Source organism: Cibotium barometz, chromosome 12 (genome assembly GCF_041138505.1).
Source record: "Cibotium barometz isolate CiBa-2024 chromosome 12, ASM4113850v1, whole genome shotgun sequence".
Classification (NCBI taxonomy): domain Eukaryota; kingdom Viridiplantae; phylum Streptophyta; class Polypodiopsida; order Cyatheales; family Cibotiaceae; genus Cibotium; species Cibotium barometz.
Window position 1 is genome coordinate 56,564,475 of NC_141057.1, and position 67,092 is coordinate 56,631,566.

Below are 67,092 nucleotides of genomic sequence, written 5' to 3' on the forward strand. Positions count from 1 at the left end.
TGTATATGACAATTTTTAGCGCAGCGGCTAGACCAGTTGCATCTGGACTTGTTTTTCCATTGTTTTTTCTCTCACACACACACACACACATATACATGTAGTATAGATATATACATCTACATCTACATCTACATATACATACACATATAAATATAAGAGAGAGAGAGAGAGAGAGACCTTTTATGTGTGAAATCCTACACCTCAATGAGACAAAATTGTAGAAGAAAATAGAAAGTACACGTCCACCCTTTGAATGTAATATTTTCCACATTAGGATGATGTGGAATTTGCTGAAGGTCAATCATATGTTCAGATTGAAACTGATAAACTGCACTTCAAGCGCACAAGAAAACTACTGCCCATGCAGCCTTTCAGAGTCTTCGGTGACAAGTGTTTTGATCTTTCACGAGGACTAACCCAAAATATTTGTTGAAAAAGAGGGGGGAAAAAGGGGGGGTAATGTTTGGGCGGACTCAACTGAATTCAAAGTTTTAATTTAGTCCGAGGAGGAGCATAAGTATACGCTTCATAGTTTATGGTCTGGCCCAAGGTACTAAATCTAGTGAAGGTTGTGATGAGGTCCACCTGAAAAAAATACTAAATGTGTTAGGCAAGCCATACATAAATAAATCCGCTGACCGACCTAATGGCAGCTCTGCTCTCACCTCGTAGTCTGTTTGAGAAACAGTTTCCCGGCTTCGCTGGTACTTGTCCACCCAAGGAGCTAGTTCTGGATCAGTTGCAAGTTTCGACTCTGTGGCCAATTGATCCGGTCCCAAAAAGGCAGACATAACAGCCAGCTGCAAAACATTCATGTAAAGCAAGCATCCACATTCTCATCAACCTCAAGAAGAGCAAGCTAAATTAATATAGTTACAATGGCGACAGATGAGACAACAATGTTCAAGCTACTTTCAGTTGAGGAAAGCAAAGCGACTATTTCTTGACCTACACAAACACTTTGTCATCATCCACATGTGTTCATCATAATATCAGAATGCAACCTGTTAAAAAAGCCAAGAGAAGGATAATCTTTTTTGAATTAAGGAGATACAATAATGGATGGCAGAGTTGTTTGGCAAATGATTTACTAAATTATCCATTCTTTAAGTGTGCCTTTACTTCAGCTCCACAACATTCTTTTGATCCTCTTGACGGTGCTGGATCAATTGGCTCAGATTAGACCTAAAAGGAAGGACTCGGGTATCATATCTGCAGAATAAGGATGCTTTTGTAAAAAGCAGGGTAAAAACACAACAAATCTATCCAGCAAAAAGGTTCTTTTGAAGTATTCTCAACCTCAGGATCTTTATAGCTAAATAAGGATGCCTTGTCAAAGATGATGTAAAAGCACAACAAATCTATGGCTTCTTTCACGAGGGGGAAGAAGCCCCTCGCCACTGAGAGCAGATCCCCTTCCACCAGAACCCTAGCGCAGCCCCCTCCTCCCCCTGCGCACGCCTCTTCTCCCCTGTCGCCCACTCCTCCCTTGTATGTGCTGCCCTTCCCTACATCCCTCAGCTTTGGTCGTCCTTCTTCCCCAGCTTTTCTTCTCCTGCCCCCCTCTTTTTTCTGTTCACTCCTTCCTTGTGCATCTTTTCCCAGTCTCTGGCCCTTTTCACCCCCGTTCAGCTGATCCCCCCCTGGCGAGTTTTTTCCACTGTCCTCTCCCCATATTTTCCTTTTTCCTCTGTCCTCTCCCCATATTTTCCTTTTCACCCTTCTTTTCCTTTCTCCCATCTCGGTTGCTCCCAGCTTAGCGTTTGAACTTCATTCAGCAGTTCGGGCAGTAACTTTTGGTTTGACCTTGCCCAGAGGATTCCCTGGCAGCTGCTCTATCTAAGGCCCTATCAACTTCCCTTTTACAGAAGTTGATCTCTTGCTGTTGTACTCAACAGTGTCCACAACAGCTGTTCATTCCCTTGCCTGCCGCCAGCTCTCCACCCGGCCAACCCACACAGGCATCTATCCACCCAACGCTTCTCTGACCCCGTGGAGACGCCCCCTTAGATCATGGGGCACCCTGTGGACAACACCTGCAGGTGCCTTCCGGTACAGACAAACTCTCTCTTTGAGGTGGAGGCCCCTATCTACGTCTGTGTGGTCTTGCATCACTCTCGCCCCAATAAGCATGATGTCAGAGCCGGCATCTTGTCTTTCCCACTGAGCGTGGCACTTAATAGGGAGGAACCCTGTGTCAGTGGCTACAACTATCAGTGATGAAGACATCAGTTTTCCCAGTATGTTATTCATTGTCAGCTAGGCCTGGCCAACAGCCAGGTTTGAGCTTGAATGCTTCAACTACAGAGAGGCACATAGCTCATATGATATGGAAGAGAGGGAGACAAAACCTCTTCGTCATCTTTCCACATCAGCTTTGCAGAAGAGCACCGGATCTACAGGTACCTGCATTACGAGGATGATCATCCTGCAGTGGCTTGGAGTCTGGCTAGCGTTGAGTAGTTTTACCTGGAGGCATGCATCTGCTCCCTCCTGGAGCACCTCCATGTCCAGACGGGGCTCCCCATCCAAACACATTCGAAAGCCTCGTGAACTGAGGGCGGATTGTGGATCCTTTGCTGCCAAGGAGTTGCTTGTAGCCACAGCTGCTCCCCAAGGCCCTCTCCCACCTGCGGGGGTGGTGGCATCTTTTGTTTTCAGGCCCCCAGGGTGGCCTCTCTCTCCTCTTTCTTGATGTAGCCTCCCTCCAAGTGCGGCCAACCAAGAAACACAACACAACCACACACCCCCCCCCCCCCCCCTTCCCTCCCCCCACGCTTCCATTGTACTTTTGATCTCCGTGGAGGGTTATAGCTTGCTTTTGAGCAGCCGCCTTTTTGTGATTATTAGCAGGAGCTTTGCATAGGATAAACAAAAAGCACAAGAAATCTATTTGTGAAATCAGTTGCAACCACTATATATAGTATCTCTACATGACCAGGTCAGAAGGACTATCAAATTCTATCCCCACTTTTGAAAGGGTTCTAAACCTATAATTGCAAGAAGAGGCATCAAGCCACTTGGCAATAGTTGGCCAGTTTGCCAACATTGACCACATCACCAACAGAAGTTCTTTACAACATAGAGCAGAGTGGACTAGTAAGACCTGCTCAAAGTACCTTTCGGCTTGTGACATCGCTAGCAAAATCACCACCAATGATACTTCTGTTACACGAACTTTGTTGACGACGTGATATCACTCCCCGATTGTGTGGTACACGTGAGCGTCAAGTATATGCAAGACACACTATTACAGGCAGCATCACGGGCAAGCGCAGGTGCCACTTGGCAACAAGTGATGGCGTGGCATGCTCGCCATGAACCCGACAGGCTTTGAGTGGACGACCAGCACCTAGGGTGCATATATATATGTGACTTCGCAAATTGTCATAATCATCTGCATTTCTCAATGTTGGACTTCACCAGAGCGTTTCTGTATAGGCAAAGTGCTAGCCAGGAGTAATCAGTAGGTCACATGGCTGCAGTTGTTCTTTTCACTCAGCCATATCTCTTGTATTTGCAAGACTTCCATTGTAAAATATTTCTTGTACATAATATAGAACAATAGTTTTAGGACTCGTGTATGGGCTCCGAGTGTTGATTCTTTTGCACTTCACTCTCAAACCCTAGCACATAGATGTAAGTGTTGTACACCCACCCTTTCTCAATGCGAAGGGCTACAACCCTCGCCATCATACTTTATCCCTGATTGTGGGCTACTTGTTACAGTTTCAGCAAAACTTATGGAAATGCTTTCCCGTATGGAGGTAAATGTGTTCCGAAATGGAATCTACCAAGGCTCGTGCTTCTCAATATGCACATGACGATTCCAAGGACGAAGTAGCAAAACTTGCGTATAGTTGGCAGGAGAGACATCACCGACAGTCTCCTTCGTGGAGTCCCTCTCCACCGGATTCAGATAGTTCTTACTTGCCATCACCAACTCGACGCCGATGGACTACTGGTTTGCCAAGTTCTTTCTCCAAGCCTTGTGAAGGACGAACCCACTTGATGAAGCTTTTGAAGCCTCCCAAGTCGAACAGAAAGATGGACGGAGAAGTCGTCAACAACTGGACCCGCGAGATGGTTGCCACATTGGTGGCAGCAAGTGGTACATATGTTTTCAACTCCATTTGGAGCGTATCGTTGATAGGAGCCGCCCTCCTGTGGTGGGAAGTCCTCCACCTAAGGAACCACTCCGTTATTTGCTAGGATGACGTCTATGAGCAACTAATTCCAATGGACTATTATCGTGAGGTGAGCTAAAGCAGCAATAGGAGCACTTTGCCCAAAAGACCGCATACCTAGCACATTTCTAGAAGCTTATGCTCATGCTCCAAAGAACCGTGTGACGTTTGGAGCAGGTTGAGCGTTTCATGGATGGTTTGAAACCTCCTTGCAGGCAGATGTTCGTGCACATCAGCTCCATGATCTTTCGAACGCGCTTTGTCTTGCTACGACCCTCGCGACATGGGAGAGTCCCAAACTTCGGACTCACCGACATAGCTCTCTCAGGAGGAGTTCCAAGCCAAGCAACTTGTCAGGTCAATGTTTCAAGTGTGACTCCACCGAGCATATCACAAAGGATTGTCGGAGTACCTTGAGGAGCAGTCCGAGGAGGAGGCTTCTTCAGCCTTGCTACGACCCTCGCGACATGGGAGAGTCCCAACAAATAGTCAAGCAATAGAAGGCCACAGAGGATAAGAACAATTCTAGTGGGAGAGTGTTGCCAACACGACTCTCTCAAGAGGAGTTCCGAGCCAAGCAACTTGTTGGGTCAATGTTTCAAGTGAGACTCCACCGAACATATCACGAAGGATTGTCGGAGTACCCAAGGAGCAGTCCGAGAAGGTGGCTTCTTCACACCTAGAGGATGTCAAAATACACAATACCTCTCAATCACTTAAGTGGTAGGCAATATTTCTCCATGTCCTGCGTATTGAGAGGAGTGCATGACCAGCCATCAAATCAGCCCATATGTATGCAACTACCACGTCATCAATTGCCCATTGTATGGACGTACGGACAACACCAAAGGCGCCCCAAGAACTAGTCGGTTGCTATTGAGCATCCAAATGATATACGTCTCGCATCCCAAGTAAGCCTTGATGAGAAGCAACTGAAATCATTCTTCTTGCCAGGAGTATGCAAACTCTGAAAAAATAAACATGGAGAGAAAATTGACCATCTTCACATGCTTCTACAAAAGCTTGGTGTGCATCAGAATATACCGCAAGCTTTGGTGATCGTTCTTGACTGTGAATTCAGCTCCAAATAAGTAGTGTTTCCATATTGTAAGAGCATGAATTACATATAAAAAGCTCTTTCTCATAGATGCCAAGAGAAAGATCAACATCATGCAACTTTATTTTCTCATATGCAACAGCGAATCCTAGTTGATTTAGGACAGCTTCTGTGCAACTGCCACATGCATCACATTCAACACTGAATAGCTTCTCTAAATTGGGAATCACCAAAATCAGTCCCAATGTAATGCATCTTTGAGCTTTGCATCTTTGAGCTTACGGAAAGCATCGATTTCTGATTTTGATGATTTAGACGTAGCACGTTTCTTGGTAAGTTCATGCAATGGTGAAGCAATCATTGCAAAGTTAAATAAGAACCTCCTGAAGTATGAGCATAAACGAAGAAAACTATGTATCTCATGAATAGATTTGAGTTCCAGCCAATCCTTAATGGCTTGGATCTTTGCAGGATCCATTCGTATGCCATCTTTTGACCACTGTGTCCAAGATAATGAATCTCTGAAAGAAAAAATTCACTCTTTTTGCTATTGATCATAAGCCTATGTTTCTCACCTCTTCAAAGACCACTCTCAAGTGCATCTTGAGCTCTTCCTCATTCTTTGAAAACAACAAAATGTCGCCAAAGAAGACAGTTATAAAAGCCCTATGATTTCTACAAAATTCGGTCCACCATTCGGTTAAAGGTGGCTGGAGCATTTGTAGACCGAATGGCATGACTACAAGAGGATCTTGGGCATAAGGCTAGTTGAAGAAAAAAGAAAAGAAGACCAAATGGCATAACCAAAAACTCATAGAGACCAAAAGACGTGTGAAAAGCTATTTTGTGTACAGATTGAGGTATCACTCTCACCTCATGGTAGCCGCTCTGGATCAATGCGAATAAAGCATGATAAACAATCCAATTTGTCTAAGATATCATCAATTCAAGCTATGGAAAACCAATTCTTGATGATTATATTATTTAATACCCTATAACCAACACACATACGAAATGAATCATCCTTCTTCAGCACAAGAAGAACAGGTGCGCAAAATGAATCATCCTTCTTCATCCTTCTTCAGCACAAGAAGAACAGGTGCGCAAAATGGTAAGGAACTTGGTCGCACTAAACCCTTATCTAAGAGTTCACTGACCTGCATCCTCTTGTTCGCAAGCACTCACACGATATGCCGGCCTATTAGAAGGTGGACTACCGGACACCAAACCAATGCCAATGCAGTGATCATCTCGTTGAGGAGGAGGCATATCACTTGGCAATGCACCAGCAAAGCAATCTCTATACTCACTTAGAAAAATCAGTCTATCATGAGTGAGAGGATCAACATGCACATTGCTATGTTCCACATCATCACGAAGAAAAACCAAGCATGAAGAAGCACTCTTTTTCAATGCTTTATTGATTTGTACATAAGATACAATGGGATAGTATCACCCGATATGCCTGCATCTATAAGATGCTCTCAACCTTTGTACACAGAAGAGACCTTATTTGTCTTGTAGTTCATGCAGGGCTCAAGACGAGCGTGTGCCATGGTTTTCCAAGCAATTGTAGTAGGGTTGGTTGCCCAGCACACTAAAGTGGTGGTTCTCCTCTGGACAGTATGTCCGGAGTCCTCAATGCTCACGGCATAGTGCACACATGAATAGATAGGTTAGAATCCGAGTGTAGCACAATGAAAAGAATGACAAGAATACTCTACACTACACTTGCATTGCTCCAAGACACTGTTACATGCCCTTCACTATACCGTGCACACCTAGCAATTGTAACGGTGAGTAGGAGGACACACAAGCGGCTACAACACTCAATGAACAGGACCAAATGGGAAGGTTAAGGATAAGGATGTAGGATGAAGGATGTCTTCTAGGATGAGTTTGATAGGCTTTGGTGGAACCTCCTATCTTTGGTAGGTGCCCATCGAAGTGACAGTGCAGTGCCTTCAATGCTGGTGCGTGCACCTCTCATGTATTTGTTGGCAGTGCGCTTTCGTTTCTGGATAGTCCACCGAATGCTCCGGGATGGTCCCATGGGACGGTCCAACAAGGTGATCCACTATGGCGGTGTGGCAGTGAGGTTCAAGATGATCCAGTGTGACACTCCAACCAGAACAATCCACTGTGGGCACCCTTAGTGGCTAGAGGTTGCCCACCGCTCACCATCCTTGTTGTCGAGGACGATAGAGGAAAACAAAAACATAGTAAACTGATAATTTGTTACAGAATGAAAATATGCACATACGGTCGATACAATATATCGTGAAGGAACGATGATAAAAATAGAAACATCATGAAATATCACGGAAGTGAGATTTTTATATATTTTATTACCCAAATTTTGTAAAAGAAATCTTGTAGAGCAAGCAAGGGCAAAAATAGCCTTGTAACCTATTTTTGTAAGTAATAAAAACTATGAATACTCAAGCGGAGATGATTTTGGCACACACTTGGGGAGGCAGCTTGTACCCAATTCGGTGTCTTGTCTTGAGTTTGTGTTTTTCCGTTCCACATGCTTCTTGAGGATCACAGATTTCCATCACAGTGCTATCAGAGTAGAGGATGCGCTCCGTTAAAAGGTGTGTATGTGTAGGTCAACCAACGGCCTGAAGAACTAAGTATGTGTGTGCGAGAACCAACCAAGAAGCCTCACAGGTGCATAGGCACAGAGCAACAGGCTCGAGACAAGCTACACAGCGACGACCACATCAAAGAACACCGGACAAGACAGGCCCATCAGCGATCGGCCGGAGAGTACACACCGGTAGGCCATGAACAGGCCTAGAATAGTCGGCAATGCAGTGAGCCCCGCACCGGGTACCGACCGACCAGCAACAAGTGCCAGCCCAACACAGTAGTGGCTTTGCATCGGACAACCGACGACGGCATACGAACAACGCGGATGTCTCATTTAGTCTTTCCCAAGGAGGCTAGACCTCTTTAGCTTCATGCTTTTTGTAATTTTGACTAGGTCGATGACTACGACTCTCAAATCCCCACGGATCCCCTCGTGATCGATCTTGGTTCGAAACTCGAATCCTGCAAACAAACGAACAAACAAACAAGCAAGGGGCTGCAGGCCTGACTCACCTCCCAACCATGACAGCCGTGGGCGAGCCCACAATCTTGGCTGTCCCCACCGAGCCATGAGCTGAGCTAACTAGGATGACGTACCGACCAATCTCCTCCTCGCGACGTCCCATACCGCCACGAAGCTGCCCTCGCGGGCCTCGAGACTGCTGTCGGCCTCGGCTGCATAAAGCAGGTGCACGTTTGCACTAGATCCACGCTCCAAGACCATAGAGCTCTCACAAACTCGCGAGACTCTCTATCATACAATAACTAACCTTGGCCACCCTTTTATAGGCTCTTGGCCAATCATCGAGCGTCCACATTTGGCCGCCCGCTCGTCCATACTTGGGTGCCCGCCCGTTAGTATTTCCCTAACTCAACTCGTCAATCAGCCTGCCTAGTTCCAAGCTTCCCCAAGCCTCGAAACTAGTCTTGCATGCGTATAGCACACGGTAGATACACACTGTGCACATGACATACTCCCCTTCCTCTAAGAGCTCACTCCTGAGCTCACTAAAAAGCAAGGGTAATCTCTCTGAAGAGAAGTCAATGTCTCCCATGTAGCGTCCTCCTCAACACGATCCTTCCACTTGAACTTGTATTCCGTGATAAGCGTATGACGCAATCTTCGTTCACGAAATCCAAGAATCTTTTCAGGTTCGTGCGGAACAAATGTCATGTCCTCGACATCTATAATTTCTTGAGGAGTAACTAACTAACTGATCTGCTCCACCCAGTACTTCCTTAAGTCTACTGACATGAAATACAGGATGAACTTTCACATGAGAAGGCAAATCCAATTCATATGCAACTGAACCAATCCGTCATGTAACACGAAATGGTCCACAGTATCTAGGGGATAATTTCGGAGATCGACCTGTCCGTAAAGTCTCGGAATCTTTCGGAACTCGCAAATAAACCATCGTTATTTGCAACTTGTAACATTTCCTGCATATCTTGCAAAAAATTACGTGCTGCATCATGCTAAAGTCCTGAGAATCCTACTGTAACAGGTGATCTTGGTTGAAAACCATACATAAGCATGAAAGGACTAAACCCTGTACTCGTATGCTTAGTACTGTTATATGCAAATTCTAACATAGGAAGATAATCCTCCCATGAACTCTGTCTTTTGGATACATATGCTCGAAGCATATCCTCTAAAATCTGATTCACTCTTTCAGTCTGGCCATCAGATTGAGGATGATCTGAGAAACTCAAATTCAAAGTTGTTTCCAACTTCTCAAAAACAAGTTTCCAAAAATCACTCGTAAACTCCCTATCACTGACTATGTCCTGCAATAACCCGTACAGTCTAAACAATTGCTCGATAAACTGCCGAGCTAATTGCATAGCTGTAATAGTCTTCCGGGTCGGTAAAAATCTAGCCATTTTTGTCAAGCGATCTACCACAACCCAAATAGAATCGTGGCCTTGATGTGTTCTTGGCAATCCGGTAATAAAATCCATGGAAATACTTTCCCATTTATTACTTGGGATTTGCAAAGGATGCAACAACCCAGCCTGTCTAAAGCGTTCAACTTTATTTGCCTGACAAATTTGACACTTAAGAACATAATCTTCTACATACCCTTTCATCTTCGGCTAATAAAAAGTGTGTTTCACTAACGATAGTGTCCTGTGTACCCCAGGGTGTCCAGCAGAAGGGGCGTCGTGACACTCCTTAAGAATCTTGGACCTAATGTCCGGGATATGTGGTACACAAATTTTGTCATTACGGAATAGCAAACCATTCCGAATCATCCGCTGGCCTCTTGCAGCCTGAATAGTAGACTGCTCAGTCATCGAGTCTTGGTCAATCAATGAGCTCCAGTCCTGGATCTTCTGCCAAAATGGACCAAAATAACTATCAGTCCTGCAAAGCCCTCTCAATGACTGAAATAAGTCAGTAGAAATCTCGGTGAACGACAAAGAATTCACCTCTCTAATCCGACTAAGCGCATCTGCGATACTATTCATGGACCCTTTCCGATAACGGATCTCAAAATCAAAATCTTGCATTAACTCCGCCCAACGAGCTTTCCTTCCTCTCAAATCATCCGCATCACACACATACTTGATTGACTGATGATCAGTCAATACCACAAACTTGGAGCCATATAAATTGAAGGGAATGGGTGTTAGGGTTAGGGTTTACAGAAGACAATCAGGCGTGGAAACCAAGAGAAGAGAGAACACGACTTTAGTATGCTTCAATGATGAAAAAGTGAAGTACAATAGCCACATGATAGTGACCCTAAAGATAAGTGTTCACATGTCCGGCCATAAATGTGCCGGGTGGACCAAAACACTTATAAACTGCATATAAGTGAAACTGAGCTAAACTGGGGGAAAAAACCTCCACTAACTGAAGTAAAAAGTGCCCCAGTAATCTACTGATGATCACTAGCACTCCTCTGGGTGCATACACAGCATAAAACCCAACAAACCCCCCTGGAGTGATATGTGATCACTGTACATCATCCACCAAAAGGAAACAAATTCAAAGCATTGCGGAATGCTTCAAATTTCGGACGTGGTAATGCCTTGGTGAAGATGTCTGCCACATTCTGATCTGTAGGACAGTAGATCAGACTGATATCTCCTGCCTGGAGTCTCTCCCGAACAAAATGATAGTGAATCTCAATGTGTTTCGTGCGAGCATGAAACACAGGATTCCTGGCCACAGCAATGGCACTCTAACTATCAGTATAGATAGGTGTAGGCTCCTCCACTGAAATATCCATATCAGTCATAAGACGACGCAGCCAAACACACTCAACAGTAGTAGTGTAGGCTGCTCTGTACTCTGCCTCACAAGACGAAGTGGCCACTGTGGTCTGTTTCTTGCTTAGCCAAGAAATGCATGAAGAGCCAAGAAAGAAACAATTTCCACTAGTGGAATGTCTGGTATCAAAATCACCAGCCCAATCTGAATCACTGTAAGCATGTAACTGCATGTCACCCCCCTCAGGATAAAGCAATCCAAGAGACGAGGTACCCTGCAAATAACGGAATACACGCTTCACAGCTTGCCAATGTGACAACCGTGGGCTGTGCATGAATCTGCTCAACTGAGAGACTGCATACTGAATATCTGGCCTTGTATTACACAAGTAAATGAGGCACCCAACAGCCTGAGCATATGTAGTGGCATCAAAGGAAACACTGTCATCTTGTAGTGACAGTTTCATCCCAGGCTCCATAGGAGTACTAATAGACTTGTAATCCTGAAATTTAAACTTCTCCAGAAGTTTAGCAACATAACATGATTGCAACAACCCAATGCCTCTGTTATCCTGCACAAACTGTATGCCCAAATAGTAATGTACAAGGCCCAAGTCAGACATTGCAAATGTCTGTTGCAGTATCTCCTTAAAAGCTGCAATTTTGTCATCATTTGATCCCATGAGCAAGAGATCATCCACATAAAGACTGATGACCAGCAGATCTGTCTCTTCTTTCTTTACATACAGAGTGGCCTCTGATGGACTGTTCACAAATCCCTGAGTGAGTAGAAAAGCATCTATTTTTGCATACCAAGCTCGTGGAGCTTGTTTCAAACCATACAAGGCCTTTTTCAGCCTGCAAACTTTCCCCTCATGACCATGTTCTGCAAATCCCATGGGCTGAAATACATAAACTTTCTCCTCGAGGTCCCCATGTAGGAATGCAGTCTTTATGTCCAACTGGTGAACAACCCAACCACGATGTGCAGCCAATGCAATGACACACCTAAGTGTCGACATACGGGATGTAGGAGCAAATGTCTCCTCATAATCAATGCCCTTCTTCTGTGCATAGCCCTTTGCAACTAGACGGGCTTTGTACCTGTCAATGGATCCATCTGCATGTCTTTTCAACTTATAGACCCACTTAGTACCAATTGCTTTCTTGCCTTTGGGCAGATCAACCAAATCCCATGTTTGATTCTTTTTAATAGAATCAAGCTCATCCTGCATGGCTTTGTTCCAATGCACATTATCTCGTGCATCCACAAATGAATCAGGCTCATCATCATCCTGTAAACTGGCTGCCATAACCAGATTCAAATCCATGATGTGTGCATGCTCATTGGTCCTTGTCTCCCTACGAGTACGACCAGCAAGAGGACCCTCTAAATGGCTGTCCTGTAATGTCCTCAAATACCATCTAGGTATGTGTCTGACCTGTGGTGCCTGCTGCCCCATATTTGGTTCAGCTTCTGGTTCATTTGGCTGCTGAATTTCTGCACCACCTACATCATTTGCTGGCTGTCCTGTACCCTCATGAGTTGGATCACCAACTGTGGAATGAAACTCCTATTGGAATATGTTGGAATTTATGATCAATGTCATGGTCTAAGGTTAAAGCACTCAACAAAATGTAAAAGGACCATGTAATGTGAAGAGAATCCAGGTGAATGTAAGGGTCAAACCCCACTTGAAGTAGGCGAGTTTCAGAAGATTCCATGGAGGCTATATTCTAGGGAGCCATGTGGAGGGAGATGGCCTTGGATGCTCTTGATGAGATGTAAGCAATGATGTCATTCAAGCATGTACACTTTGGCTATAAAATGGTGGCCCTCCTAATGAGAAAAACACGAATTTTATATGCTATGTGATGCTCCTTATTGTGCTGTCATTATGCTCTCTTAATCTTGGATTAAGTACTAGTTAATTACACTTTTGTTCATGTGACCACCATGGCTTATCTTGAACCACCATAGCTCTTTAATCACTCCATGATCTCATTAAGCTTTTATTATCACTCATTATGCTTTTCCCAACATGGTATCAGAGCCATGATTATCCCTAGGCATAGTAATTAACCACATTGATTAGTTTTTCATTTTTTCAAGCTTTCCATTAAAGCTTCACTGCACCCCCTGCTGGTCTTTTGCTTCATGTGAGCTCTATACTCCACCAAATCTCAAGCTTTTTGATTCAAAAGAGAGCTAACAGCCGGCGCATTCTACACCTAGCTCCATTTGAGCTCCCACGAAGTACACGCGGCGAATTTTGCTCTGCAGCAGCCTGCCTCTGCGCTGCGAAATTCATCAAATTGGAGCTGTACAAAGAATGGTTTGCAAATTCCTCTTATGAGCATAACATTGATGCTATGAAGCTCCTCCTTGTTGATTTTCATGAGCAATGGTCCACTGTAGCTGCTGTTTGAACTAATTTCTCAGTGACAGTACATGCTGTGTTGCAGAGCAGATTTACAGAGATTGAAGCAACATCTTGGCATGTTTGAGTGCTGAGCTTAGAGCCAATACCTTTGTTCTCACTAGGTTTAAAGCATTTTATGTTTCTCATTTGGGAAGAGCCTCATTCAATTGCTCAAAGCTCACTCTATTTTTGGGGGCAGTTTTTTTCTCTTTAATTAATCATCTCCACTAATCATCATATAATTATCTATTGAGATGACATTCTAATATGCATATTGAGTTGAATATCTCTTTGTAGTCATGCATTCGGATACTGAATCATCTAATGAAGATTATATCAAAAAATCATTGAAACCCAAAAGCAAAACTAGAAAACCTAGGATCAAGTCTAGGCCCCGTTATTATCACTATGCAAAGGCTTATGGGTTTGGGAAATTCTTGAGTAATTTCATGCATCTATATGGTGAAGGGGGATTCTAGCTTTTAATCTATTGCATTGTTCAGTTCCAATCATGGAGTCAACTTACATATCATCCTCTTTCATCAAGAAATTCAACGGTCATGACTTCCACACTTCGCAAGTCAAAATGAGATTTTTACTAATGAAAGAAGGAGTTTGGGGCATAGTCAATGGCACTATACCTAAACCTGCCACACGAGAAGGAGAAATCTCTTGGCAAACCAAGGATGAGAAAGCATTAGCTCTCATTGCCCTTGGAGTTGAAGATAGTTATATACATTACATTGGTAATGGAACATCTTCACAAATTGCGTGGAATTCACTGGATAAATCTTTTGGTGCTCAAGGCCTCCACAGCAAAATCAGTCTCAAAGTAGATTTTTACAGTCTAGAGTACAAGATTGATGAGACACTTGCATCTCACATCAACACCATGAAGAGCTTGATGGCCCAGCTCGAAGCCATCAATGAACCAGTCAAGGAGAGTGATGCCATAGCCATCCTCCTAAAGTCAATGCCATCCGAGTATGATACACTCATGCCGACCTTAAAGTACATGCAGGATCCCACTTTGGAGGGAATAGAGAGTGTTCTCTTGGAAGAAGAGAAGAAGCTGAAAGGTAGAGCCATTGATCTTGTCTCAAACCAGGCATACCTTGTTCAAAAGCAAACCGGCAAATCACTCCAATGTACACATTGTGGAAGGACAGGACATCTTGCCAAGAATTGCTACCACAAAGACAAGCCAAAGCGAATATGCACCAAATGTGGAAAGCCAGGTCACCTCGCCGACAAATGTTACACCAACCAGGCAAATATGGTAAGCACTTCGAATGATTCCGAAGAAGCAATTCAAGCATGCAACAATGTTACTACCTCCTTTGATGCAGAGGTAGATGCAGAATGGGCTTTCTAAAGCCAACAATGTTTATGCCCTCTCTTACCCAAATGTTTATGTATGGACACCTCTAACCACCGATGATGTAGGTTATGTGTTGTTATGATGCCCACAATATCTCTCAGTAGGCCATGTAGCCCTCCAGGGGGGATTGATGGGGAGTTGGGTCTCCATGACCAACAAATAATGACAGATGATGATGATGCCCATGGATATGATGATGATGATGATGGGGTATGGGAGAGGAATGTTTTCATGTAGGAATGTTTTCATGTCATGTCATTTTCTTTTTGCAATGTAGAAGCTATGATGATGATGGGGTATGATGCTATGATGATGATGGGGTATGGGAGAGGAATGTTTTCATGTAGGAATGTTTTCATGTCATGTCATTTTCTTTTTGCAATGTAGAAGCTATGCTCCCTATGAGCGATGCTAATTTCTTTTATGTACTGTAGAGCTTTACTCCTTATGAGTTAAGCTTTTTCTTTCATGTAATGTTTGGATCAAGGGAGGGCAATATACCATGCCGAATATGTTGGAATTTATGATCAATGTCATGGTCTAAGGTTAAAGCACTCAACAAAATGTAAAAGGACCATGTAATGTGAAGAGAATCCAGGTGAATGTAAGGGTCAAACCCCACTTGAAGTAGGCGAGTTTCAGAAGATTCCATGGAGGCTATATTCTAGGGAGCCATGTGGGGGGAGATGGCCTTGGATGCTCTTGATGAGATGTAAGCAATGATGTCATTCAAGCATGTACACTTTGGCTATAAAATGGTGGCCCTCCTAATGAGAAAAACACGAATTTTATATGCTATGTGATGCTCCTTATTGTGCTGTCATTATGCTCTCTTAATCTTGGATTAAGTACTAGTTAATTACACTTTTGTTCATGTGACCACCATGGCTTATCTTGAACCACCATAGCTCTTTAATCACTCCATGATCTCATTAAGCTTTTATTACACTTTTGTTCATGTGACCACCATGGCTTATCTTGAACCACCATAGCTCTTTAATCACTCCATGATCTCATTAAGCTTTTATTATCACTCATTATGCTTTTCCCAACAACTCCATGGGTAGTAGACCTTCAAACACATCATTTGCAGCCTGATTTGCCTCATAACCAGCCATGGATATTTCTGATTTTTCATCAAAAATCACATCCCGACTAGTGAATATCTTCCTGGATAGTGGGTCATATAACCTGTAGCCCTTGCTCTCACGGCTATACCCAACAAAAATACATTTTGTGGCTTTATCATCCAGCTTCCTCCTCAACTCTTTGGGTATGTGTGCATATGCAAGACACCCAAAGATACGAAAATGCGATACAGAAGGCTTGCGGCCATGCCAAGCCTCAAAAGGAGTAATAGAAACCAATGCCTTTGTGGGACATCGATTCAAAATATGACAAGCACACATGACTGCTTCCACCCAAAAGATATGTGGTAGCCTTTTTGCCTTTAGCATACATCTGGCCATCTCCATGAGTGACCGATTCTTCCTTTCTGCAACCCCATTCTGCTGTGGAGTGTAAGGAGTAGTATACTGATGTTTTATACCTCTACTCCCAAGAAAGGAATTCAGCATATGTGACATATATTCCCCCCCTCGGTCACGAGAGTCTTCACCTTGCATCCTGACTCTGTCTCAGCAAGTGCTACAAAGGCCAAAAATGCATCATATACCTGTGATTTCTGTGTCAAAGGATACACCCAGCATATACGAGAGAAGTCATCAATAAATGTTGCAAAATAAAGCAACCACCTAATGACTTCGTCTGCATGGGACCACAAAGATCACTATGTATAAGTTGCAACTTTGCAGTTGCTCTTAGAGCCTGATCACGTGGGAAGGAAAACCTGTGCATTTTTCCCAAAATACATCCTTCACAAATGTGATCTGGAGGCTTCTCCATGAGAGGTAGATCTGTAAACATATTATGTCGCTGCATAAGCATAAGACTACCAAAATTTACATGCCCCATGAGAGCATGCCATAACTCCGCATCAACCATAGCTGGAGTAAGAGTGAATGCATGATAAGCAGACTGATCCACTGGCTGAAATGCATCCAACTGATAAAGTCCATGACATAATGTACCAGTAAGCATCAAGGTCAAGGCATTAGCTTTGTCTCTGACCATGCATTTATCATCATCAAAGTGGACCTGCATTCCACAATGTGCTAAAGAAGAAATGGACAACTTCTTCTTTATCCCTAGTACATATAAGGCATCTGTAAGGCGGAGAATGGAGCCATCAATGGCTGTGAGCTGAATCTCCCCAATGCCACGAACTGGATATGAAGCATTGTTGGCACACTGAACAGTTTTGCCAACAGGGGCAGGGCCTACATGACTAAACAAATCCCTGCGAGATGTGATATGCTTTGAGGCACCACTATCAAAATACCAAGTACATGCATGCTCTGTCAAACTGAGTGCCTGTGAAGACCAAGAGGCATCATAGCTGCATGTATAAAAACAGTAATCCCTGTCCTCAACAAAAGAAGCAGTCTCTGGAGGAGCTTTAGAAGCATCATTAACAGACATCCCAGCTTCCTTTGCCTTCTCTTTGGCAATCCTCTTCCTACATTCCGTGATGTAGTGACCTGGCTTCTTACAGTAATGACATTTGCCCTTTTTCTTGGGCTGTCCATCACTTTTCTTGGTATCCTCACCTGAATTTTGATTTGCACTCTTTGGCTGAGATTTTCCTTTCCCCTTTTGACTTGTAGTAAATGCTTGTTCAGCATTTGTGTTCATATTCATATTCTTCCTCATTTGCTCCTCTTGTAGTAAGAGAGCAACAAGTTCCTGATACTTGAGGGGTTCAACAGCATTCCTCATGCTGAGGTTCAAAGAGGTATGGAAAGCCAAGTAAGATCTTGGCAAAGAGTGCAAGATGGTGGACACAAGCTGTGTCTCAGGAATAATCTCATCCACATTGATGAGTTGCTCTCTCAAATCCTGCAGCTTGTTTAAGTGGCTAGACATATCATCTCCTTCATTCATTTTCTGATTTTCCAGCTCTCTTTTCAAAAATGAGATCCTAGCCTCATTACGAGCAGCATACATCTGCTCCAAAGTCACCCATGCATTCTCTAAAGAGCCAGCTGAACGAATATGAGGTATAATGGACCTCTGTACTGACAATGCAATGAGTGACAAAGCTTGTGCATCCCTGGCATCCCATGTCTTTTGAGCATTTGTTCTTTGAACAGGCAATGGCTGTCCTGGAGCCTGTACCTGTTGTCCTCGTCCACGAGCACCCCCTTGGGGAGGAGTCTCTGGAGCCAATGGACCTGGACGTGGTTCATCACCACTAACAAAATCCCAAAGACCTTTTGCCACAAGCACATTTTTCAGCATAAAACTCCACAAGGAGTAGTTCGTGCCATCCAATTTGTCTTCCTTAGACAAATATGTGAATACATCACTTTGCTGTTGATTTGCCATTATGCTTTACGCACAATGTTGTACCTGTTTACCAAAAAACCCAATAGCAAAAACCCTGATAATAACTGTACTCCACTGAATACAGTTCACCCAAATCTGCCTGCACTCTCAATCCTCTGAATGTGCAGCTCAATGCACCAATGACTGAGTAGAGCAGCAAATGGCGTACACAATGCCAAAATGCCCCAAATATGCTGCACCCAAACTGTGCAAAAAACCTGTATATTTCCTTGCTAGAAAAATCTGCCTGTTGTGCCTGTATATTTTCACAGAGAAAATAAAAATGCCCAAAAACTGAATTTTAATGCTTACCACTAAATGACTGAGTTGCTTGTGGTATTTCTGCAGGTACTGATCACCAAAGTGCAAGTACAGATGACTGTACTTCACAGGACTGATGTAGGTGGAAGTACTGTGCAGGTAGCGCTTACTGTACGGGCAGGTACAGTACTGTGTTGGGCGAGCAGGTACACGTCAGGTACAGAATGCGCAGGTTTGTACAGTCGCCAGGTACACGCAGCACTGAATGCTGCACGTTTCTCTGTGCAGGTGACGGTTAGCGTTGACTGTACGGAAGCAAGTCGACTGAGTACTCAAGGCGACCAGCGTTGACAAGAGCTGGTACTGATGCTGACAGCAGCGAACAGGTACGACAGGCTGCAGGCGGCGATTTGCTGGCGGCGCTTACTGTACGGGGCTGGTACACGTACGCTAACAGATACAGAATGCTGTACGGCGCTGTCAGGTACGGAATGCTGTACGGCGCACAGTTGTAGCTGAAGGCGGCGCAGACTAGATGTACGGGTAGCAGATGCTGAAGGCGGCGCAGACTGGATGTACGTATGCTGTACGGGCAGGGCAATGCAGAGCTTCAATGCTCTGATACCAATTGAAGGGAATGGGTGTTAGGGTTAGGATTTACAGAAGACAATCAGGCGTGGAAACCAAGAGAAGAGAGAACACGACTTTAGTATGCTTCAATGATGAAAAAGTGAAGTACAATAGCCACATGATAGTGACCCTAAAGATAAGTGTTCACATGTCCGGCCATAAATGTGCCGGGTGGACCAAAACACTTATAAACTGCATATAAGTGAAACTGAGCTAAACTGGGGGAAAAAACCTCCACTGACTGAAGTAAAAAGTGCCCCAGTAATCTACTGATGATCACTAGCACTCCTCTGGGTGCATACACAGCAAAAAACCCAACATAAATAATGTCTCCAAACCTTGAGAGCATGAATCACAGCATAAAGCTCCTTCTTAAGGGTTGGCCAACGAGATTGAGTGTCGTCTAGCTTTTTACTTTCAAAAGCAACCGGGCTACCATCTTGAAATAAAGCAGCCCCGATAGCATAGTCACTGGCATCAGTTTCAAGAAAATAAGGCCGACTAGGATCAGGTAATGCTAAGATAGGTGCTTCCTTGACTTTATCTTTCAAAAGTCTGAAGGCCATATCCAAATCGTTATTCCAAGTGATAGGCTGATTGGACTTACGTCCACGACCTTTCAATAAGTCGGTCATCGGTAGTGTGAGCTGAGAGTACTCCCGTACAGATTTCCAAAGAAAAACAACAAAACCGAGAAAAGAACGAAGTTGTTTCACTGTTCGCGGTATAGGCCAGTTCAAAACCTTTTGAACTCGGTCATAGTCAATGCTCAATCCATCTCTAGTGATCTTGTGTCCCAAGTAAATGATGTCGGTCATAAAGAACTCACATTTACTTTACTTAGCATATAGTCGATTCTATCTCAAAATAGATAAGACAATCGTGAGGTGTCGGACATGATCCTCAAGAGTACGGCTATATATCAAAATATCATCCAGGAACACCACCACAAATTTTCCCAAATGTTCACGAAAAAGATCGTTCATCATTTGCTGGAAAGTGGCTGGAGCATTTGTTAACCCAAAAGGTAATATGAGAAACTCGTAATGGCCATACCTAGTCCGAAAGGCGGTTCTTTTGACATGCCTTTCATGAATACGTATCTGGTGATAGCCAGTACGTAAATCTATCTTCGTGAAATATTCCGCTCCTGCTAACCGGTCAATCAGGTCATCTGATCTAGGGAGAGGATAACGGTTCTTAATGGTCAGCTTGTTCAATCTCTTGTAATCTATACACATTCTCCAGGTATTGTCCTTCTTTCTCCTAATCAACACAGGTGCACCCCAAGGTGATTTACTTGGACGGATCTGGCCCATCCTCAAATAATCTTCGAGTTGATTAGCCAACTCATCTTCCTCAGCTTGGCTCATTCTATAAGGTGGAATACTCACAGGATGAGCACCAGGGATCAAGTCAATATGATAATCTACTGCCCGTTCAGGTGGTAAACCTGATGGTAGTTCCTTAGGAAATACATCTTGAAATGAATCGAGTATCTTCTGTAATTCTTTGCTTTCAAACACACTTAATTCATTCACATCCATGGAAGGGATGAGAAAAGAAGAAAGTGGAATCAATACACAATGGAAAGCGGTATACAAAGAAGAATCCATTATATTTCCAAAATCAATTGTAAGAGGTCCCTGAGAGGGATGAATACAATCACCTAAAATACTATACTTGGTGTCCCTATGCTGAAAAGAAAAAATATGACTAGACCAATCTATCTGGACGTCAAGAGTCTTAAACCACTCAATCCCTAATAACAAGTCTACATTTTCCAGATGCATAACATAGCATTCCAGAGTATCTTTGTAGTCCTGAATCTGAAGTCCTTGCGATCCCAAACTTGTCTTCCCGCAGGTAGGCGTACTTCATAGATATGGTCGCTGAGTGTCGTATCAAGACTCAATTTCTGCACGAGTTTGTAGTTAATAAAGTTATGCGAACTGCCAGGGTCTAAAAGAATGTGAACCTTATGGCCATTCACTTCTCCATAAACTCGGAGAAGATCATGCAAGCCAAATACCTTAGAATTGAACAGACAATCAAAACAAGTACTAGGGCGAGAAAGTACAGTAATTGACGTACCTGTCAAAGACAACTGGTTAGCTGCCTTTGGCTTGGGTCCTGCGTTTGACTTGGTACCCTTTTGCTTCGGACACTCATTACGCATGTGTCCTTTTTCTTCACAGATAAAACAACGGTCTTCCTTCTTGATCTTTAAAGCTCTAAGGAGTCGTTTCTTCTTTGCTCGTGTCGAACTGGAATTCTTCGAAGGTTGGTCCGAAGACTTGCCTTCAGTCGTGTTAGCCATAGGTGTAGAGAACTTTCTTTTATGCTTGTTCCCCTGCTCGGTAATGGGTTTCGACTTGGAAGAGACCATCGTATCATCATAGATACGAGCCGAATGAATGGTCTCGTCCAATGTTTTACATTTGTTATTTTTAACCTGTAAACGGTACGAGTCTGGTAAACCACCTACGAAAAACCCCAAAAGAGTAGTGGGATCCATCTTTGTAGCTTTCATCTGCAAGTCACGAAACTTCTGGAGGTAGACCTCATAAGTGAGGTGCTACGAGGTCATGGTCAAAGCTGAAAACCGGGCAACAACATCATAATCATCCTCTTTCTTAAGGAATTCTTTCTTGAAAACGTCTTCAAATTGTGCCCAAGTTGTTGGCTTAGGGTTGAGTTCCTTCCACCAAAGCAAAGCTTTGCCAGACAGGAAACCTGCTGCTAATTGGATCTTCTTTCCATCATCATATGGATGAAACTAAAAGTGAACTTACCACTTATGTAGCCACGTGTCCACGATCTCCTTGGTTCGCTTCGTTTGCTCGCCCCCGAACGGTTCCGGAGTAACATTGGGGCCTAAAGCTGAAGCCAAGATATCCATACCCGAGAAAGTAGAGAGAGTAGTGGTCAATAGAGCGATGGAGTTCTGCAAAGCTTGCATCTGGGCTGCGATTTGTGCCTGACGTTCTGTCGAAGAAGCTTCGAGAGCTGCCTTGAACTCTTGGAAATCTGATTTTGACACAAAATCGTCAAAAAGATCGGCATCGGTACCTTCCGTAGCCGGCAAGCCTTCGCGTTCCACAAGGGGCTCCAACTCTGATTCTTGGGTCGACATCGTGAAGAGGGTACGTGGAGAGAGAATTCTATCTTTGCACAACAAAAGTGCGAGCGAATTTGAGAGCTTGAGAGCTTGAAAACTTCAGAACTTGAGAGATGTGTAGCAAGAAGCCCACTTGAGAGGTTTATAAAGGTTTCCCAAAAGCCAAAAAATCTCCAAAAGCTAGCCTTAGCTTTTGCTTTAGCTTTTGTGTTTTTTTTTTCTTGAATATATATATATATATATATATATATATATATATATATATATATATATATATATATATATATATATATGAAAATATATATATATATGGATATATATATTCTAGGTTCTTAAAAAAAAATAAACACTTTGAAAACCTTGGAAAGGAGAGGACTTTTAAACCTTTTTTTTTAAAAAAAATTAACTTCCTAAAAAAAATTTAACTTTCCAAAAAAAACAAAAAATGAAAGTACTAAAAAAAAACGAATGCTTTCCTTGTGTTTTTTTTTTCGCTTCCCTCCTGGATTAGCCCGACAGTTAGCTGCCGGTGCAATCTTTTCCTCTCGGCGGATGCTGACGTCAGCTGTGGTGCAGTCGTCGCCTGTGTGTAGTCGGTTGTGTGTAGTCGGTGCATCATGGCAACGTACGCTGCCCGCCTGCCAATCATAAAGCTGGCCGCCTGGCTGGGGCGCCTGCGTAGGCCTGGGCTGGCCTGGGCGCTGCTCACTTGGCCTAGGTGCCGCCTGGGCTGGTTGCGCTAGCCTGGCCACAAGGTCACGTGGCCTGGGCACCCGCCATGCCTGGCCAAGGCGCCTTCAGCCCGCCGATAACCACCGCCTGCAATACTCGCCAGCGCCAGCGTGAACAGCACGTCTCTCGCTCTCTCTCTCGTTCAACAAAAAGCATCATGCTTTTTTTTCCTTTTTTTTTCTGTTTTCTCTCATGCGACTGCACAAACACGACTCCTCTTCTTTGCAAAGCAATCAACCCTTACTACACTACCATCTCCCATCAACATGGGTGTCTTTGATGAAGAAAAAACACATACAAAATCTGAAAACTGTAGTATGCACAGAAAAAACAGCAAGCTTTTTTAACACATACCGTTCTTCGACCTCCTCTTCTCTACCTACCGACTTGCTCGTTCACGAGGTATGCTCTGATACCACTGTCAAATCCCCACGAATCCCCTCGTGATCGATCTTGGTTCGAAACTCGAATCCTGCAAACAAACGAACAAACAAACAAGCAAGGGGGTGCAAGCCTGATTCACCTCCCAACCATGACAGCCGTGGGCGAGCCCACAATCCGTTCTTCGACCTCCTCTTTTCTTCCTACCGACTTGCTCGTTCACGAGGTATGCTCTGATACCACTGTCAAATCCCCACGAATCCCCTCGTGATCGATCTTGGTTCGAAACTCGAATCCTGCAAACAAACGAACAAACAAACAAGCAAGGGGGTGCAAGCCTGATTCACCTCCCAACCATGACAGCCGTGGGCGAGCCCACAATCTTGGCTGTCCCCACCGAGCCACGAGCTAAGCTAACTAGGATGACGTACCGACCAATCTCCTCCTCGCGACGTCCCATACCGCCACGAAGCTGCCCTCGCGGGCCTCGAGATTGCTGTCGGCCTCGGCTGCATAAAGCAGGTGCACGTCTGCACTAGATCCACGCTCCAAGACCATAGAGCTCTCACAAACTCGCGAGACTCTCTATCATACAATAACTAACCTTGGCCACCCTTTTATAGGCTCTTAGCCGGTCATCGGGCGTCCACACTTGGCCGCCCGCCCGTCCATACTTGGGTGCCCGTCCGTTAGTATTTCCCTAACTCAGCTCGTCAATCAGCCTGCCTAGTTCCAAGCTTCCCCAGGCCTCGAAACTAGTCTTGCATACGTATAGTATAGCACACCGTAGATACACACTGTGCACATGACAACGACACTTGCCATTTCACTAGTTAGAATTTCCTTTATTTGGGTAATGCTTGCTTTTCTTTGCTCAACAAGAAACAGCCCATAGTGGCTACATTGACATGTGAAGCTAAATATAGGACATCTTTCATAGTGACCATTGATTGTGTATGGATCACGACCTTATGCGGCATGCTCCTATGACTATCTACACCGACAGTCAAGCTGCTTTTACATTGGCAAGAAATCCAATTTTTTATGCTTGCACAAAGCACATTGAGGTGCACGATCAGTATGTGCAAGAGCGCATTGTAGTAGGAGAGGTACATCAAGCATATTGTCCTACATAGGATAATGTGGCAGACATCTTCATAAAGGTCCTACCTAATGCCAAGTTTGAAGCTTTTGGCAAAGCTTTAGGCTTGATTCTTGGTTAGTCTCCACATATTATGGCACACTACCACTCTAGGGGGATTTGTTGACGTATCATCTACCCTGTTGATGTATTCCTTTAATGGTAGTGTGTATAACTATATTATGGGGGCACTTTGCTCCCACTGGGTTTTTCCCCCCATACATCTAGTGGGACAAGCCACTTAGATAGGCTACATTTGTATGAAATACATACTCACTCTCATTGTATTGTTTGCATACTCTTGTGAGCTCTCTACTTCTTCATGTGTGTTGTGTTGTAGCTATGCTTCCCTCTTTTTGTTAATTAATATGCTTGCTTCATCATCATATTTATTTATTGCCAACAATACATATATCTATGTAACTAAATATTCAAAATCTATATCATTCACATTTATATATTACGTAGATAAGCATGAAATTAGCATACAGAGCTCACGTTTCACAAATTTCCATACATTTGGCACATGCATTTAAGCGTCAACAATAAGATAATTATTACTATCTACAAAGAGTTCATACACATGCGCACACACACATATATACATGCATTCATTCAATATTAAAATATTTCTACATTGAGAGTAGAACAAAAATTAGGAAATAAGTGAGCTTTGAGACATGAATATTTATAGATTTGAGTCATTTTATTTCTACCCTCCTTACAAAGGAGAGTACTTTTGCATTCATTTTACGAGAGCGAACACTCCTAGTAAACTCTCCTCTCTCTCTCTCTCTCTCTCTCTCTCTCTCTCTCCAAGTTAACTCCCCTCCCTCCCTTCATGTTTAACTCCCCTCTCTTGCCCTCTCATTTGACTCTCCTCCCTCTCCTAAGATCTCTCTCTCTCTCTCTCTCTCTCTTCATTATCAAAGGGCATTATCCCTTTGGTTTTTTGGATACCACTCTCCCTTAGGGATTGTCAAGCATGGCTATAAAGCCTCCCATCCAAAGGGTTTCCTTCTTGCAGCATGGCAAACAAAGGTAATAATACAGTGATGCCAATACCTACATCAACGCTCGCAAGCACACTCTCTCCAAAGACCCCCGCCACTTGGGGCAGCCAAGCTTTGCCACCATCTTAGTGGCTCTTAGCAAGCACAATTGAACCAGTGACTCAAAGCCATACTTAATAAATGTCCTAGCCAAGAACCATGACTTGAAATTGTGCATTAGCACACTCAAGGCACGTTTCAACATGATGGCCACTCTCACCTTTGACAAGGCCATAGAAGTGTAAAATGTAAAATGTTGAAAGGTAAATCCAAGATGCAGCATCCCACATCACCACCAGGGTGGAGTCCTACATGATAGCGAAGGTCCACAAGTAATGCCTCTAAGAGACAAATGACCTCAAGGTTTGCATTGGGAGGCTTTCCCAAACATGGGACACAAACAATGACCTCTTCATCAAGTCTATTGTCCTCCTAAAAGAGGCCCTCAAGCTAATAAACATCAACACCAATGAGGTAGTTGGTGTGAGCAACAAGACAAATTACAACCCCAAAGAGTGCATCTCAAGCTGCCACGTTGTCCTCTCCTTCAAGAATAAGGAGGATCAATTCCATCTACTCCAACAAATGCCTCCTCAAGGACACCAAGCTACGGATTGCGGAGGAACTCACCCCAATGCAACTCAAACATAATGGAGAAAAAATCAAGAAGGTGAAAGTGGCTCAAGCAGATAGCGAGTGGGAAATATACGACAGTGGCAAGGCTATTATACAAGAGTTTTGTGCTCCCTAGCCTTTGGCCACCCCATCAAGCACCACACCTACCCCCTACATTTTCTTTTATAACCCATCACCCCATTGATGTCTACCTAGAAAGGTAGCCTCCACCTCATCATCTCCATACACTTGCCCCCTCTAGCCCTCGTATCTCAATTTTGGTTTTAGTAACAACAGTCTCCCATGGACATAAAAAACATATTTTATCTCATAGGCCCATGCGAATGCAAACAAGCATTCGCTCTCCCCCATATAACATGTAATGAGTTGGGGTCAAGAGCTGTTAGAGTTGCCGATAGGGTCTCTTTACCTTGTTTATACCCTTTTTCCCAGGCCAACGAAACGTCATGTGGGATAAAGAGAAGGCTGCGTGGCAGCACAAGTTGAGCCACGGGAGGAGAAGAAGAAGAAGAGAAGAAGAAGAAGGAGAGGAGAGAGAAGGAAAAGAAGAAGAAGAAGAAGAAGAAGAAGAAGAGGAGGAGGAGAAGAAGAGAAAGAAGAGGGAGAAGAAGAAAGAAGAAGAAGAAGAGAAAGAAAGAAAGAAAAAAGCGATTATTGTTATACTCTCATGACCAAAATCGTTTGGACTTGGACTTAATGATTTTAGACGCGCCATTATTTCTACAGGGATTGGGGACTTGGGTAGATTTTCAGATTATGTACCTAACTCAAGGGCAACATTATTCTAGACTATGTGATTATTTCACTTGAGCAGTTTATGTCGTAATCATGAAGACAATAGTCTTGAGTTTGTGCATGAGGGTAGGCATGTTGTTATGTGTGGTGTAAGCATGATGTGCAGATTATACCGATGATCTCTACCATGGAGCTACGTTGAGATTCCAACAATTATCAGCTCGACTTACGCACGATAAGTCCTCATCTTAACCGAATGATTACATTTTCAGCTATTTATGAATTGTTTTAAATTCTATATTTTCTTAACTTTCTCATTTTGTAGCCAACAATACATCAAGGTAAGACTTTTACTTTCGGCAAGTTTTATTAAATATTTGTTATTTAAGTTTATTCTTTATAGTAACTTTTAAAAAGTTTCAAATCCACATGTTATTTATTTTCATCACCGCATTTTACATTAAGCTAACAAATAATATATAGATTTATGCATGTTTTTCTAGACTTAATTTATTTTGCCAGTACCTTGCGAAAACAAAATTTATATTCCAAATTCGCAATTCATGATACATTTGAACTAACTTATTAACACCTTGATGCTAGTGTTGCAATTTATTTTGTAGAAACAAAGTGAATTTCGGATTTATGCCATTGGATTCGGGTGTTACTCATTGAACTCTGAGTCTGTTCGAGGTATTCCATGTCCATGAGAACCTCTGAACCATGCCTGATCAATCTCTGAGCCATGTTCAGACCTCTAAGTTTACTTGGCAAACCATGTCAATTTTGGCTTAAACCAAGGTTATCTTCTTGTTAACCAGCTGTGTGCGCTAGTATATTGTTAGGATTAACTGTGTTAATCGGCTGTGTGCGCTGATATATTTTGATTTAAACCAGGGTTAACTATGTGATAACCAGATGTGTGCGCTTGTATATTGTTAGGATTAACTGTGTGTTAATTAACTCTTTGGTCAAATAGGGACGCCTATGCGATCATTGTTTACACATGGGAACGATTAATGTATTTAATTACCCATGTGCACTGATATTTACAACCGAGGATAGTTGTCTTTTCAACTTAAGGACTATCATGAGGGTGAGATTTTCAGATATTTTATTACCCAAATTTTGTAAAAGAAAGCTTGAAGAGCAAACAAGGGCAAAAATAGTATTTTTGTAAGTAATAAAAACTATAAATACTCAAGTGGGGATGCTTTTGGCACACACTTGGGGGGCGGCCGAGAGGGGGAGGGGGGGGGGGGGGATACCTAATCTAGTGTCTTCTCTTGAGTTTGTGTTTTTTTGTTCTGCACGCTTCCCAAGAATCGCAGATTTCCGTCACATGAAAGATGGTATGTACAATGATAATAGAAAACTAAAGATCTTCTTCATGCTTGGGGAAAGCTGTGAGTGCGCATTATGTCGTATTGGGTATCCCAGTGGATAAAGAGGTTTCGGATCCATTGAGAAGTGACTAGAGAGGATAGAGAGATTGTCGAAGGGCATCCAGGTCCGCTGCTTGGGCTTGTAAAGAGACGAGCTCGCTGGTCTACTATGCCACCTCATCACGTAACTCGAGCACCTCCTCTGTGCTTAGGGAAGATGCTGCGGAGGTGAGTGAGCTCTGATTCTGCTTCCTATAGGCATTACTCGAGAGTGGATTCCTGAGTCTAAAGACCGTGAATGGTATAGGCATTGCTCCAGAGTGGATACCAGAGTCTAAAGGCTTTGAATGGTATCCTCATCCTGGTGAGTGTGATCCCTCTAGCAACAGTGATCATAGGAGAGCTCAAATAGGAAGTCGGTGAGTAAGTGGAGTAGATTCAGAGATCAACAGAGAGGTTATCCAAACCCCAAACTATGTGGCAAGCTCGACGAGGATGAGGGCTCTAGAGGGTCTGGGAAACGCAAGCAAGGGAGATCATGTGACCACTCCCAACAGGAGGCCCACAAATCGGAAGACAATATATACATATTTAGAACACTTAATTTAATTATTATTAAACAATGGAAACAACATCAGCAACACAAATACTGGAAATACTGAAAATACAAATGACACCAGTATTGGGGCCGGAAAGGGCCGCCCCCCCCCCCCCTCAATACTTTTTGTATTTCTTGGAGTATTTATATTTGTACAAGTGTCACGGTCTGACAGGTCAGATTTCTCCACAAGGGAGTGAAAACAACCAAAAAGAACGGGTTCAAGTCGATGAAGAGGTGTTGGGCAGAGTAGCCCCAGATCACAGGCTCATTCCCACCTTCACTGGGTGGATACCTGCCTTTCACTGGTCTTCCGGGACCGTGCACCAACAGGCACGCCTGTACTGACGCAGGCCAAGGAGTACACCACGGAGGGAACGTGGCTTGGTTCACCCCAATGAGCTTTGCTCCCAAATTCCCTAGTGAGTTTAACCTTCACTGGCTCTCAGAGCTTCTGAGAGCGCAGTTAACAACACCACACAGGGAAATATACTAGCCACACCAGGAAGAATTTTCCTGAACATGGCCAGCATATACATGCCATGCTCCTACACTACACAACTTAAAGCATTTTCTGAATTTAAATTAGCAAATTTCAGATTTATTCAAATGAGAAAAAGAAAAAGAGAGCACCTGGTACGGTGACTACAATCCAAATACAACCGGTACTTTTTGTGGCAGGTACAATCAAGCACTTTAGGTTCTTCACAAGTGTGCAAGTACAACCAACCACGTACTATGTAGGTACCTGTACTTGCAGCAGGTACAGTAGGTACTCCAGGGGCAGCCAGCAGGTACAGTAGGTACACCAGGGGCAGCCAGCAAGTACTGTAGGTACTCCAGGGGCAGCCAGCAGGTGGGGACAGCAAGTACACAGGGGCTGGTATAGCCGTGGACAGCAGGTACAATCAGAACTGGTACAATCGTGGACAGCAGGTACAGGCGATGGACGGCAGGTACAGGCGTATGCAGCAGGTACAGGCGATGGAGAGTAGGCGGGTACAGCCAGCCATCTTCAGGCGTTGGCAGCCGTGAAGAGGCAATGGAGAAAGAGGAACCACCAACCCACCACGTGGGGAGTTTTTAATAAATGTTCCATGCAAAAAGGCTTATCCAAGGTTATAATACCTTAATACAAAATTTATACTTATGGGCACCCACACTAGGAAGTAAATGTCTAGCCCAACTTTAAATGTGAGTGAACACATTAGCTTATAACAAATTAAGGTTTACTCTAGTTTATGGATTTCACCTTTTAAAAAAGGGAAAATGAATATACTTACCACCTGTTCATACGCCACACCACCAAGTCAGCAAACAGCATTCCACGGTACGCTGGACGGGGTATCCCCGTCCAGTGTACTGGCACGGCATAACAGGCACACACACGCAAACAAGTCATGCAAAAACAATTTATGCATGCGGGCATAAATGCATGTGCACAAATAGTAGATGAAATCTCCCTTTCATAAAACTTGTACAAGAGGTTCCTGTCGGGCACAAGACTGGCGCGACAAATATAAATAAGTATGTCATGGTCTTCCTATGGAGTGATAGTCCCATAGGTAAGACACCATCCTGGCTATACACGGGTGGCATCAACAGGCTCCCGTCCATACAGCATGAAGCAAATCACACACGGGTGACACGAAATTGGTTCTCGTCCATGTGACGCAGCACTGGTCGCACACAGGTGGTACTGATCTGGCTCCCGTCCATGTGACACCATAAAATTGGCCCTTTCACATGGGACACTGGCCTGGCCCCATGTGAACATGGCACAAATCTGGCCGCTCTATGGAGTGACAATCCCATAGAAGTGGCTCCAAAAATGGAGATGGACCAAATGGTGACAGATCACCCATAGAAATGTCTGCAGCACTGTAGGAAAATGCAATGTCTAGAAGCTCAATGCGCTCGGTGCTGTCATCCCGATCTACGTAGAAGGTCATCTCGTGTGGAGAACCCAAAGTAGGTGTGGCTATAGAGGGCTCTCCAGTTGTGATGGTAGATGCAGCTACAGGGATGGAGGTGATCACCATAGTAGGAGTGTCTCGAGGGGATCTGGATGACAACCTACAGCCCGCCTATAGAGATGGGGAAGTGGTGAGGGTGTGATGGCCGAGTGGCGAAGTGGTGAAGCGATGAAGTGGATAGAACCTGTTGTTCACGAGAAAAGAGGCGAGGTGGAGAGGGTAGAGACAGCTACATATGAGGATAGTGGGAGACTGGATGATGCCATGCCACCGATAGTGGAAGAGGGCCTGACTAAAGGGGTGGCGGGAGGAGTGGTGCAGCGGCACGATGAGGCACGAAGATTTGTTTGCACCCAAGGACAAACGCGGGATGCTGAATGGTGAGATTGGTAAGGTGGTGGGGAGGTAAGCGGAATAGAGGGCTGCTCCAGAAGGTAGGTGAGGAAGCGAGCAGACGGCCAAGTGAATGAGACAATGTCAGGCTATTGAGTTGAACCCGAAATCGGCGGCAACAACTGATGAGGATAGATTTGTAGAGGAGATGGTGGAAAGGAAATGGTCGGCCGATGCAGAAGCAGTTAAATGTCTCAGTGTAGTGGGTGGAGATGAAAGGTAGTGGTGATGTGGGGATTTCACGAAGCAGGAGATAGTAATGAAATAAGATGTGGACATGTACAGTGTGCGGGCTAGGTAGGGAGGGGGTGGGAGCCAGCAGAGAGCTCAGTGAGTGGAATGCCAGTGATGCGAGTGTTAGAATGGCCATGGAGGAGATAACTCTTCAATGGACAATGAGGTGAGCAATGTAAGCTAAAGTGAATCGCTCACCATTGAGAGCCAGCAGAGAGCTTGACGAGTTGAATGCCAGTGATGCAAGTGTCAGAACAGTGATGGAGGAGATCACTCTCCGATGGACCAATGAGGTGAGCGATGTAAGCTAAAGTGAATCACTAACCATTGGAAAGTTGGTAATGAGGGCACCACAAAGGGAGGCATCATAGGAAGCAAAGCCAGAATGGAGGCCAAACCTATCAAGCTCGAGGTGTCAAGTTGACTAAATGAAGTGGGAAGCTGGGGAAGGTGGAAGGGGGACGGGTCGATGAAATTGATGGTGAAGGGAGTGCTCCGGGCGGCAAGTGAAAATGGTGAACAGAGACATGGGTGGAAACAGATGGTGTGCTGGCAAGGTGGAGACAAGTAGGTGGGCAGAGAGGTGGGGCAAAAATGGGAATTACAGTGTCATCCTCCAAGGGAGAATAGTGAGGATCACTGTCAGATGAGGTGGATGAAGATTGAGATGAGTCAGAACGGAGATTCTGTCTCTGGAGCCACCGTGTCCGTAGTAGCAAATGCGGAAGGCGATGGTTCCACCATGGAGCCAATGTGTGCATGTGTGCGTGTGCGTGTCCGTGCGTGCGTGTGAGAGAGAGAGAGAGAGAGAGAGAGAGAGAGAGAGACCGGTCTCGAGGAGGGTGATGGGTCTCCACTACCAAATCTCCAGTCTGTCACCACCCTCTTTGGGAATCAAGTGTATCAAACCCTCTGAAAGCCTCTCTGGCATGGCACCCGTAGTCATAATCTCTCCTTGAAGGCTACTCTAAGGCCGCTTCCATGAGATTCCAGTGATGAAGACAAAAGGAGACTGAAAGCCCGCCATCCGCTCCTAGGCATTTGCCCCTAGGGAGTGCTGTCAAGGCCTCCGCTAGGTGCTCAGCTGTGAAGGGAGTGGGAGTCAATAGGAAAGTCCGAAGGGCGGGGAAACCACCTCTCTCGTGTGCTGCCAAACCACATCCACCACCTGTGAGGATATGGGGGCACCTATGAGAAGGGATTTGAAGAAATCTGTGGCTATGGCTCTCACATGGGGGGGGGGGGGTGGGATCCCAAACGATAGATCCATCCTAGCTGTGAAGGGGGCCAATAGGAAAGTCTGAAGAGCAGGGGAAACCACCTCTCTCGTGTGCTGCCAAACCCGCATCCACCACCTATGAGGATATGGGGGCACCCGTGAGAAGGGATCTGAAGAAATTTGTGGCTATGGCTCTCACTGGATCTGAGCTTTGTACAGGCAGCACCCAACTGACCCTTAATCCACGGGCTATCTGGGGAAGTCTCCTCAAGTCGCTGAAGAGAAGCAAGGCCTTAGGAATGCTCCTCTCTTGCTCACGGAATCTAGCCAATCTGCTCTATGTTGCCTCCTGTAGTACTGCTAATCTCACCTAGGCCTGCATCCAAGGTGCCTGAGCTGATCCTGAGAGAAAATCCAATCCCTCCAAAAGCTGCTCTTTCTTGCTACATATCTCAAAGTCCTAGATCAGGCTGTCATGAATCCGGGTGCTCAAGTGTCTATCCTACCTCCAAGGATCCTCCAAAGACAAAATGATCGGAGCGAAAGTAGTGCCTGCCAAAATACTGATCATGCCCCCACGACCGCAAGCTGTTACGACCCTGTGTTTTTCTCTCGACAACAAGCAGGGGCCCGAGCATGGGCACGGGATGGACAGTGTGAACGGCATCAGTTTGGATATGAAAGGAAACCCAATTGTGGCCAGCCCAAGTGTGAAAGGGGACAAAAGGGATTTAAAGGTTATAAGGTTTTTAAACCTTTGATGGTATAAAAATATTATATTTGAAGTTTGCGTTTTTGTTATTGGCTTTTGGAGAAAGCAGGCGGAAATCGCGTTTCTGGCTATAAAAGCGAAGGTGGTCATCATGTGGTCATGGTCGAGTTGTTGTGTGGTATGCGGGCGCATCACCTTGGAGTAGGCCACGTGTGGGCGCCAGGCAGGCTGCAGCCAGCAAAAGGCGCTAGGCGGCTCTGCGTATGGGCTACAGCCAGCAACGGGCAACCAGGCGGCTGCGCGAATGGGCTACAGCCAGCAATGGGCAGCCAGGCGGGCGTCAAGCAGTTGCAGCCAGTCGGGCAGCCAAGCGGGCGCCAGGTGGGAGGCTCTTTGCAGCATGAAGCAGTGCCACGTACGGGTGCTGGCGGATGCGAGTATGGAAGCAGCTAGCACAGGCATAACAAGGCAACTGGCGGGAATACAAAAGCGCACAGCTGAACGGTTATTCTCTCTCTCTCTCTCTCTCTCTCTCTCTCTCTCTCTCTCTTGGCAAGTAAGAGGGACTGCAGGTGGCGCCAAATTCAGAGTGTAGTCTTCTCTTCCTCTTCGCGAGTAGAGGAGCACACGGCCAATGATGGAAACAGGGGTGGAGACTAGAGATCAGTCTCTCTCTCTCTCTCTCTCTCATCGTGGATTGCAGGCCCTGGTGCGTGGATATTGTTCTCTCTCTCATCGTGGATTGCAGGCCCTGGTGCGTGGATATTGTTCTCTCTCTCATCGTGGATTTGTTTTACGAGATTGGGATACAAATGATCAAGCTAAGATGCACAAGATGATGTTCTTGGAAGAGATGTACGGTTCCTCTTCGTCCTGGACTTATGTGTATTCAGGGATTGCTTGACACGTCCTCTATCTTTCTCTCTCTAGGTTTTGGCAACCATGCTTGAATGATATATCTACCATGGAAACAAGACATTGGTTTTCGAGAGGAAACTGGACTTTGGTATCGAGGAAACAGGCCTATGGTTATGGGATATAGGTCTTTGGTTTCATGTGGAAAGCATGTCTCTGGATTCATGTGAACAGGTTGTAGTTTTCTCGAGGTTACATGCAAGCTGTGACTATAGGGAAGGACATGATTTGTTACAGCCCTATTGCTGTTTGGGAAAGGAGAGATCCATGGTAAAGATGGAGAAGACCTTTTCAAGCAGGGAGGTGTTGTGCAGGTGTGCCTTCTCTATGGAATGCTTTGCTGTAATAACGAGAGTTCTTATTTGGAAGTCCTGGGTGAAACTATAAGGGATCCTATTGGTAGAGGATTCTTCAAGTTGTATTTTGTACTCAAATTTGATCAAGTAAAGAAATACCGCAAGGGGCGCCACTGTGTTTTGGGGCCAATCGGTGTCCTTGTACTATCTGCAGGAGCACTCTAGCTCCCCCTGTTTGGGGCCAATCGGTGTCCTTGTACTGTTTGCAGGAGCACTCTAGCACTCTAACAGGGGGAGCACTCTAGCTCCCCCTGTTTGTTTCCTTTTCCAGGTCCCCATGGGTGATGAAGTGTTTTGTGTGCGAGTGTTTGTTTCACCGCCTGTCAGATTTCTGAAGGCCGGTTTCACAAGCCCACTCATATACATAGAATCTATCAAGTCTAGAAAGATTGGGGCCAGTGCTCCTTCTGTCAGACCTCGAGAAGAACAAGCTCCCACGACTGTGTCCAAACTCTAGTAATACCAAGGGTCCTGCCCCCTAAGAGCCAAGATCAACTCCTCCCGAACAGAGTACTTTGAGCCAAAAATTGTAGCCATGCCTCCTCCAAGTCTATCCTCTATTGACACTATCATGTTAAAGTCCCCACCCATACACCAAAAGTCGGCCTGTGGAAGGGACTGGCAAACTATACTCTAGAAGGTGGCTCTACCTGCAGTGGCCTTCGCACATATACATTTAAAAAGCCCACACAGTCCTCTCCACTCCTGATGGTCACCCAGTGAGCCCGACCATCGTCAATGGTGCCTCAGCCGACTACTATCAGCAATAGTTGCTCACTGACAGAAATAGATATGAAGGAACACAAAAAGCGGCACCTCTAAGCTGGAGGACACCACCTCCCCATACTGATCTCTGTGGCCCAAGCCTCCCAACTCCATCCGAGCCAAGGGCCAAAGATGGGTAAGCACGTCTGTTATGCGTAGACCATGCAAATGATGAGAGAGCTCGATTGCCTTTCCTTGGATGGCGGCAGATACCGACTCCGTATCCCATTCCATCCCAAGTGCTACACTCAAGGGGAAGGAGAAGATCATCGGGCCACTCCTAAGCGTGGAGGGGTTGGAGTGATGAAACACCACACAAATCCAAATGGGGGCCATCGTCTCCTCGAAAATACCAGCTCCTTCGACGGGGAGACATCGGAAGAAATTGTAATCCACTAGCTGCCCCGGGACTCTGGCAGGGGAGCCCTCACCGGAGAGGCGGCGATGAGATTACCCAGACCTAAAAAAGCAGATAATCTAAACTTCCTGTTTATTACTTAGCTTTCTACAAAAGGTGTTCCTGACCATAAATCTAGACTCCCATGTTCCCAAGGTAGATAGCACCTTTTTGAATTTTGGCAGTTTGAGTAACTTATTACGAAATTCTTCTTCTTGATCTAGCAGTGAGCACTGAGTACTAGTAGAACATAAATCTTTCACAATTAGTCATCTCTAACATCACCACCAATGGCTTTGATAAGTTTCTTGATCAGGTTAAGACATGTAGATAGATAAATGTTTAGTAAATAACAAAAAAACTGTGACAGGGATCCCAAAACAGCACCTGTCGTGGCTTAAAGCCTAACTCATTGAACCTCGCTTTTATATCAGCAACTGATGCTTGATCCCATATAAGCACTCTTCCTTCTGGATCTGGCTCTGTAGCTTGGGAGCGACCAAGCTGTTTATCAAACTGCCCCCACTGCAAAAGCCATAAAAGGCATAGTTAAGAGTAGCTTGTGCCAAGAGCCCCTATAAAGTCATCAAAGAAGCAGCAGTGCGTAGAATACAACACAATATGTAGCAGAAGCACAAGAATTGTTGAAATCATGAGAGACAAACCTGTCCACTAGAGCCATATGCTATATACAAAGTCTCTCCTTTCTCTATGTTACCACCACACTTTTTAATGGCAGCATTGACAAAAGTCCTCTTCAGTGCCGATTGTCCTGACAAAAGGTGATTGGTCATTTACAAGAGTGGACTGTGCAACTCGCACATACATAGAAAGGGTCCGCCATGTCTGAAATCACCCCACCATTAGGTGACCTCTAACATCTAGATGCCATAGAGGCTGTAAGATTTATCAGAGAATGAGGGGGCAGGTGCTCTTTCAAAAGCCGCACTAAGGTGAACATCAATTTGCTTTTGGCACTTCATTTTTTAGGCTGTGGTTGCCCTAACCTGCTATTTGAAAAAGATCGGCCCATGTGATAGGTCCTCCCTGTGAGCTAGCATCTATATCCTTCTTCAAAGTCTCCAACAGCTGCACTGCCACTGCTAACTCCTTGTTTTCCGGGCGGTTCAATTCTGAACTGCACAAATATCCATGATAACAAGCAAAACGTTGACATCCTTTAAAGGTTTCCATGCTACTTTACCCAAAAAACACAATAAAAAAAGCTTACATACCTGAAATAGATAGATCCATTAGATCCACCGGATTTTGAAGCCTAATAATCAAACAAAAATTCTTAAGTCTTGAACTAATTGAAAAGAAATCTAAGGACCAAGATCTCAAATTATCCACTAGCACTTGAGGCCTACTGCAAACGGTATAGGTGTTCAGCACCTTATCGTAGGTTGCTGCGTCATTTAGAGCTAGCTGCAGAAGAGCTGGAATGAGACGCAGATTCTCCTGCCATTTCAGATGTCATCTTGTTTCACTCTTTTGTCTAAATGCTAACCCAAACTCTACATGTAACCATAAAACATCAATCCAGCTAACCTAAAGGCCATAAAGAATCGAATTCTGAAGCAAATAAACTAGATAAAAATGTATATCTAGGATTTAATCTTACCTTCACAACCACCCTCAACATTTCCTGTATGCTACCTGCACCAAAATGAAAAACAGGCTTAACTGCAAGAGCGCTTGTAAGAGAATCTACATCCATACATGTTTATATGCTAGATCAAATATCCTTCCTTCAAGCACAATCTGGTGAACCAAAGGAAAGAATCCACAACCTGCTCTTAGGTTGTATGCAATTAATGGTAAACTCTTCCTTAGTTGATATGCTGTGGTAAACGTGAGAATCAATGACCTGCTTTTTAAAGTCTGTCCTAGTTGCTAGGTTCAAACATGCGGTGATATGCAGCAAACGACCAGAAAAGCAATGACGTAAGTGAAACAGATTTTGCAAGGCGGCAAGTAGAATAGCCAGCAGCTAGCAAACAGAGAGTCGTGCCAACAACTCCTCTAGGCACCCAACTCGGCAGCCCAATTCACACCCAATATACCAAATTATTTGAAATATACAAAAATGCCTATACGCCAGCCCCATGTTCCTATGCCTAATCAGTGCAAGCTCTCAAACGTCCTTCGTGGAGGCTCACAAATGGAAGGTTCCCATACAATCAACCTCATACATCCGATCCTAGTTGTTGGCCGACACCAACGTGCCTCAAGACGTGCCATGTGAGATCACTAAGACCAGCTCATGATTCTCCCAGGTTCAAGAAGAAAACTGACTCAGCAACCCCCGTTTGCATAACTATGGCTACGTATATGTGAGTGTAAAGCTTTTATAGCTTTATTAACATGATTAAGACTTAAGTAATGAACATAAGACAAATACTGCAGGAAAAGACCGAGTTGTTTGCATTGAGACAGGGGCCTTCCTTAAATAGAGGCTGAAAGGTTACAAGTGAAGAGATGCATCCTTGGGAAGGGGTGTGGCTCTTGAATCAATGGTTATGTCCTTTTAGTGCAGCCCAACAAGAAGAGATTATGAGTCAGGTGCAGGAGCTTCTAAATAAGGAGTTGATTCAATCTAGCTCATCACCCTTTTGCTCACATGTGCTCTTAGTGCAGAAGAAGGATGGTTCTTGGCGCATGTGTATTGATTACAGGGCGCTGAACAAGAATACCATCAAGAATCGATTCCCATACCGAGGATCGATGACATATTGGACCGCTTACAGGGCTCCACAGTCTTTAGTCATATTGACTTGAAAAGCGGGTATCATCAGATACGAATTAGACCCGAGGATGTGCATAAGACAGCATTCCGAACCACGTTTGGGTTGTATGAGTTCTTGGTTATGCCCTTTGGTTTGACAAATGCGCCTACCACATTTAATAGAATGATGGACAGGATTTTCAGGTCTCATAGAGAGTTTGTGGGCACATTCTTTGATGATATGATTGTGCATTCACAAACTGAGGAAGAGCATAGAAGGCATTTGGCCATTGTGTTTGCAGAACTCAGAAACCATAGGTTGGTGGTTAATGGCAAGAAGAGTGAGTTTTTCTTGCAGGAGATACATTTCTTGGGGCATATTGTGTCTGGTCATGGAGTCCGTATGGATCCAGCCAAGGTGGAAGCAATACTTAATTGGCCAGCTTTGAGGATCGTGCATGATGTACGCAGCTTTCTAGGATTGTGTTCCTATTACAGGTGTTACATACGGCACTTTGCTGAAATTGCTTCGCCTCTTCATGCTTTGACGAAGAAGGCAACTCCGTTTAGATGGGCTGATCGGGAAATTACAGCATTCAAAAAGCTCAAAGAAAAGCTTACTTCGGACCCAGTATTGGTATTACCGGACCTCCGAAAGGCTTTTGTTGTCCAGTGTGATGCATGTGGAAGTAGCATTGGTGCAGTTCTCATGCAAGAGGGACATGTGATAGCATATGAGAGTAGAGTTTTGCAAGATGTTGAGAAGCATTTACAGGTGTATGAGAAAGAGATGTTGGCTGTAATTCACGCTCTTTCTACTTGGAAACACTACTTGCTTGGGGCTGATTTCACTGTACAGACAGATCATCAGACCTTGCGTTATTTCCTCACGCAGACTAAGCTTTCAGAGAAGCATATGCGTTGGGCAAACTTTTTGTCAATGTTTCACTTCCAGATTGTGCATGTGGAAGGCAAAAAGAATGTAGTGGCAGATGCTTTGTCACGCAAGCCACAGGTCTCTACAGTTTCACTTGCTTATCATCATGAGCTTGATGAAATGAAAGAGCAGTATGCCCATGATGAGGACTTTGAAAGGTTGTATGATCAGATGTCTAAGGGTCAGCGGCATGAGCATTATACTCTCAGAGATGGGTTTTTATTGATGCATGGCAGACTGTGTGTTACCAGGCCATTGCGACTCAAGGTTATGATTGAAAGTCATGCTCCACCGTATGCAGGTCATAAAGATATTGACGCCACGGTCAAAGCAGTGGAGACTTTCTTTTATTGGCCAACCTTGAGAAGAGATGTTGATGCCTTTGTGAGGCAATGCATCGTATGTCAGAAGGTAAAGTTTGACTGTCAGAAGACACCAGGGTTGTTACAGCCTTTACTTATTCCGCATAGACCTTGGGAGAGCATTGCCATGGATTTTGTATTTGATCTTCCACGGACACAAACGGGAAATGATGGCATCTGGACTATCATATGCAGGTTCAGTAAGCAGGCACATTTCATTCCCGTGCGAAAGACAATTAAAGTGGATCATATGGTGAAGGTGTTCATGGCGAACATCTTCAAGTATCATGGCTTGCCTACGTCTATCATTAGTGACCATGATCCACGGATGACGAGTTTGTTTTGGAGAGGGTTATTCGACAACATGGGTACAACTCTCAAGTTTTCATCGTCATTTCATCCACAGACAGATGGTCAGTCAGAAGAGGCTAACTCTACAGTGTTGGATCTTCTCAAGTGTTATGTGTCAGAGCACAAGCAACAATGGGAAAAGTATCTTCCTTTGGTGGAGTTTGCATATAACAACACTGTACATACCTCGACAGGCAAGGCACCTTTTGAGATTGTAGAAGGAGGGAAGAAGGTACCACCCATTTTGCATACAAAGGATAAGATCTTTGAGGCTGATCAGTATGTGGAGAGCTTGGATGAAGCTTATCGGAGAGTTAAGTTGGCCCTCCAGAAAACTCAGCAGAAGCAAAAGAAAGCCGCAGACCGTCACAGACGTGATTTACAGTTTGCATTGGGTGATTGGGTTCTTTTGCGCTTTGAAAAGGCTAGACTCAAGAAGATGAAGGGTAAAGAGCGCTTATTCCCTAAGTTGAGCATGCGATATTATGGGCCTTTTCAGGTTTTGGAAAAGATTGGTGAGGTAACCTATCGATTGAAGTTACCAAATCACTGGAGGATTCACAATGCTTTTCACGTGAGTCTTCTTAGACCTTTCCGTGGGGATGTGCCTGAGGATGTATCAGATGAGGCTCAGCCGGAAGTTGAGGAACTTGATGAGGTTCTGATTCCAGAGCAGATACTGGCACATAAAGAAAGGAAGGTACGAGGTAAAGTTTCCCATCGCTATCTTGTGAAGTTCAAGAACTATTCACCGATGGATGCGAAGTGGATGGAGGAAGGTGACTTAACAGATTCACCTCAGGTTTTGCAGCTTTATCTCGATGCCTTTGAGTTAGAGCCGACTCTTATTGTGGCTCATTCAGGTTCAGCAGAGCATGGGTCTGGAGCATTACCTGATGCTCAAGAGGGGGGTAGCACCTCCACTCCCTTGATACAGACAAGCTCAGATGACATCTAGAGGTCGCTTGGTGCAGTTTTTATCTCACCTGAAGGTACTGAGGCTGACAGTACATCTGTTTATGGGACTTCTATGATATATGTGTACTAGTCACATGAGATTTTTGTGGATATGTATGGTTCACAGTGGTATACAACTTGGACTATTACTATGCCATTGGTTTGCAGTGAATGTTGATACATGTGTATGGCTTAGAGAGATTGGGACGCTGATCTTGCCATATTGTATTTTTCACTTTGGATATTTTGATGCATCACCAGAATGCAATCGAGGACGCTTGCCATTTTTCAAGAGGGGGGTATGTCATGGCCCTGTGAAAATGGAACAGAACAAGTGTGGGCATGGTGGTTGCAGAGTCAGAATATTTTATGATTCACATGGGGGATGCCCGGACAGAGTTTAAGATGTGTGGACATCCCTAGGTGTGAAGGGGGGGAACTAGAAACATTAAACTTTAATGTTTATTAAAGTTTGCCCCTAGGCCTTAGTGGCCCTAGGGAACTTTTAAAAGTTTGGGGCCCTAGGGATTATTTTGGGGAGGAGAGCCACTCCACTTTTGGAGTAAGTGTTTCTCTCTCCTCTCTCTCTCTCTCTCTTCCCTTTTGGGAGTCGTGGAGCAAAAGTGGGAGTACATGCGTGGAAAAGCAGAGGAAACTGAAGTCGACTGCTGAAGGGGGCTGTAGCTGCTGTTTTCTGTGTGCTGTATGCTGGAACAGGCCGTACAACCATCGTACAGTGCTGTACGAACAGCAGGTACTGCTGTGGACAGAGAGGCGCAGACCTGTGGGACAGAGACAGGCGGCTGCGACTACTGAATCCAGGCTGTACAGGCTGTACGACTGCAAGTACAGCTCTGTACTTTCTGCAGGTACCCTGTACAGCCAGTTTTGGGGCAAGTACAGGTGCTGGACAGTACTGTAGCAGACGGCGCAGGCAACCAGCAGCAAATCAGCAGGCGGCTACTTCTGGTTTTCTGCAGAAACAGCCCGTACCGTCAAGTACAGTCAAGTACAATCAAGTACAAGCAAGTACAGTGCTGTTTTTCAGATCTGTACTTTCAAAGACAGCATAAGAGTGAACACAAGGAGGAGGGTACAGACAAGTACAAGCACATGTTTGAAGCAGGGTTGTGGATACAAGTGCCTGCAAGTACAGATTGGTACCGTTGCTTCCTCCAGTGTTTCACGAGCTGAATCTGGTAAGCTCCGTTTCTGTTCATCTATCTCTCTTTCTACTGCTTGATGTATGTTGCAGATATGAGTTATCTGGCCCCTTGTGAGAGGAGGGGTATGGCACATTGACAAGGGTTGAGACAGAGTTTGGACAGCACATGTATGTATGAGCTGAGATGATGTATCATGCACTTGAGTTATGCCAGATGTATGCTCATGGCTGCCCTGCTTAGTGGTCTTGGCTGATCAGAGGGAGACACAGTGTGTTATTGTGGAACACAGATCTGTGTGCATAGATCCTCTGTGCTAAGAAGGATTTGTGGGCCGTCAGATTGGACATACAGGTGTAAACTCTTGGCTGATTTTTGTTGTACTCAACCATTCATATTATTATAATTGAATAAAGAAATACCGCAAGGGGCGCCAAGCTTTGGGGCCAATAGGTGTCGCTTTGTTTTCAGATTTGGACACTCTAGCTCCAATCTGTTTTGTTTTCACATCTAGACTACAAGTGGACGGGTGACTGCTAGTCTACCGCACTCTGGTTTCTATCAGAGGCCGGTTTCATTCTTCGCATTGTCACGATGGACAAGATCTCTACCTGTATTATTACATGGGACACTGTCGCTTGGGCCACTGAGGCTCAGGTTGTGATGGCTTATGAGGAGGAAGGTGGGGGGACTAGCACTTCAGATCTCTCACCTTCGCATTTCATCAATACCAGTTCCAGTCCCATCTACTTATCACTAGACTCCGGGTTCATGCCAGAGATGGGAGATTTGTAGCAGCATTGCAGCCTAGCACATCTGGAGAGCTCGATGCAGGGAAGTCATCGAAGGCACCCACACTCCGCCTGTGAAGTCCATTAGAAGCATCTGACTCGACATCATTCATACCCTTCATAGCCAGTGGAGGAAGTTGCAAGGTGGTTTTGACTACATGCCGAAGCGTCGTTGAGGCTCTGGCAACCTGACCCTTTTCTCATAGATAGAGGTGGTGAGCCCACTTGGCACTACAAACCACCTGCGTGGTTATTCCCTCCCTCACCCACCCCTTGTATGAGATAGCCTTCTCCTTATAGAGCGGCCAGCCGGAGAAGAAGTGCATCTTTCTTCCCCTCTTGTTCTTTGGTCCTCGCCCCGTACATGGTGGCGAGTTTGTATCTAGCCCTTCGAGGCTGTTTTTTGTTAACTAATAGAAGGATCTTGTTTCGCGCACGGGCCCGGGGGGGGCGGGGGGGGCGGGGGGGGGGGGAGAGAGAGAGAGAGAGAGAGAGAGAGAGAGAGAGAAGAGAGAGATCTCTTAATGTCTATTAACGTCTACAAAAGACCAAGAGGGCCTATGAAACCATGACTAATACAATGATACCATGGGTGTACGATGTCATGGAAAAACTAAAAAAGGGACGTGAAAACTGAAAACTGAAACATGACTCTATATACCTCCTGATGGCAGATGTGGCTACAATGAATTATGAGGGCATGTCATGTCATCAGAGAGTCTCATGGATCCATCTCTATGTGGTGGGGATCCTTGGTGCTTTAGGTTGGGGGCTCATGGCACGTAGGATGGAATAGGTCTGCCCACTTAGGATGGCCCCTATGTACAGCTAGTATAAGCTAATGTGGATGCGATGATGTCAGCATGGGTGGCTGATGTGGATACTAGTGCCGTGAAGAAATCAATGATGGATCTCATGGCAGCGTATTGTATGGGCTGGCCTTGTCTCTCAACATATCCTCTCAAAAACTCCATCCCTATGTCGTATGAGCTCTATCAGGTACATCCAAGACATCTCTACTACATCACTTGTACCAATGGCTTGAAAACTCCCCCGTATCTCAAAATAAACTTGGCATCTAAACATATAGCGGGCCTCATCCTCTACCCCCTATGGTGTATATTCTACATATCCACTACTCCATGGGATGTTCTCGGCTCTTGCGGTCTCTACCCGGAGGCAATGGGAGGGTACTCTAAGCTAACCAATCGCAATGAGCATAGCATGTGACATGTAACTTGGGAAATCAAAGAATCCATCCCTAGTGAGTCTCAAATAATGCTCTTTGTAGAACTCACATTTCGTCCAATCTCTGATCATGACACCCAAGTCTGGGATATGGGTAGGCCAAGTAGACCCAACCGGATGATCCATTTGATCTCCTGTCGTGAGAGGTCCAAGTGTGGGTGTCTAAATTGAACTAAAATGGGGGGAGATGATCCATGTGCATGAAACCATTCAACCATCTCCAAGTACCATACTTGTTTGGTAAGGGTGGCGGCCGTCCTCTTTGCGAGATGGAGGGCAATCTGGACTCTCTCCCCCGCTTCCTCTCCCTCTCATGATACAGATGCATAGAAGTCTCTAGTGCAAGCCGAGGGAGACGGTCTCTATTGAGGGAGTATAATGTAAGTAATGGTCTAGAAGAGAGCATCTATGACCGATGAGGCTACCCCAAACTCCGCATGTATTATGTCATGGGGCGCAGACGGCTTACTCTTGATCATGTGTGATAACATCAACATCCCTGAAGCCTCTCAATACTCCTCCACACGTCCTCCCCCAATCCTAATCCCCAAATAACTCCCTCAAACATAGTTGTTGGGTGCACTGAGGTGTCAAAGAACCAACACTTAAGTGCAGGGTTCCTGAAAATGTGCTTGGAAGCACTGTCTCTCCAAATGGACTACAAAGGCATGCCCTCGTGCTAATCTGTCAGTGGCAACAATAGTCATATTGAACACGGGGGCCTCTAAATGTGACTCCAAGGTACACATTTCTTGGCACAATCTCCACTCGTGCCCCTTTGAATAGGAAGGATAGCCGCAAGGTGACCGGGCCGTTGGTGTTAAACACCATCACTTTCGTTTTGCCCAAATCGACTGTAATGTCTCTCTCCAAACTTTGTCCAAAGCATCTAGGTCTTTTTGTAATCCCTCCTCTGATTCTCAAATGAGGACAATGTCATTGGCGTATAGCAATATGGGCACCACTATTCGGGCCAAATGTGATCCTCTACCTCTAAAGTTGTCCACAAAAGATGCAATCTCATCAATATATAGCCCACCATGCTTGGACCTCAGGTCTCATTAACATGGAAGAGATGATGCAAGAAGATCTTCGTTAGCATCTTGACCATCGAGGGAGGATTCTTCCTCCACATTTAATCTAATCAATTTATGCAATGAGTCATGGGTTCTCTGCCCAAGTTGTCCACAAAATCTAAATCTTTTGGATGCCTTTTTGAAATTGTTGTAAAGCCTTGATACTATCAAAGGCATAGGCGGCTTCCTAGACTAGCTAGGGCAAGCCCACCAGTGGTCACTCCTCAATCCTAAGTGAAATGTAATCATAACTAGATGTCTAGCATCTATCATCATAACTGGCATTGTAAACCACCATGAGGAAGACCTACAGGCACTTGGATGGTCATCATAAACAGCATTGTAAACAGTAACTAGAGCTAGCATTGACATCATAGTAGCCATGGATATTTTGTTGAGGAAGGGTATTGAAATAATACACCAAAATATCAAGTGACATTGGAGATATTGGCTTATGGTTCATATGGTCTATGGTCAACTTGGTGTGAACTCTTAAGGTTTGAACCAGCCCTTAGTAAGAGTCAAAAGATAGGGCCTTGTTGTGACCACTTTTGCTCTCTTTTGTGTTCAAGCTTCTTTGTCTCTCACTCTCCATCTCTGGGCACCATGTAATTCCAACACCCTCCTAAGACCTTTCCTCTCTAGGAAACAAAGTCATGGAACCTCTTAACTAAGCTGGCAACTGCCTCCCAAGTTGAGTCCTCCACCAAGAGGCAAATGGCCTATGAAAATGACAAGCCGGGACACACAAAACAGGCTTGGGCAGCCAAGAAGTGGCCTCACGCTCCTTCAGCCCTTTGAGCAGCAGAACCAGAAGCCAAACCAGCCAGCATCAGCCCCAAAAGCTAGGGCAGGTTATGATTTTCATATTTTAGCCAAGCTTCAGCTTTGCACCTTATTCAGATATCAGTAAAGAAGGGAGGGGGGCTTCCTAGCCATTGGGACCCAGTGCTGATGTATGTGGATGAGTCTCTAGTATCTAAATGCTATGAAGATGGCTCAACGCAGCTTGTTTGATATAACTGCTTCCCCCAAAGTATTTGGCATGTGCCACAATTCATACACATGACTTTTGCTATGCAATTATATGGTGGATAGTGTGATTCATACTGATTAAAGAAGGAACGTAGATGTAGTCTGCAACAATGGAGCTGGCAAGTCACGCAAGATATTACCCAAAGTAAACAACTCTTTGAGACAACCTTTTCAGTCCACTCTCACTTAATGTTGATCTATTTAGCTTAGTGTGCCTGGCTAATAAACAAAAAGGTGACGATAACCCAAAAGAGGCAGGAAAATACACAAACAAAATCCTTTTTTGCAAGTTTGGCATGTGAGATGTACAGAGGTCATACGACATTGTCACAAGCAGCCAAACATGCGTCTAGTCATAAGATACCCCTCCTTGCATGTATTGGTCTTCTAGTCCTACCACATTGATTTTTCTTTTCAAGAGGTGCGAGCGCATGACCACTTGGGTAGGCTGGGTTGCCCATTGCATTGATTAGGGATGCTGAACCCTAAAGATTGCATAGGTGTGTATACGCCAATGCCAAAGACAGGCGACGTATCTAAATGCACAGATTAGCAATGTCGATACAAATCAGGCGGACTTTAGGGTAAAATTACCTGCACTAGATATGCACTGATCTAGGTTTTATATCTCTTACTGAAACCAAGAAATTATAGGGTCTTGTAATGATTATGTACCCAAGAATTTGCCACGTTGTATTCTTTGAGTCAGGTCGGCAGCATGGGCAGTTTCGGTAGTGAGGATTGGGTTCCAAAAGGAAGCCTGAGAGCCGAAAAGAGATGAATAAAAAACATTGCTAAGCTTAAGTACAAAATTAGCTTACAGGGTAACGAGGTACATTGTGCGTATTACCGTAACCGCGGCTGCATTGAGTGCCACAAGCACCTCTCTCCGCCTAGTTGGGCTTTGATCATCACCATACGAGTCCTCTGCTTTGTGGGCAGCAACCACCTGTATGAAGCAAGCAACAGCAAGAGAGCCTATGTTAACCCGGACGATTTGCAAAGCACGGCGTAGAAAAGCAAAACCGATTGCAAGTGCGGGTTACCGAGCGAATTGAAGGAAACAATTGGGCGGGCGAAGCAGCAGCAGAAGGGGAGGCAGCAAATGAATAGAGTGAAGAGAGAAAGGAGACTGAGGATAGGGAGCACTGATGGGCGAATAGAGACATGTTTGTCTGTTAGAAAATACCCCTCCTCTCAGGCTCTAAATCTTTTGATCGTTGGTGCCACCAGCATCTCTCTTCTCCACCACCTTCTGGATACCATATCCACATCCAACACTTGGATAGTAATTATCCAAGTTCTACAATACCTATAACTAGTTTCATACTATGCCTATGCCCCGCCCAATAAGTGAAACTAGAAGGGTTTGTTTGTTTTCCTCTCAAGCTCTATATCTTTTGATTGTTTGTGCCATATATCTCTTCTCCGCCACCTTTTAGATTACCATATCCACATCCAACGGTGTCACACACAATTATCGAAGTATACCAAACAACGAGCGAAATAAAGAATGAGCGAATCCCGTCAATACGGTCCCAAAAAGAAAAGACAATACCATCTACAATGTTTGTTGGAGCGAGCAATTCATGGAAGTAGCAGCATAGAGAGGCCTTGGTATATTAGCAGCATGGGAAATATTTTTTTATTGGCGAAGCTAGATTCAGAGAGAATCTAGATTGAAAAGAATTGACAAAACTTTATAATATTGTTGAACATACACTGTTTTTATGCGCGTGTAAGCACAAGTAATGGACACACTTTTGCACGAGATCACATCACTTTGGCACAAAAAAGGTTGAGATTTCATTTACTTAATTAGAGCAACATTTCGTTCATAGATGGCACAAGAAGCCACAAACCAATTACGATAGTGAAAACATAGCTACTAGCTAATCGCTTGTGCTCCATTGGACTACACCGAGTTGCATTCATCATCGACAAACAAGTTGCGTTTGTGTTGGCGCTCTCAACATCCTCGATCATATCCGAGATCACCTACCATGTGTCCTACAATTGCCTGAGCATACTCTGGCAACATACTTCACATAGACAAAAATGACTAGAAGAAATTTTAGGCTAAGTCATCATCTATACAAAAAAAAAAAATAACAAGAATAAATTTTAGGCCAAGCAAATGAAAAATTCCATCTCGCTTCAAAGCATCTTTCAATCAACCACTAACCAAAAAAATGAATCGACAGTGGAAAAATAAAAGGCATTGAAAGGTGCCAAACACAATAAAATAGCACCATTGCACCTAAGACATAGCCAATATTCCCATGACATTCACAAATCCATACCAATAGAGTCAGGAGGACAATCCACCCAAAAATGTCCTAATAGTAAATGAAATAGTAATTAATAGGAGGTGAAGGTGCTCACTAGTCGTACGGATTACTTCCTGCTAGTATGTCCACCATATCATCGCCAATATGTGAAGTACTGGCCTCCTCACCTCCAGCTCTGTTCTTGCTATGAAGAAAAGGCTGCACATAAGACGTGATAACCCTGTCGTCCACATCCATCCAAATGCACATGGGACCACTGTGAAGGCATGCCCTCAAGATCGGGATTGTGCCGCAAGCCAGCTCCACTACTATACCACCGCACGGCACAACAGCTCCAAATAGCAAGCCATAAATGTATGGCTAATCTCCATGCTCCCACACCACTCGGCACTATCAGGTCCCCTATCCCTCGTTGCTGCAGGTGGCAAATAATGGTATGCAACGGACTCCAATGGCCGCATCTAAAGAGACTCAAATAGAGGCATACTATCCGACAAGTAGATAGGTGGATCTATCCCCTGTCTGCGGATCATAAACAATGTAGATGTACTATACTACAAGTACCCAAAACAAGACAAAGAACATATTGAGTAGCTAATGTATGCAAAAGTACAAAGCACAACATAGCAAAGCATCATTAAACACCAAAAGAAGAAGCATCGGACATACATCTATCGTAGATCCACAAGCTCCAAACAGCCATAGGTAAAGTGATGTTGCATGACAATAACTCGATGCTAAATCTCAAGAACAGATGCACGACAATATCGCTCAATCCACCCTACGACATGCCCTAAAAGTAAAGCACCCAATGTTTCCCATACAACAAGCAAAAAAAGATCAATCATACCTCCATTAGATGCCATATGAGTAGCCATCCATGATCAGTATAAGCGAAGAGGTTGCCACTGATATCCCATATTGCACGTGCTCCTCTACGGTCATATCTCATGTAGGTCGAGGCGAAGAACCATAAAGAAATCCACTGAAGGCGAAGAACCATAAAGAAATCCACTGAAGGGGAGATTAAGAAAATAAAATCTGTTACCCACCCGAGAGGTTTCCCCTTCTGTCATCAACGGATCTAATTTTCTAGGAAACTTGCAACAAATTGATTTAATTCAAATACTCATTAATTATTTCACGCTCAACACTTTTAAAAATTGAATACCAATTGAAAAAAATAAACAAAAAATCAATTTGCAACAACAAGAGTTAAGGATAGAAAATACCACACAAGAAAAGATTAGGTGCAATCTCCCCCCTCAAGTGTGTAGCTCCACTTCCACGACTTAAGTATTTAGAGAATTGTATTCATGAAAAATAGCCCAAGGAGCTAATAATAGATGTGCATACAAATTGGGCTTGTTTTTTTCACTTTTGGGTATTGCTTTACATATTATTAACCATATGAAAGCTCCTAAGGTTTGTACATATAAAAACCTTTGCCCAAATATAATTGTTAATGGGCCTTTTCACATGAAATAACTTTGTGTACATTTGCACATATAATAACCTTGTGCACATTCGCATATTCCATTAAGTCGATTCCTGCACACATTAAATCAAGCATATTTTTATATGATTATTAATTCATCAAAAATATGATAAAATATATACCTATAACAGTCCTCCCGTTTGAGGAAGCAACTATCCTCAGTTGTGTAAAAGAAAAATGATGTAATAACAAGATTATGCTCGTAGAGGTATGAATGTCATAACCTACAAGGTAAATTCAGAGGTTCTTATGGTATACCATAAACAGACTCAGAGGTTCATTAACCAAGCCTAGCTCAGAGGCTCAAGTGAACATGGAATGTAACAATAAAAACTTGTGCAATACCTAAATTGGCGGTCCTTGCACTCATCATCAAATCACAAGTAATATGCACAAAATAATCTATCAACATGAAAGGCTATAGATGACATAAAATTCTAATATATTATTTAACAAAAATTATCACAAGCGATCACCATCTTCACACTACCGCTCAATGCACCAGCCATACGACACCTCAATTGGTTCCCTCTTATAGTGTGACACCTCAGTCAGTACCCTTACACATCTCATACAGTGTGATACCTCAATCGGTACCCTTGCACTTCTCGTTGGCTATACTCATAGACACTGTCCACATTAGTTAAACAATTAATTGAACACGTCAATTAATCCCAACGTCGTCTTGAGATATAGACAACCCATAAGTATTCAAATCATATCCGCACACATGTTTGCCAGGCGTAAGTTACTCGGGAATCACCCCTCCATACAAATCATCTGGAACAAACAATGGAGGCCTACAGGCATTCTATAAACGGGCGTCCCCGATACACAATTGCATAAATGTATGAGGATGGTTTCATGATTGGTGTGGAAGACTAGATCTATACATAATGCATATGTAATGAACCAATCAAATGAATGTATGTGAGACGGGTCTAAGTGTCTCATACCACATAGACGTGTTACACATACACATATAGGATGATGGTAAAAGATAGGAGACATAAATGTGTATGGAGTAAGTATATGAAACCAATCTGATGTCCCATATCACCAGATTAATTCCATACATCACTTCCTTCAGAATAGAAGTTTGAGGCAGAGTGGCCAGTTCCCTCTAAAACTTAAATTTCGACATAAATTTTCTCTATCTTAAAAATTTATTTAAGTTATTGAATTTCAACTAATCATAATGTTGAACCTATGGTTTATTAATTAGGTTTTTAGATTATTAAAAATTTATCGAAATACTTATGAAAAAGTTTTATAAATGGAAGTGAATATATACATACCTCCATCGTTGTGATGCTATTGAATTTTGTATGTCAACAACAATATTAACACTTGAAAGAGATGGAATCATTATTGCTTCTATGGATAGGGTATATATAAAGTTATTAAACAGAATTTCATGAGAAACTTAACATCATAAGAATAAAATATAAATTGATTATGGGTATAAAGATAAAGGGATACCAACCCTAAGACGAAAAGTTATTTGACAACGAAAATGAAATTTGACATAAATAACAAGAAAAGTGAATACAAGAAGTTGGACAATATTTACATTCCTCTAATAATGCAGGTGTGGTCAGGTACAATCATTTTCTCGGGGGGTAATTTGGTCCTAAGGTAATGGAGTCGATCCATAAACTCATCATTCATCGACAAATTATCTTCTATACTATATCCACGAATGATGTTGATCTGCTCTCGAAGGTGACAAAAATGTATCTTTGGAGTAAAAAATGCAGTGTTTGCCAATGGGTATGAAAACAAAACACTCTTCATGATCATGCGTCCAAATCTTTGACCATTTGTCCTGTTGTCGGTTGTGGAATATTCGTTAGCAAATGTTGAAATATACCACGATTTCGTTCGGACAAATATGCTAAGCGGGTACATTGTGCCATGAGTTATAAGACCTCCGAAGGTGGGTGAGGATTGTAAGAGAATGGTCGAGTCATAATGCTATAAACATAAAAACTTTGGCATGAGAACTACTTTAGTTTGCTCTCTCTTGGAGAGCTTTTTTTGGGTTGAACACTTCTAATATTTAAATATAGACATAAATATAATGGGTAACTAATAACAATTTTAACAATCTTGATTGTAAAAGAATAAAAGGAAAAAACATAACTGCCAACGTCTAGAATTCAAAACAAAATAAAATTAAGTTTATCTTTTGTCTAGGGCCAAGGGTGCCAAGAGCCATGCTCATACAATCTAAAAAGATGACGGGAAAAAGTGTTCATAAGGTTAGTGTTAGCTATTATCGGAAATGCTACCAAAAAGTTGGGTACGTGGATACGAATTTCGGATACCATGTCAAAAAAATATAGAATGTACAATTTAGATAAGGCGTCAGGAAAGGAATTATGGGTCACCGCCATGATGTCAAAGTCCACAACTTTCGTTTTTATCAAATCCCAAACAATTCCACGCACCCATAGGGTAATAGATGTACATCCCTCAAGGAAGGGCCAAGGGGGAGGCTCATGGTTAATGAGTTTCTTGATCAAAAGATAGATATGCGGTCCAGAAGTTTCTCTAAGGGCCAATAAGAGTGGTCAGATCGAAGGTTGATCAGTCATTTTGTCGATGTTGGCTTCAAGCCAAGATAGTCGAACTTTATTCAAATTCCACACAAGACAAACAAGCTTGTGAATAAAAGTATTTTATCTAGAATTCTAGGTAAAGTTCTCTTAAATGCTTTCATAACATACAACAATTTTAAAACAATTGAACAAGAAGCATAAATTTAAATTACCCTTTGTTTATGCTATGCTTCAATATTAAACATGGTTAGAAGGTACTGAAATTTAATAAAATAAGGAAAGAATAAGACAAGAAGGTGGTCAGTTTAATTGAACTATGGACAAGGTGTTTGAGGGATCTTGAGATAAAGAAACTAAAGTTTAATTTAAAATTTAACTTAAGGTTTTTAGAATTTTTAGACAAAACTTTTCTTTGTGAGGGTGAGAATAAGCCTTTTAAAGCTTATATAGTGGATAATTTATAAGTTTTGTAAAAGCTTCAATAGACTGCTTGTCTAACCCTCCAACGGTTATTTCATGAAAGATTTTGGTCTCTAAAGTTTAAAGTTTTACTCCCAAAATTTAAAGCTTTTGAGGGAAAATTGTGACCAAAGCTTATATCAAAAGTGATTTTATAGTAAGTATATAGTGAGCCTCGTGTAGAGATTAATAGAGGAGGGTATAGACCTTTCCTCAAAAATTTTAAACTTGTTGTGGTCAAAGCTTTATAATAAAGCTTAATATAAGCTTTCACACAAGTTTTTAATAAATAAAATTAGCTAAAGCTTTTCTAAGGTTTAAAGCTTCATAACAAAGCTTTCTTTTCCTTTTTCTTTGGGTCAATGAAAATTTTTGGAGCTTGCAAAAATATAAGCCTTTTTGCTTATAAGATTCATAAGCTTCTTTTTGCTAAAATACATAAAGATTATATATATATTGGGTTTAAGCTTTTGAAGCTTATAGTAATAAGATTTTAAAGTTTTTAAAGCTTAGCAATTTAAGCCCCCTTTTTTTTGTTTCTTTGCTGCTTATTTAATGGCGTAGGAATACACTAGGAAAAGCAAGAGGGATATATATATATATATATATATACTTTAAAGATTTATATTATAAAGTTTTTCAAAGCTTATATAGCTTTTAACTTTTTAAAGCTTGGTTAAAGCTTTATTAATGAAGCTTTATAAAGCTTTTGAAAACAAAGGTTCTGTTCTCTTGAAATCCCACACAGCGTGGCACACGGTGATGAAGAAAAAAAATAGAAATGATATCGTGCAACTCGAATCGAAGACGAGGGAGGGAAGGAGATTAGTGCTACCGCCATGGAGAAAGGATAGAGGGAAAATTAAGGAAATTTCTCTAACTCTTTCTTTTAATTCCAAAAAAGAAAAAGAAGCCTGCAAACATTTTATCCATAAATTGATTTATGGGAGATTATGCACCGTCTATTATATTGATTTCTCTCTCTAGCAGTGGTTTAGCAATCCATAAACTAAGCCATAGCAGTGGTTTAGCAATCCATAAACTAAGCCAGATTCCAGGCTTTATCCATATGGATAGATTAAGAAGAGGCTAAGAATTTGGAAAAACCGCTTTTCATATAGAAAGTGGTTTTATGGTTTTCTGCAGACTTGTTTGCCACCCTCCCCTTATCCTTTGGTCTTTGCCCCCTGGATAATAGACGCTGTCCTTTCAAAAACCTTTGAATTAAGCTTTTAAGCTTTCAATCCTTGTCTTCATCTCCCTAGATCTAGCTCTAATACCATTGTCACGGATCTAATTTTCTAGGAGGATATAATTTAAAAGAAACTTGCAACAAATTGATTTAATTCAAACACTCATTAATTATTTCACACTCAACACTTTTAAAAATTGAATACCAATTAAATAAAATTAAAAAAATCAAATTTTCAACAAGAGTTAAGGATAGAAAATACCACACAAGACAAGATTGGGTGCAATCTCCCCCCCTCAAGTGTGTAGCTCCACTTCCATGACTTGAGTATTTAGAGAATTGTATTCATAAAAAATAGCCCAAGGAGCTCATAATAGATGTGCATACAAATTGGGCTTGCTTTCTCCACTTTTGGGTATTGATTTACATATTATTAACAATATGAAAGCTCCTAAGATCTATACATATAAAAACCTTTGCCCAAATATAATTGCTAATGGACCTTTTCACATGAAATAACTTTGTGCACATTTGCACATTCCATTAAGACGATTCCTACACACATTAAATCAAGCATATTTTTCTTTGATTATTAATTCATAAAAAATATGATAAAATATATACATGCAATACCTTCCTCACACACTCTTTACCTTGAGGTCAATATCTCATGATGTGCTCATGAATCTCTATGTACATGAATGTAATCATCACCAACAATGGCTATACACTTATGCTCCATCCCAATAGGCATCCATGCTATGCTTAGGAACATAGACAAAAGTGCTTCTTTTCTTAGAAAGCACTCGGTGAGTGTTGTCCGCACTCCCTTCCAAACGCAAACAACCAAAGAGTCACCTCATTTGAGCCAACTACACCAAACCTATATAATTAAGGAGCATATGAGATGGAATTACTTCTTACCAAGAAAAGAACTATCGTCCTTTGAATAAATAGGCTCCCTATCCTCTAAAAGATTAGGCTCCTCAACTCGATGTTGATGTTTCTTACAACCTACCAAAACTAATACATAGGCCTATAATCAATACATATCATTGTCAATTTGTATCCAAAACAAAACACAATGATCCTACCATGTAATTCTATAGATGTGTCCCTCCTACCACCTTGTTCCACCTCCTTCTTGAATTGTGCATGCTTCTCCTTTCCTCGCTCTATTACTTCACCCACTATCTATATTGATCCACCATGGATAGTTATCTAACTCTCACTTTGAAAGCGAATGCATACAAGGAGGATACATCGTAGCCTAGTAGCCTCATTAGTGATCGACAACCACTACCTAGCCCTTAAAGGTAGAGCAATAATGTGTCTATTCTCTTTCAAAAATAGTAGAAACTTGCATAACTTCAAACACACGCTACCAAGAGAAACTTAGAAAACAACCAACAAACACATAGCTGCTCAGATGACCACTCTAAAATACTATACCTATACACCAGTCTCCGAGCAGCCATCTGAATCACGTTAAGATTTCTTAGAGTTTTGAGATCAGCTCCCTTCTCTTTTCCCTCCACATGCCTGACCATATGAAATAAGAACTTTCTTTTCTCAATCCTCACCTCCTCGTAGTAGTAATCAAGAAAAGGGCACTTGATAGGAACTACAATTCCACCAGGCACGCCTATGAAATCCTTAAGCATATCTTGAGCTCTCAAGAGAATATCTTCTCTAACACACAACCTCTCTTTGAAGCCAACTACAAAATGATAACATTTCTAATATTACATGAGATTTGTTTATTTATATACTCATTTCGTGTTCTTTGCAACATGACAAAGTACTCAGAATAGAGAGAAAGAAGGAGGCTTACTTTATGTACTCGTGGTCACCTCTTGGAAGGACAAACATGGATTTAGTAGCCTTGTTTGACAACCAAAATAACTTTGTCTCATTGGAAATATCACACATTGCAAGCAAGTTTAGCTTTTCTAATGTGGCGAAGCTTTCACCCTGCCACTTCAATGCCAAGACTCTCGTTGACCACTCTTCCCCAAAAGAGGGATAACAAACAATATTCAAGATCTGTCCATAATAAAAAATAGTGAAAAAAACCAAAAATAAGATGCTAGAGCAATAAAAAGAGCAAGGCATATTGTTGAAAGACATGATTTTCAAGTTGTTTGTAGGATCCAATCATGTCATTGTACTTTCTAGTCAATTCATAAATTTTCTTAATCTCTAGCTTTCTGGACTCTTCCTTAGATAAAGAAGACCTGATTAATTTCAGCTTATTATGTAAATCTTCGAAGAATTGAATCTATGGAAACCACATTATGCTCTCACCAACACAAATATTCAATTCATAGACACTTGATGCTTGTTGCTTATGCCCTTGTCTTATTGTATATGAAAACTCTTAAATGCTAAGTTACAAGTGATGTTGGAATTAGGGTTGCAGGAAAGCACACAAAGCTTGGAGAAGAAGAAGAAGCAAGAATGTATATACTCTTATTGTATATGAAAACTCTTAAATGCTAAGTTACACATGTGATGTTGGAATTAGGGTTGCAGGAAAGCACACAAAGCTTGGAGAAGAAGAAGAAGCAAGAATGCACCCAACACACAGTGTATTAGATTGTGTCAATGTACAAAGATAAGTTAGCCCTACAATGATGGGCATATATACAAGTCGGGGGAAAAAACAAGTTAGCATATATACAAGTTAGCATATATACAAGTCGGGGAAAAAAACCTCCTAAAGAGAGAAAAAGTGCCCCGACGGTCCTAAGTGTGTTCATACACATCACTGCCTATATATATGGCAACAAATCCCCCCTGGGAGTGATGGTGTGAACGAGAGCTAGCACTCATGTATAGGGAAGTGCCATGCCCGAAGTAGATCAGTCCACAAAGGGGAGCAAGCCCAAAGCTTTGCGGAAAGCTTCAAACTTCTCACGAGGAAGCGTCTCTGTGAAAAGATCGGCGGCGAGGTTGTCCTGTGTTAGCACATATGCCAAGCTGATCTCTCCTACTGAGAGTCTTTCCCTGACATAGTGATAATGCACCTCAATGTGCTTTGTGCGAGCATGAAAAACTGGGTTTCTCGCAATTGCCAATGCACTCTGACTGCTGTCAGTGTAGATAGAGGTGGCAGACTCCTGTCCAACACCCAAGTCAGCCATAAGCCGTTTGAGCCACACACACTCAACCGTAGCTGTGAAAGCTGCCCTGTACTCAGCTTCACAACTAGAAGTGGCCACAATAGGTTGCTTCTTGCTCAACCAAGATATACATGAGCTACTGAGCATGAAACAAAAACCACTTGTGGACACTCTTGTGTCATAGCAACCAGCCCAATCTGAGTCCAAAAAAGCATGTAAATCTGAGTCCGAAAAAGCATGTAAATCTGAGTCCGAAAAAGCATGTAAATCTGGCGGCAACGATCCCCCCTTGGGATAAAACAACCCAAGATGTATGGTGCCACTCAAGTAGCGAAAGATGCATTTAACTACCTTCCAATGCTGAGACCCTGGGCTATGCATAAACCTGCTCACATGTGAGTCTGTAAACTGAATGTCCGGCCTTGTAAAATGCATACATAAATGAGGCAACCAACAGCTGTCTGATGGAGTGTGACATCAAAGTGATCTCCACAGCATCATGAAGACTCAACTTCAAACCTGTCTCCATTGGAGTAGCAATAGGCTTGCAGTCTTCAAGGCCAAATCTCTGCAACAATGTCTCAATATACTTTGTCTGACACAAAGCAATACCTCCATCACACTGCTTAAATTGTATGCCCAAATAATGATGCAAATGCCCCAAATCTACCATCTCAAAAGAGGCATTCAAATCAGCCTTAAAATCAGCAATATGACTCTCATTTGGTCCTGTGAGCAGCATGTCATCGACATAGAGAGCAATGATTAGATGTACATCATCCACACGTTTAACATACAAAGTGCTTTTTGTTGGACTATTCTGAAAACCATGTGCAGTCAAATATGCATGTATCTTTTCATACCAAGCTCGTGGAGCTTGCTTTAAACCATATAAAGCCTTTTTTAACCTGCACACTTTGTTTTCCTGCCCTCTTTGAACAAAACCACGAGGCTGCGATACATACACCTCCTCATGCAAATCTCCATTCAAGAACGCAGTCCAACTGATGTACATTCCAACCATTATGAGCTGCCAATGCACAAATGCTACGAATGGTAGTCATACAACAAGTGGGAGCAAAGGTCTCATAAAAATCAATGCCTTTTCTTGAGCATAACCCTTTGCAATAAGTCTAGACTTATAGCGATCAACACTACCATCTGGCTTTCGTTTCAACTTAAAAACCCACTTACATCCAATGGCCTTTTTACTAATAGGCAAATCACACAAAGACCATGTACCATTCTTCATTATAGCATCATATTCACTTTGCATTGCAGCCAACCAATTTTCTGATTTTTGTGCCTCATCAAATGAAAGAGGTTCTTCCTCTTCACACATACTAGACACAGCCAAAGCATAACAATCTGATACATAAGAGGCATGCTGAAAAAGCATAACAATCTGATACATAAGAGGCATGCTGAAAACCTGAACGAGTACGACTAGAAATAGGTGCATCAATTTTACTATCACGCAAGGTTTGCACCAACCATTTAGGCATACCTCTAGCCTGCTCATTTTCAGCCCTATCCTCATAAATTTCATCTTGTAAATCTGCATCAGAAATAGGCTGATCTATGATGTCGTTTGAAATCTACATAGGTTGAATATTTGCCTCATTAGGACTTACATTTGAATTCCCACCTGTAAACAAAGGCAACAACGTATCAAATACATCCCGTGAGCTCACACCTGTCTCTTTGTATATGATAACAAAGGCTGCACAGCATCTTCCACAAAAACAACATCTCGAATAATCAAGATACGCTTTGACTACGGATGATACAATCTGTAACCCTTGCTCTCATCACTGTAACCAACAAAAATACATTTAACAGCCTTATCATCCAATTTTCTACGTTGTTGCACAGGCACTAAAGCATAGGCCAAGCAACCAAAGACACGCAAGTGACCAATAGAAGGCTTCCTACCATGCTAAGCTTCGTATGGAGTAACAGACTGCAAGGCCTTAGTGGGACACCTGTTGAGTACATATGCAGCACACATGACAGCCTCAAGCCAAAACGCATGTGGCAAAGCTTGGTTCTTGACCATACATCGTGCCATCTCCATAAGTGACCTATTTTTCCTCTCAGCAACACCATTTTGCTGAGGGGTATATGGCACTGTACATTGGTGTTTTATCCCACGACTAGCCAGAAATGCATCAAACTCTTTAGACATGTACCCCCCCCCCCCCGATCAGAACGGAGGGTGCCCCCACAGGACAATTGGATACATTTTCAACCCATAAGCAAAAACTGTTTGAAGCACAAAAACACTTCGGACTTTGCCTTCAGTGGATATACCCATGCATGCCTTAAGTAATCATCAATGAAAGTCACGAAGTACAAGTGTTTACCAAATGACGGAGTTTGCATAGGCCCACATACATCACTATGTACAAGTTACAATTTGCGAGTGGCCCGCACAGAACCATCCTTTGGAAACGCAGAATGCTGCATTTTGCCCAAAATACAGCCTTCACAAACATGTTTTAATGGTGCCTCAAGAGGGGGCAATGAAGCAACCATATCAAACTTCTGCAAACGCAGCAAACTAGCAAAGTTCAGATGACCAAAACGAGCATGCCATAGTTTTGCATCTGAAACTACCTTTTTATCAGAAACTGCATTTGCTGAATCTTCCACACACTTGTCATAAGAATTGAGCCCACGAAACAAGGTGCCAGATGCAATAATCGTATCACCAGAAGTCAAATCATGAACAATACATTTGTCATCCACGTGAAATCTCTACATCCAAATAGAGATAATCAAGGATTCAGACATGGGGGATGCCATCTAAGTCCCCAACTCTCCTAAGTCATAAAACAACTAGGAAAGGATTTGATTTGATGGTCCAAGGCAAGATAGCAATGATGCCTCCCCTATCAAGGGTCTAATCATCCAATACAACCTATCTAATCATGCCAAGATATATCCATCCCCACTTGTGTAGTTATGCCAAGAGTTGGGATGGATAAAGAGTTAGGCCTCCTTTGGAAGTCATCCTCAATCTGATAGTCCTTGCCATAGAAGGAGAGCGTGAATCTTTCCCATGAGGCTCTCTACAAGGGGCGTGTTCTACCCTCATGACCACCCTTTTTTAAGATGGCTGCTAAACCATGTTGAAAACCCCTCCAACTATCCAATGATCTGTCTCTGAGGGAGGAGGAGGTTTGTGATGGACCCTCTCACCTCACAAACGACTCAATGTCCCAAGCTCTATCTTCCAATTACATTCCATCAACTTATCATCAACTTTTATAACTCCTAAAACTCAATACTCCTCTCACCATGCCACGTGGACTACCCCCGTGAACTATTTCAAAGATATAAAAACTTATCAACAAAAACTCAGTACTCCTAAAAGTTCCAACTTATTAAGTAACTCCTAAAACTCAACAACTCCTCTTACCACGCCATGTAGAGTACCTCCTCAAACTATTTCAGATCCAAAAACTTATCAACAAAAACAAAGGCCACCTCTCCTATGCAAAAAAACTCCCCCATACACAAGAGGGAGTACCCAATGAGAACCATGGCAAGCCAAGCTACCTATGATGCCAATGCTGACACCTGGCAGTAGAGGCACCGCACCTCTCATCAAAAACCACCAAGACCAAAGTGCAAGGCTACTACAAAGGGAACCCCCACATCTAGGTCCCAAAGCAGAAGGCTCCCTCTCCCCATAAGCGTCTAAACACAAGTTGAAGATCTATCAACAAGGAGACCAAAATCCATGCCTCGAACACAACTACCAAAAATTACATAGGCATGAAAAGCAAGGGCTACCAATATCCAACCATGCCTCAAGAACCCAAAAGGTTTTCCAAGCACTAAGCAATAGGAGGAAATCTAGAGTCTCTAAGAGGTGCCCTTACCCATTTCCACTTTCATCATAATTGAGCCACCCAAACCCCAAGAAGTGTCCACCAACACCCACACCTCATTGGCACCACCATGTAATCTCAAGGTTCAAGTAGACCAAAACACTCTTATAAGCATCACACTTGCACCTGTGGAAGGCTAAACCCCGAATGCTCTAGAAAACCACCAAGGTGCCATAACACTTCTATAAGCACCATACCACAATAACAGCTCGCTAGTTGGAAGGCCAAAGCCCAAGTGCTCTAGCAAAGTCAACGGTGATGGTAGTTAAGCTATTATCATGAATGAGTTAGCAATTTTTTGCTATGGCTCATTAAGCTCAAGGTAAAATCCTCTGAAGCCCTTGCGTTAAGTGTACATATATAGCACATAAGTTGATGCTAATGGTCTACATAATGGTTTGCGTATAACTGTAGGCCAAAGTAAGTGTCACTGTCCGACATGAACCTCCCATATCTATAGTCTTTCCCTACTACTAGTGTCTAACTTAACCTCATAGATATGTAGTCTTTCCCTACTAACATGAGTATTTGTAATATTTCATATTGTAAAATTTTCTATAAGCCATCTCCATCATTATCTCTATGCAAAAAGGCACTCCTAGGGTAAGTGACAGCTTTAAAGACATATTGCTAAACTCTCAAGGCTTGACTTATAGGCCAAGAATAGAAGTAAAACCCTCATTAACTAGAGAGGGGTTGCACATAGTAATCACATAAGCATTGCTAGCTTGATTTTCCAAGAAAATGGATGCGGGATAAATGTCAATAAAAGCAAGAAAATAGACATGAGACGAGGAAATGCTAACGAAAGCAACATATCGAAGAAAGCACAAGTGTTGGAGCATTGCGATGGAGAAACTACCCATGCACATTACCTACAAGATTCACTAAGGGCTTAGCACTTCACAAACACATCTTGCATGTATAGGCACTCACATACATAAGAACATGCACCTTTGCCTCATCATCATCACTAGAAACATCTCTGGATGGGGGGCGATAGTGGTGGTGGATGTAAGCTTGGTCCATGACATGACTCACCCCTTGGATTTAGAGAACCACCTAAATCCTCAAGTATGATTGATGTCCTTGGTCCATGACATGACCCACCACTTGGATTTACCTCTAATATGAAAACACAAGAATCGCCCAAATCTTTAGGTATGACTAATATTCTTAGCGAAGGTAACTCACCAATCGCATCCTTGCTCTCTTCATTACCCTCTTCTTTGACTATACCAACCATAATAGCATGTACACCACAATCTCTCCATCACCAAATCACTAGAGCAAAATGATGTAGGCCAAATGGAGAAAGCGTTATCTCTTAATCAACTATGAGATATAGGAAGAATACACTACCACACCAAGACGAGTTTGAACCAACCCTATTTACATGCCAATCAAATGCAGGTGATCCTGGCATAAGCTTTAGAAAAGGGAGAGCAAGGGACCCTCGTATAATTTTCCTTATTTTTATGGGTTCAAGAAACTTACAAGTATGGATATGTGGTTATGTATTACGATAAACTTCAATGATAAATACACACCAAGGTCCCCAACTTAGTAGTACTTGCTGCTTGATCATCCTTATCCTTGAGAGTGTTCCAAAAGAAAAACATGCCAGGCAAGCCTAATCTTTGACCTTAATATAGGGCGTATAATTCACCAATAAATTGAATACTATGGCATTATCAAAAATTTCCACAATCACCATGAAGAATATGCTTGACATCGATATACACTTGTATATATGATAACTTTGACATAAAGAAATGTTTCAAAGTTTTATAAGTTTCATTATAAGTACAGAGTTCTCTATAAGTACTTGAAACATCTTAATAATAACTTTCATTATTCATAAGTTCTAAGTACTCTAGGAAATTTTTATGGGTTTCATGCATGCAAGTGATGTCCCCTTTCTATGGGAAGTGAATCCCTCAGGAAGCCACCATCTCCTAATGTAGAGAGGTGGAGATAATGAAGGGAGGCGTAAAGAATCATGGGAGATAAGTGTGTTCCTTTGAGAGCCTATTTATGAGCACCCTCTCCCATATTTGTACTATTTATATTTGTGATAATCTTGTGTTAAGCTCCATTATTCTTATTCGCAAGTATGTTTAACTCTTTTGATCAATGTTGCTTATGTTTCGTTAGTCTTTGCTTAAGGTGCACCATTATTTGTAAACTTAAATTAATGCTAATTATTTAAAATTTTTGTTAATCCTTTTGTGTGGTTGTTACTCTATGAAACCCTAATTTCAATAGTAATATCATTAGTTGTACAAAAATTTTCTTTTTTTGGAAGGAAGGATTCTAGAAATTAAAATTGTTCAAACTAATTTCTAAGCATGAGGATTTGTTTGATGTCTCCATGGGCATTTGAGATATCGAGCTCAACTAGTGATGTAGACATTGATGATCCATGTGGGTGATAGCTTTTGCACTTACGCCACTACCTAGGTTGGTGAGATTATGGACGATATGCCGCTAGAGATTTATAGGCTATGTGAGCTAGTTTGGTATACAGGACCCACATGGGTGTGATAGCTTCTGCACTGACATCACTCACTAGGTTAGTGAGATTATGGATGATATACCGCTAGGGGTTTACAAGGCTGTGTGAGCCAGTTTGGTGTACTAGAGTTATGGCATAGTTATAACACTAGCTCATGTAGTCAAGCTCACACTATGGATGGAGCTTTGTATGTTATGGTTGTAAAAAAGAGAAGAGAATAGAAGATCATTTAGCCATCCATTTGTTTGCCTACAAGGAGCTAAGCCTCATCCTCTCCCCCAAATTCTTCTCATGGTATCAGAGCACCAGTTCCATCTCTCTTATATGTGCTGATCTACTCGTGTGTGTATGTTTGCTTACAAGAGCTCAAGCTCATCCTCTCCCCTACATTCTTCTCATGGTATCAGAGCATCGGTTTGTGTGAAGAGCTCAAGAGGCAAGCAAATAAAGAGGTACATGGGTAAGGGTAACTTTATATCTTTCCCTTTGATTTGGAAACAAATCTTTGCACAAATAGCTGCTGCAAGAGCAACAACAAGCAAGCAAAATAGTAAGGTGCACTATCACACCTTGGGGCACCCTTTGCAATGAAGCAAAGGAGCATTATATTATGCAAATTGTTATTTCAAAATGTGGATTCGTGATCATTTTGGACCCCGTTTTAGCTCTACAAGGGTTTTCTACAAGCAAGCTATCTATGTAAATTTTGATCGTGTATGCTGAATTTTTGGTTTGATGTAAGATTGTGGCAGAAATCTGGTTGTAGGATAGTTTTTTCAAAGAATTTGAGATTTGCAAGTTGTTGGTGGATGTATATTTTGTGTGATTTTTTCATATACAATTATAATTTAACAGGTTTATAGTACCGATTTGCTGGAGTTGCTGGTCTACTAAGCGTAGAAACTTTTAGAAGCACTATTTGGTAAGTTGCTACATGTAAAAATGTCTCATAGCTTATCACAAATCATAAGCAAGAAGCTAATTTCCAGGCTTGGAAATTTAGGATGACCAATTTTCTTATGGAAAAAGGATATTGGGAGTTCGTCACATGTGATGAAAAGGAGCAAGAGATTGTTGAAGAAAATCCTATCCCACAACAGATGCATGCATATAGAGCATAGCATGAAAGAGCCATAAAGGTGTTGCATTGGTTGTCTACTACCAGTGTGACAAGCTCTATGATTGTGCATATACATGATGCACAAATGCCTAAGGAGTATTGGGACACCTTACTGAAGATGTATAACATAAACACTAAAGCTCAGAAGATGTAGCTAAAGCAAGAACTGAAGATGTACAATATAAACACTAAAGCTCATCAGAAGATGTAGCTAAAGCAGGAACTACATAATGTTACTAGAGAGAAGATCAGTATAAATTATTACAAGGACTTGTAGATACCCTTACTTATATTGGATAACTAGTAGATGATGATGACATGGTATCAGGGTGACCTTAAATGGTCTTAGCAAAGGAATACAATCAATTTCATTCCTCCATTGGAGTTCGAGATAACTTTTTTTATTTTTAGGAACTAATTTCTCTTCTCATCTATGAGATGAATATTGGGAGAGGTTCATCATTTGGGAATTCACATGCGAAGGCATTCTACTCAGATATAGGTGGAGGTAGAGGCAGATCATCATCTAGAGGATGCGGTGGTGGTCGATTTAGAAATCAAAACCAAAAGCAACAAAAAAAAAACAAGAAGAAAATTAGTCTCATACAAGTGAAAGAGGGCACTCTAGAGGCAGGGGGAGCTAGAGAGGCCAAGGTGGTTGGTAAATTTAAAAAAATGCAAATAGCATGGAGTGCTATGCTATTACCTATGAGATAAGGTCAGGTACATTGCCAAGGACCGCTATGAAAGCAAAATGATATCAAAAGTTGGAAAGTTATAGTAAAGCAACTATGCATCATCAAGTAAACAGGGTGATGACAAAGTGAGCTATTGTTTATGATGTAACACATGCTCAGTTGTTCCACCTCATTTTATCGAAGCATCAGGCGATAACATCCCTACCATAGAATAATAATAACAAAGAAGAAGAGAGAGACAAAAGATTGTTAATGTGACTCTTGGTTAGAGAAGGCCTTGGTGGTCTCTTCTCCATAAGCTGGACCACCAATGTCAAGCTAAGATCACATTGGTCAAGTCCCCTTGGTAGCAATGGAAGGGTGAGGTGCATTCACTCAAATATCGTGGGAGGTTGTCCAAGAGGAGCAATAGAAGGCAGTCATTGGAGTGCCTTTGTTTACAGAAGAAAAGTGGGCTACATAAGAAAAGCAAAGAACTAGCATGTGTGTGTGTAGCACACGTGTTACACTCTCTCTCTTTTTATGATTTGTGGAAAGCTACGGGGAGAGACACCAAAAATGATCAGAGGTAAGCCTCCTCCTCCTCTCTCTCTCTCTCTCTCTCTCTCTCTCTCTCTCTCTCTCTCTCTCTCTCTCTCTCTCTCTCTCTAATGTATGCATCAATGCAAGAAAGAGAGAGAATCAGTCTGTGTCTATGTGTCTGCATTTCTTTTGGTTTCAACACATGCGTTGGTGCAACAGTGTGAGTATCTCTCTCTCTCTCATACACACGATCATCTGTTGATCACATGTACTGTCAGATGTTTTCATTTTACTTTTTCTTTAAATTTTCCATGGCTCAGTATATCCATGGTACCATTATATTAGTGTTGGTCTCATAGGCCCTTGGGGTCTTCTATAGATGTTAATATTACTCTCTCTCTCTCTCTCTCTCTCTCTCTCTCTCTCTCTCATTCATTTATGTAGCAATTTAAGAAATAGAGAGAGAATCAGTCTATGTCAGTGTGTGTCTGCCCAGCGCAGAGAGAGAAATAGGCATCTTTGTGTGTGTGTGTGTGTGTGTGTGTGTGTGTGTGTGTGGTGTGTGTGTGTGTGAGAGAGAGAGAGAGAGAGAGGTGGCTTCTATGGT

General features: G+C 42.8%; 1 protein-coding gene across 1 annotated transcript; it reads right to left on the bottom strand.

Annotated features, from left to right (window-relative positions):
* Nucleotides 1–248: 248 nt before the first annotated feature.
* TL29 (ascorbate peroxidase 4) lies at nt 249–47,919 on the bottom strand. The gene is made up of 11 exons (XM_086806764.1): nt 47,646–47,919; nt 47,450–47,548; nt 47,275–47,359; nt 37,576–37,610; nt 37,347–37,412; nt 37,187–37,227; nt 36,959–37,089; nt 36,617–36,723; nt 36,339–36,476; nt 666–800; nt 249–585 (listed from the first exon to the last, which is right to left on the bottom strand). The coding sequence occupies exons 1-11, from the start codon at nt 47,766–47,768 to the stop codon at nt 484–486; spliced, it is 1,062 nt and encodes a 353-aa protein (XP_086662890.1). The 5' UTR covers nt 47,769–47,919; the 3' UTR covers nt 249–483.
* Nucleotides 47,920–67,092: the final 19,173 nt, after the last annotated feature.

Bases quoted from the DNA above. Each gene is read 5' to 3' on its own strand.
- TL29 (XM_086806764.1), bottom strand. From the start codon at position 47,768: ATGTCTCTATTCGCCCATCAGTGCTCCCTATCCTCAGTCTCCTTTCTC. The intron at 37,090-37,186 runs GTATGTAAGCTT...ATATTTGTGCAG, and splicing joins AATGGATCTATCTATTTCAG to TTCAGAATTGAACCGCCCGG. The intron at 36,724-36,958 runs GTTAGGGCAACC...ACCTTTTGTCAG, and splicing joins CGATCTTTTTCAAATAGCAG to GACAATCGGCACTGAAGAGG.